The 72089-nt window shown below is 34.8% G+C and overlaps 4 protein-coding genes, 1 long non-coding RNA gene and 1 other non-coding gene across 8 annotated transcripts; all 6 read right to left on the bottom strand.

Annotated features, from left to right (window-relative positions):
- Positions 1-2144: 2144 nt before the first annotated feature.
- LOC105785740 (uncharacterized) lies at positions 2145-3920 on the bottom strand. Its single transcript, XR_008197899.1, has 4 exons — positions 3270-3920; positions 3013-3086; positions 2690-2803; positions 2145-2568 (listed from the first exon to the last, which is right to left on the bottom strand). It is a non-coding gene; the product is annotated as an uncharacterized LOC105785740 (long non-coding RNA).
- Positions 3921-34019: 30099 nt separating this feature from the next.
- LOC105785738 (squamosa promoter-binding-like protein 13A) lies at positions 34020-36910 on the bottom strand. Of its 3 annotated transcripts, XM_012611881.2 has the most exons (5): positions 36529-36910; positions 35754-35849; positions 35187-35533; positions 34847-35001; positions 34020-34733 (listed from the first exon to the last, which is right to left on the bottom strand). In XM_012611881.2, the coding sequence occupies exons 3-5, from the start codon at positions 35393-35395 to the stop codon at positions 34219-34221; spliced, it is 879 nt and encodes a 292-aa protein (XP_012467335.1). In that variant the 5' UTR covers positions 35396-35533; positions 35754-35849; positions 36529-36910; the 3' UTR covers positions 34020-34218. The 3 variants fall into 3 exon arrangements, with proteins under 3 accessions (XP_012467335.1, XP_012467337.1, XP_052489567.1); XM_012611883.2 differs by lacking the exon at positions 35754-35849; XM_052633607.1 differs by lacking the exon at positions 36529-36910 and having other exon boundaries at positions 35754-36503.
- A 4274-nt stretch (positions 36911-41184) lies between these two features.
- On the bottom strand, positions 41185-41291 carry LOC128033620 (small nucleolar RNA R71). The gene has a single exon (XR_008189600.1). It is a non-coding gene; the product is annotated as a small nucleolar RNA R71 (small nucleolar RNA).
- Positions 41292-47806: 6515 nt separating this feature from the next.
- Positions 47807-49571, bottom strand: LOC128032639 (uncharacterized). Its single transcript, XM_052621357.1, has 2 exons — positions 48717-49571; positions 47807-48493 (listed from the first exon to the last, which is right to left on the bottom strand). Exons 1-2 carry the CDS (start codon positions 49569-49571, stop codon positions 47807-47809), a joined length of 1542 nt encoding a protein of 513 aa, XP_052477317.1.
- A 10023-nt stretch (positions 49572-59594) lies between these two features.
- On the bottom strand, positions 59595-60620 carry LOC105785739 (probable WRKY transcription factor 75). Its single transcript, XM_012611884.2, has 2 exons — positions 60169-60620; positions 59595-59949 (listed from the first exon to the last, which is right to left on the bottom strand). The coding sequence occupies exons 1-2, from the start codon at positions 60438-60440 to the stop codon at positions 59769-59771; spliced, it is 453 nt and encodes a 150-aa protein (XP_012467338.1). The 5' UTR covers positions 60441-60620; the 3' UTR covers positions 59595-59768.
- Positions 60621-69476: 8856 nt separating this feature from the next.
- On the bottom strand, positions 69477-71054 carry LOC128039804 (uncharacterized). The gene is made up of 3 exons (XM_052628372.1): positions 70677-71054; positions 69836-70229; positions 69477-69655 (listed from the first exon to the last, which is right to left on the bottom strand). Exons 1-3 carry the CDS (start codon positions 71052-71054, stop codon positions 69477-69479), a joined length of 951 nt encoding a protein of 316 aa, XP_052484332.1.
- Positions 71055-72089: the final 1035 nt, after the last annotated feature.

The following is a 72089-nucleotide window of genomic DNA, read 5'->3' as shown; positions in this document are numbered from 1 at the left end:
TTGAAAATATTTTTGGAGGAATATGTTTAAATATTTATTTGATTTTAAAAGGATTGAAAAAAAAATTAAAGATAACTAGCAAAAATTAAATTGCTTGGGATGCAATGGGTCGGGATATATGCATCCAACATCCATGAAGTTGGGAGTGATTTTCAAGATTATATATCCATAGTGGTGCGCAGTAAGTAGTGGAGTAGAGCGTGCCAATTATGGAGTAGTAGTGGATTTAGCATTATCTGCCCCCGCCCCATTCAGTTGCCATCCCTAGTCATATAAACTAATGCATAATATTAATCATGGGTAAACCAATGTAGTTGGTTAAATGTAAAACCATTACAAAACTATTAAAATGGAAACTAAAAGAAAATGTACATCAAATAAATTTGAATAATATGTACCATTTTTATAATTGTAAAACGACACTTTTTGGTATGTTAAAACCGTTGAATTATTTTCTCCTTATCAATGTTGTTAAAATATCTTTCTCAACATATGTAGTCAAACAATAATTCATCCATTAATCTCTAATTCGATTCCTCAAATGTTTTTTCAAAAATGTCATTGCAAAATAGTATTTCCACACTTGCAATAGAAACTAACAAAATCAACACAAGCCGTCATTTAAAACAAATAAATTTAAGCCTTTCCTTTAGAAATTACTCTATGTTACTATTAGTTTTCTATTAAAATATTTTTATTCTTATTAAACATTTAAAATGAATAAATTTAAGCCTTTCTTTTAGAAAATACTCTACTTTACTATTAGTTTTCTATTAAAATATTTTCCATTCCTATTAAACATTTAGAATAAATGAATTTAAATTTTAAGCACAAAAGCTTTCACGAAGGTTTACAATAATCACACTAGCAACAATTATTTTGAATAAAAATATTAAATTTCTAGTCAATATTCAAGAAATTCAAGACCATAAATACAATTAATCATAATTTCTTCAATGATTTGTATTAATTAACCTCTAAAATTATTACTTAGTCAAGATGTTAGAATCTCATATAAAATCATCACAAACTCATTTAATAAAAAAATTAAAACTACCATAAAAAAATCCTAATGGATTACAAGAAAAATCAAAATCTTAAATTTCTAGAAGTTAGCAACAATCATAATTTTTAGAGATTAATCAATAAAGCTTAAAAAGAAAAGAAAGTCACTACCAAATCAGGAGACCCACTTAAAACTATTGAAAGGTTGATTACATATCTTGTAAAATTCTAGAATGTGTGAAGGCGACTAAAAGAAATTTGAGTAGAAAAGTAAGGAGGGTTGAAGGAAAATAAAAAGATTAAGAATTTTTGAATTTTAGTAGTGGAGAAGATTCATTTATTTTTATATAAAATAATTTTATTAAAAATTTTGGTGGATTATTTTCGAATTTTTATTATAGGAGAATTTCAGATTTTTATGAGATCAATTTATTAATTATATAAAAATAAAAATAAAAATATTTTTATTTATTTTTATTTTATTTTTATCTTTGTGGGTTGATTTATCAATTATTTTATACGTGACTTCATAAATTATTGGGCTTCTATAAATTAATGGTATATAGCAATTACATATGATTGTATATGGTAAGTCTCAAATTTAATTACTCAAGATTTAGAACGTTTTACAAAGTAATTAAAGCTAAATGTTTTAAATAATTATTTAAAATGTTATATAGAAGTATAGTTTTAATTTAAAATTAATAAATTTTGATAATAAAATTTTTCAATGAGAATTAACATATACTATAATAAATATTATATTTGATAGAGTAATTTTAAAATAATATTAACATTTTTATTTATTCTAATTAGGTTTATTGAATTAGGAAACTATCTAATTAATTTATTTAAAATTAAAGATGAATTACTTAAATTTTAATTTAATTTACCTGTGATATTTGAAATTAAATGTAACATTTATATATATTATTTAATGTTTAATGTTTAATAAAAATATTTTTTAATAATTATTAGTCAAACATTTAAATATAAAAATAAATTTTGCAAATTAATTAATTGAAGTAATATGTTTATTACAATAATATTTATGTTAAATTCAAAAAGTATGACTTTTTTTTCATAAATATATAAGAATTAATATTTATGAATTAAAAATAATTATAAAATAGAAGGGATGCAGAAAAGTTGATGTTGCAAATAATCCCTATGATATCTTATTCAGTCCTCCCATCCCAATCCCATCACCTTATCGCTGAAGCAACATGTCCCTAGAAATACCCTTCAACTGGAACTCAGATTGGAGACAAGTTTAGGATGAGTTTCATAATCTCTAATATTATACAAGCCATGCATCTTTTAAAATCAAAAGGCTTATTAAGAAAGCTCAATTTCTTGAATCTTTCTCATATTCATTTCCATTTTGGATAGCACCTGAGAAGGGAAGCATCCCATTTCCAGTGGCAAATAAGAACACTCATTGATGAGTTAAATGCTTCAACTAGACCAAGAATATAATCAGCATTAATACTTGAAGAAACCTGCTAAACTCTCTTGTATATGCAGCACCAATCACCCGCATCAGCTTCCACTCTGCAATGCCTATCACAAAATATTAAGCAAAATAAAGGCAAAGGTAGTTTCATGCAAACAAATATTCAGTCTCTTCATAACAAATGAATGCTGAAAAGCAGAGATGTCAGATACAACAAAGTAAACTCACCTAGTTTGCTGCCATATTATTCATCAAATTCAGCTAGTTTGATCAGCCAACAACTGTATAAACAATCCACTACTAGCTATTGCCTTCTTCCACACCAGCAATTTTTGTCATATGCTGAACTTGCCATACCCATAATCTCAGTGAGTGCCCAAAACAAATGCATTTATTACGTTTAGGTAATTCTTAGACATATTTTCAGTCTCAACAAAAGTTTTCACGATTGATGGCATTAAAAGCACGCATTGAAGATCAACGCATAAAGTTTAATAATTTAAAGCATTCTGAGTATTCCAGATATAAAACGCAGGAGAATCAAAATTCACCTTGAAAGCCAGTCGTTCATTACGAAGCTCTATTCTGCAAATTCTAGGGATTTAATTCCTGCTCTGTAAAAGACCTATTTAGTAGAATTAAAGCATCACAAAACCTAGAATCAGATAACAAAACACAACGAATGTTTGTAAAAAATGAAACATCCAAATCATGAAATCAAAACGTAAAGAAGACGTAATATTGAATGCCAAAGACAACAACCCGTGCATACAGTATCCTCTAAAATAAAATAAAATAAAAAAACTACCAGGAATTTCCTTCCGCCGCAGCAGAGGGGCCATGGCATAACAAATAGTAGAACGACATAACATGGAAACCGCAGAAACAATTCCAGCAATGTAAAGAACCATGACCAAACAAAGAAGCCAAGGCATCAACATGAATCCTATAAAGAAAGTAACTGATCCACACAGCATCAACGAAACCGATGTCCCTAACATCAGCAAAGCGAATCCGGACGGTGATATCTTCTTCATTGTCGGTACTGGTGGGGAATGAGGGCTTGTGGACAACGCCGGTGATTGGCTGGCGGAAGGAACCGGAGCTAGCGGCGATCGTAGAAGGCTCATAACCAGTCCCCACAGCTCGTGGAAAGCCCTCGAATACTGATCCTCATGCCGCTGATTTTCCAATCGGCTTCTCATCATTTTCTTTCTCAGCCAAGATCGAACTGGAAATTGGAATATGAAAAATTCCTAGACCCTGTAATCAAAAGAGTTCTATTAAAAAAATTAATTTAGGGTAAAACAAATGAGGGAGAATGATGTAGCCCGTTGTTTGACTGGATAAGAAAAACAACTGGAAGGCAAAGGTTCAGCTTGTGGGGGAGGAGACACGGTGCTGCTGTTATTTCCAAATAATGGAACTCGCAGAAACCCCCCCGTAAAGAGAAATTTCCAAGTTCGAATTGGAATTTGCAACTTTGTTTTCCTTTTAATGAGTTTGGGGGATGACGTGGAGCATATTGGCATTGCCAAGTGGATAAACATAACAAACAGTTCTTTTTTAAAATTTCGAATTTTTACTATTACAATTTCTAAATCTTTTTAGATGTCCCATTTTCCATTTTTATTGTTCTCAAATTGCTCTGATGATTTATTATTACTGTCATTTTCGTTTGCACATTCAAAGGCAAAATAAAACTTTAAAGGATTTATTTGTTAAAAATAATTTAGAATCTCTTAATTTACTATCCATTTAAAAATAACAAAATATCCTTCCATAATTAAATTAATTTATATTATTCAACAGTATTTTAATATTTTTATTTGAAAACTCATCAAAAATATGTATATGGTAGATTTGAACTCGAACAACTTGCATTAATAAAAACCTTTAATTTACCACTTAATTAAATATTTATTAAAAATATTTTTATACATTTTAATTTTATTATGTACACTTCATTACTTCCATCAGTTGCATCTATACTAATAATGTTGCTAATTGAGATAGGGTGACATTTTAATTGAGATAGTGTTGATTGGCTCTATTTCGCCATTGTCCTGGTACTAATTTAAGCCATTTATTCTGAAATAAATCGTATTGATAACAACTCCTTAACCAGTTTTTTATTCATTCATTCCGAATGTCAAATCATTTTCTATCTTAACCCATAATGATGTCTTAATCTAGAATGAGATACTCCCTGTTCTTTAAAATAATCTTTTATTTCATTTTAAGAAAAGAGATGTTCCATGATATTGAAGGATATGTTTGAATTTATAAAACTAATAATTTGGGTTTGTGATAATTTGTAAAATACATATGCTTGTGAGAGGAGGATAAGTCACAAAAGCTTTTTCATTTTATTTTTAATACTAATATTAGAAAGCAAAGAAAGTGAGGTTTTATAGTTGAAAAAATGAGTGTTATTTTTAGTTGTTTTATTGATTCTTTCTTGATTTGCTTCATTACTGTGAATGAAGTTGTCAGTCATTTTTATTTTGTTGATTCAAGAAAAGTTGGGTATTGGTTCTTGGAATATTAATGATATATAGAAGAATATCTATGTATATCTTTTCAATGAAAATTTTATAATAAAAAATAGAATTTTCGATTTAACCAAATATTTTTCTTTTTACCATTTGCCAAAAATTTTTTTGTTGATTCTAATATTTTATCATGATAACTTATTTTGTTAGAATCACTATTTATTTCTTGAATTAGAAGTTCATTTTTCTTGTCTTTTATAATTAGAATTTTTTATTGTGTTTGTTCTCTTAGTCGATCTTTTTTTTTCATTAATGAATAATTTATCCACGCCATAAATTGAATTTGAATGGATGATTTGTGAATCATCTTATTACCGATTAACTAATCTTTTTAGTTTCGCCCAATTCATATGGTTCTTTCAACCCAAAAATGGAATTGGATTTATTTTTGAAAGTTCTTTTATTATTCCTTTAGAAATAAAATGTCTTTATTTGAAAATATATTTTGATATAAAAAATGAAAATGTTTTTTAATAAAGTTAAATTTGAATAAAAATTATAAAATAATTTTTCATATTGAAGTCTAAGAGATAAAATTGTAAAAATCTATTTTGAACTCTTAGAAAATTTTTTACACAACTTTAAAATCAAGTTAAAATGATTTTGACTAAGTAAAAAGGTCTTCTACCATTTTATCAAGTCAAAATATCTTTCAAACAAGTCAGAATTGACCTTTTTGGCCAAGTATCAATAATTTAAAAATATCGATACCCCTTGAAAGAAACAAGACCGAATTGGCATTCTGTTTCTCATAAAACCAATTATGTATCGATCCAGTATCGATACCATTTTATAAAGTATCGATAAAAATTGTTTTGGTATCGATAGTTAAACTCCAACTGTCACTGAATTTAGCATTTATTATAAAAAAAACATATCGATACCTTTTTGTTTGGTATCAATACACATTGTTACAGGTGTATTAAATGCTTTGGTTTTCACATCCCCAACGACTCTATTAACTACCACAACAACCTTAACTATTGAAAATCAATTAGGGAGTATAAATAACAGCTTCTAAAGATCCTACCACAACAAGAAAGCATATTCAAGCAAAAAGCATCAATCAAATAACCTTTGTACTCAATACTTCCATAATTCTCTTGTACACACTTGTGAGCTCTTATTGTCTTTCTTTTGCTCAAGTGTATTCTTGTTTATTTGTACTTAACTAGCAAACATTCTGATCTTCTTAGGATTATCTTTTTGTTTGCTTCTTTGTAATTCTTTGAGAGAGTTTATCTTAAGATTTAGGGTAGAAATTTTAAAAGGGTTGTAAGGTTAAACCTTGTCCTCAAAGGTTAAACAAATTAGTGAATTTGGGAAAATCCTTAGTTGTGGAAAGCTAAGGTAGTGGAAAGCTAATGTAGTGGAGTAGGCAATTGGGACCGAACCACTCTAAATATTTGTGTTCATTGTTTCATTTTCTTTCCTTACTTCCTCCAAAATTTTTAAAGGTCAATTCACCCCCTATTGGCAATTTCGATTTGATTTATCAAGCTAACAATTAGTATTAGAGCTAGTCTCTAAAAGACGGTCTAACAACCAAGAGAAGATCCTTGAGGCAGCTCAACTTCCATCTATTCAAACCATAAAAGATGATGTCTTCTTCTAGCTCCATTATGGTTGGTGAGTCTCAATACCTTGCTCATATCCAATTTTAATCCCAAGCTCCCTTTATTGCCTTTTCTTTTTTTCTTAAATGCATGTAAAATTTCATAAGTAAAAAAGACATTATCAGATATGAATTTGACCGGGACAAAGGCACTTTAAACCTCATTGATGCAACATTCTAAAACTTTTTGAAAACAATTCGCCACAGGTTTAGATATGACTTTATAAAGAACTGTACAGAAGCTAATGGGTCTAAAATTGGATAGATTTGTGGGCTAAGAAATTTTTCGTATAAGAACAATATGGGTAACATTACATGGTTCCAAGGACATACCTTCATTCAAAATATTTAGGCAAAAATTGCTCATGTCGCTTCCAATGATATGCCAAAAGTACTGAAAAAATATCGCCGAAAAGCCATCACTTCCAGCAGCTTTGGTCGGACCCATTCCGTTTAAGGCCTCAAACACTTCTTCAACTGAATATTTTGCCATAAGGCTTCGGTTCATCTCATCTATCATACAATGTTCCACTCCTGAAAAAATATAGCCCATATCACCTATACCTCTAGTTGTGAACAGATTGGAGATATATTCTCAAGCAATTTCCTCGATTTCATCCTCTTCATTCTTAAAAACCCCGATGCATTCTCCAAACCCCTAATTCAATTCATGTGCCCCCTTTGGGAAGCAAATTTGTGGAAAAACGTAGTATTCCTATCCCTCAATTTTAGCAAGTTAGCTTAAGCCCTCTGTTCCCAATAAACTTCTTGTTTCTCTATCTCCCAATTTAATTACAATTTAACATTCATAATTTCTATCATTGTCCCATCATCCATTTCCCCCTCAATGAACATCTCCAATCTATTCTTCAGCTTCTTTGATACACCACCTTGACTCTTTCACAATGTTTTTTCCACTCTATAAGGGCCTTTAATAGAACCTCCAATTTTTTCAAGACATCACTCGATGTAGCCTCCCATACTTGGCTAATGATATCTCCACAAGATTCTTCCAATACCTACCAAGCTTCAAATTTGAAGTTCATTTTTTTCACAATTTGCACCCTTATCTATCTGAACTAACAACGAACAATGATTCGAAAATGAATGTGGAAGGTGTTCAATTGAAAAATTAGGAAAAATATTTAACCAATCTGAGTTAACTAACCCTCTATCCAATCGTTCACGAATATTAGCCTATGATAAGTTCCCCCTTTCCCAAGTGAACCAAGGTCCCAAAAAACATCAATCCACTAGATTGCATTCCTCCAACACCTGTCTAAAATTTTCCATTCACCTTTCATCCATTGGAGCATCTCTTTTTTATTTCATGTGAATATAAGATCTCATTAAAATCACCACAAATAATCCCTGGCATGTTACAATATCTTTTTAGACTTCAAATCAATCCCAACTACCCTCTCTATATCTCACATTCGGGGCTCCATATCGAATTATTATCACCTCCATTGATGACGACATCAATATGATTTTTTGAAAAAAATTGAATGCTAATCAAATCATTGCCATTCCACGCAAGACTAAGTCCTCTCAAAAACCTTCCGCCATCTAGTTGTCTCCATGAAGAAGATAATTTGAGGATTAATAGACTTTATCATGAAACGAAGCCTTCTATATTCCCGCGTACTCCCCAATCCGTGAACATTCCAAGATAGGATTTTCATTATGCCCGATCGACTTGCCCATTGGTAGCTGTAATACCCAATTTGCCCGGCCCAATTTTATAAATAAAAACAAAAAATTATTAAAAGTCCATCAGGCCATAGTTACAAGACCAAAAAATAATAAACCCAAATTACATCAGCAAGCCCAAAACTTAAAAAACCCAAACACTAGCCTAGCCCAAAGCCTAATCAAGCCCAACCTAGCCCAAAACATTCCCCAAACGCCAAAACCCTAGCAGCCACAACGAGCCTTCAGCACCGCAGCCACCAGGGCCTTCCCTCGCACGTGCGCCACCGCCACGTGCCACGCCTCCACGCCCACTACTCCATACGGCCATACCTGCACACAAGCAAACAAGCAAAAACGAACAGAAAACAGCAGCAAATAAAAAAGAAGCGAAATATATTTTGTTGTAATTTTTATTTCATTTTATCTTCGACTATATAAAGCCATTTTCCATAATTTGTAAGGGTTACACACAACATCCATACCGAAAAAATCAAAAAGCAAAAAGACTGAGTTTTTGAAGGTGATTTATTTTTTTTCTTTTTTTTTCAAAGTTTCTTTCTTTTTTTATCGTTCTGTTCTTGTTTCCTTTTTTATATACTTAAAATAAAAAGAGAAAAAGACAAGAATCTTACCTTCGCAAAAGCACACTGACGGAGCCCTGTTTGCTCCGTTCAAATCAGAGCCGGAGGGGGTTTCACATTTGGAGGCGGCAGAGGGGAAAGATTCAGTTTTTGGATCTATTTAAAGTGGCTCGGAGGCTAATGATTTAGGGTTTAGTTAGTTTTCATAACCAAAGAAACGGCGCCGTTTTGAGCCTGCTTAAGTGGCTTTAAAACGACGCCGTTTAGAGGCTTGCGACCCGCGCGGTGACCTGACCCGGGGAAGGATCCGCGCGTTTTGGCTTCAGTTGGGAGATTTGCGTAGAGGGTCCTCTCTCTTTTGCGACGTGTTCAAATCGATTCTTTTCTTTTTAATTTACGCCTTTTAATTTGATTTTCGTTTTATTTTAGTCAATGCCGCAATGCAGCATTTTGGAGGGCGGGGATATTATCCGCTTTACTCCCTCCTTGTTCCTCGCGCACCCGATTCGACCCCTTTTCATTTTTATTTATCACGGATTGGCCCCGAAATTTCTATTTTCATTCCAATTTAGTCCTGATTGATATTTTTTTTGCTATTAATTAATTTACTATTATTATTTTTATTACTATTTATTATTGTTATCATTATTATATTCAATTACATTTCTATTTACCTATTTACATATATTACTTTATTATTTACTACTATTTTTAAACTATTTTTATTATACGTATATGTATGTACGTAATGTATATTATTTAATTTTAAACTATATATATCTTTTATACCTATTGCTATATACATACTTTACTTCTTTTAAATATCCGCATATATTTAGTTTATTTCACTTTTGCATATTAGCATATATTATTACTTACGTGAAGCTTTTCACTCCCTATGTGTTCTTGATCTTAAATTAATATATGTATATTATTTTATGTATTTGATTTTCTTCTTATATGATATTTATTTTAAAATTTATTTGGATGCTATTATTTTAAGTAGTATTTATTTTTAACCTTATTTTTAATTTACTTCAAATTTCTATATATGTATATGATTTATTTTAAATATATAATTTCCTTCTTTCATGTTGTTTTTTTGTTATTTTAAAACTTGTTACATTTTATTTAATTCGCTTGTACTTTTTAAGATTAACTTTTTAATTCATTTTCTTGCTAATATGGATGTTAGTATTTGCATAATGTAGGATATAAAATTGTTGCTCTTATGTATATAATATTTGTAATGCCTAAATTTTGCCCGGCCCTTAATAAATAAAAGTCCAGTTTTTTTACAAGTCCAAAACCAGATAAGGTGGCCCAAAATACATGGCCCAAACAGAAATAAAATAGGCCCAAATACAATGGCCCGGAAAAAATTAGAAACCCTAGGGTTTCTAGGTCATCTATACAATAACCACCAAGCTCGCTTTTGCCAGAGCGAATCTTCACCTGCAAACACAAGAAAGGAAAGAAAATCAAATCGAATCAAGATCAAATCAAGCAAATTTCTTGTTTCTATTGTTGTTTTAGTTTCATATGGCTATAAAAGGCCATCGAATATCTTTATGTGAATAATTTCAAATCAATAAAAAGCTTTTTTTACAACACAAGGAGAGAAACAAACGAATCGAAGGTTGTTTACAGTTTTTACTTATTGTTTTATTTATTATTTTTTTACCAGTATATGCATGCAAATAAAATAAATAGGGGAAGGGAAGACACAACCTGTGTTTCGGAGCCCTAGATCGCCATGGATAGCTGAGGGTGTTGTCTCCGATGAAAGACGACCGGAAGCCGAAAGGTTTCAGTGCTTTTAAGGGGACTTCCGTTGGAGTTTTGTGAGATTTGAACCCGGATTTAGGCTCAGGGGGTTTAGAGGGTCAAATCGAGAAATTTTTCCCCTTTCCGGCCACCGCAGACGGTGGTGCCAGCGCCAGAGATCGGTGGCCGTGCACTGTGGCTTGGGATCGATGGCGATCAATCGATGGTCGGAGGACTAAGGGGTTGAGAGAGTTTTTTTTTAGAAGAATTTGGTTTTTTTTTAAAACTGTTTTTGAAATGAAATTTTTGTTTTAATTTTGGCTTAAATAGCCAATTGAAAACAACGCCGTTTTAAGGGGAGGATCCGCGTGTCGACCTGACCCGAACCCAGGATCCACGCGTTTTTCATGCGGAGGGGCAAATTGCACTTTTGACCCCTCTGCCTTTTAATGAATTTTCAATTAGGTTTTTTTGTGTTTTTAAATTTGTTCTTTAATTTATTTTCCATTTCAATTTAATCCTACTGGAACGGCGTCGTTTTAGAGGAGAAGGGAAAATTTCCCTTCCAGCCCCTCTATGTAATTCGCGCGTTCAATTTAGTCCTTTGATTTTTACTATTTGCGGATTTTACCCATTTTTTTTTAAACTGCAATTCAATTTAGTTTTTTTTATCATTATTTTTTATTATCAAATAATAATATTTTTTCCTTATTTTAAAAAAAACTATATATATATATGTATATTTATATATATATATATTTTTGCAACTAATATTTTTCTCATGTGTATATATATTTATTCATTAACTTCGATAATGTAGATATTATTTAGTTCTTTTAAACCTATATATTTCTATGTGTATATGTATACATTTTTTAATTTATTTCAATTATTTGTCCATTGATTTAGGTTTACATATTTTATTATCTTGCCCATTTATTTGATATTTTGCATGCCATTATTGTACTTATTTGTTTATATATTTGTATTATTTCTATGCTATCATAATATTTATTATTGCATGATATATTTAAAGTGGCATAACATTACATTTTTTACTCAATTTTTTTTAAAAATCAAAATTTTCAAAATAGAGATAATACTCGTATTTAGGATTTCTCAAGGAAATTGAGCCCTAACGTATTGGGTTCCAATTTTTTTGAAAATCTAATGATCGAGGATTGCTCTTTAAACCAACTAAAATAAGAACTCATTATTGGGAATTCAACACGTTGTGTCCTAACGTATTGGATGTGACGCATTGATTTCTCGAAATGAAGATTTTTAAAAATAATAATAATAAAGGAAATATTCCGAGTTTGGGATTTTAGAGGAATCGTGCCCTAACGTATTGGGTGTGATTTCTTAAATCTTGGATAAGTGGATGTTCTTTTAAAGTAAAGGAAATATTCTAAGTTTGGGATTTTAGAGGAATCGTGCCCTAACGTATTGGGTGTGATTTCTTAAATCTTGGATAAGTGGATGTTCTTTTAAAGTTTTATTGCACTAGTATTTTGGCCCAATTCATTTTGGAGGAAATTAGAATGTTGTGCCCTAACGTATTGGGTGTGGCATTTTTGCTTCTCTAAATTGAGAAGGGTCTTAATACGCAAAGCTTTAAGTTTTTTTTAAAGATTATATTTTTAAAAATTTTCGACCTTAAGACACTAATTAATCAACTTGGTACCAAATTTTGGGTGTTACGAGGGTGCTAATCCTTCCTCGTACGTAACTGACTCCCGAACCTGTTTTTCTAAAACTCGTAGATCAAAATCATTTTAGGTGATCCAATCACACCATAATAAAAGATTGGTGGCGACTCCCAAATTTCATTTTTTAAAGTCGACAACCTAAAATTTTTTGTTTTCAAAAAAATGGTTTCGACAGCTTGGCGACTCTGCTGGGGACTTTTTAAAATAAGAGAGTCGAGCCACAAAGTTGATTAATTTTTGTCTTATGGTCGAGAAAATATTTTTTTTTAAAAAAACTCATGACATCCTTTTACATTCATTATCTTCTTGTTTAAATATTGTTTGCATTCTACATTTCATGACTTGAACATTTTTACCCTTTTAAGTGGGGGTGAGAAGCTATGCCTTCGTGAGGTTTTCACCTCCGTATAGGATAGTGGATTGCTTTCGGAATACATCGGTACCTATGCCTTCGTGAGATTTTCATCTCCGTATAGTCATAGGGAAAATGTGTCCCCCTAAACCGAACTTGATCTATATGAGCCTATAATGGGTGAGGATCAAGGAATCTGCTGGTTTGGGTACCTTTACTTTAGAGCCAAACCGTATATAATGAGCCTTAGAAGCTTAGTAGAGCTATACTAAACCCCTAGTAAATGTCCTAATAGACGTTTTACTCCTCCTTGATTATATGCTTGGTATTGGATACTGACTCTTGTGTTTCATTTTTGTTTGCATGACATGGCATTTCATTTCATCATAAAAGGCGTCAGTTCAGATTCGGTTGCTAGATAGAAAGCTTGACATGGAAAAAGGGTTTCTTGATAAAGTGGAAGACAATGCGGCTGTCCGAACTTGGTCTGAAACAACGCAGCAAGAAAAGGGTGATAGCCTGGCCGATGGGTATGTATCGAAATTATGGGATTTTACTCGCATCAGTGTGGCTCAAAACAATTTGTAGGAGTTGAAAGAAATTTGGGATCAGTGGAATAATGAGGTTAGGCAGTTATTCTACGACAATTATGGGGACTTGCCTTATTTGCTTGATGTGAAGATAGACAAACATTTGTTTCGAACCCTTGCCCAGTTTTGGAATCCTGCTTACAGTTGCTTCACATTTGGGAATGTTGATTTGGTACCTACGATAGAGGAATATGTGGCTTTACTCTGATGTTCAAAGTTTCAAGTGGATAAGGTCTACTCGAGAGCGGTGAATGTGCCAACCTTTTCAAAGAAGCTGATAGCAATAATAGGGATGAGTGAGCAGTGGGTCGCTGCACGAGTTAAGCAAAAGGGGGACAACAAGTGCATTCCTTGGAGGAGCTTGAAGGATGCAATTCTCACCCACCCAGACGTAAGAAACAGATATCTTTGCCTTAAGTATATACGGCTTGGTTGTCTTCCCTAAAGCCTTGGGGCATGTGGATGAAGCAGTCACCGATTTATTTGATCGTCTTGATAAGAAGGTTACACCGATTCTAGCAATTTTAGCAGAAACCTTCAGGTCATTGAGTGTATGTCGAAAGACGGGTGAGGGTAGATTTATCAGATGTGTGCAGCTTTTACTCGTATGGTTTCACAGTCACTTTTAGAAGGTGGATAAAGTTTCGTATCGGGTTTTTTCTGAAAATTATTCACCACTAAAAGAGATAGTTGCGAGCCGAGGAGGGATGACATTTCGGAGGAAAAATGGATGGCAATTCTTCAAAATCTTCAAGAGGAAGACGTTGAGTAGAGAGCTTCTTGGTTACTTCCAGATGAGATCCTATATAGGTATGGTAATCTCGATTGGGTACCTTTATTGGGTATTTGGGGAGCTGTCGAATATGCCCCATTATTGGTGCTAAGGCAATATAGGTCAAGGCAGTTTATACCTGCGACACAAGGGATAGCTGATTGTGAATTTTCATACAAAGAGGAGGGTTATAGAAAGAAGATTCAAGAAATGTCCAATGCGTGGAAACAGACTCGCCGAATGAAGAGGTTGCCCGTGGGGCCAATGACAACTCCTGAGTATTATGGATGGTGGGCTAAGAGGATTAATGATAACACACCTAAGTTAAATCATGAGGACGGCCAGTCAATAGAAGAACATTTGCGAGTCATCCCTTCAAAATTAGAAATTGTAAGACAAGATTTTGAGAGGAAGAGCGCGGATTTGGAGAAAAAGATAGAGCAAATGGAGGCGAAAAAGACGAACTTGAGATTGGATAGAGCAAATGGAGGCGAAAAAGACGAACTTGAGATTGGACATAGATGTTCAGAAGCTTGAGAATGAGAAGTTGAAGAAAGAGAAAAACAAGGCTGATGAGGAACTGGGCAGTCTAAAGACGGATTATAAAAAGTTGCGTTTGTCAATAAGAACTGCTGGGCTGGGAAAGACGTCAGAACAGTGGCGAGCAGAAATTCAAAAAGAAAAGGACAAGGCCGATAGATGGGAACAGAGATTTCAAGAGATGCAAAGGCGAAATGAGGCTTTAGAAAAGAGTTTGTCAGAAAGCCAGAAGGAAAATGGCGAGTTAAAGGATAGGGTGATTGTGTTGGAAAGATCTCTTCGTCAGTATCGAAGCCGAAACTCTACGATAGAGTTGAAAGCAAGCTTGAGCAAGATTGACGAAATGAAGAAAAGAATCGAAGAGCTAGAAACGGTGCTACAAAATTGTGATATTCAGATCAAGCACTTGAAAGCAAATGAAAGTTGTAATAATGAAAAACTTCACCACTTTCAGAGTCAAGTTAGAAGCAGAGATCATCTTATCAAGGAAGCTGTGGTCCAGATTCGAGAAGTAGCTGATCATATACAGACTTTAGCAGTACAGGCTGACACACTGAGTGTGAAGTATGAATTTGAATAGGATCGGGGGCAAGAATTAGCTTTGTTACTTAGGAAGATTAGAGTTCTAGGTACTAAGGCAAAGTCTTATTTGTAATTCGCTTTATGTAAAGAAATTTGCTTTCTAGTAAGGTTTTCTTATATGGAATTGAATCAATGACGTCTTTTTTGCATTCATGCATTGCATCACTTCATATGCATTTAAAAACATTAATTGATTCTAATTAATTCAAATCACTCCTCAGTTAGTCTGGAAACCAATCAACCTACCAAACACTGCTACGGTACTCGATCGAAAACTAGAGACATGGACCAAAAACTAGAACAGCTCCAGAAGGAAATGCAAGAGCAAATGAATGAGCAACTTGAGAAGATTCAACAAAAGATGATGGATAAAATAATGGAATCTCAGGGGAGTATGATAGCTAAGTTGACTCAGTTATTGGCTGGAGGAGTTGACAAAGGGAAGGGCTTGGTGCTCAACAATGAAGAATGAGACAACGAGGGACCTGTTTATTCCTCAGGACTTACTTCTCAACAAGCGGGGATATATCCGCGCAAATCCTCCATCACTATCAAGCCTCAAGACGGTACTGAAACACCAATAAACTTTCAAGCTAGAGACAATCTTGCTAATCCTGTTATCCCTGACTTCGACGAGACAATCGAGAAAATGAATGGTGAATTGCCAAAACAGCTCGAGGAAAAGTATAAATGGCTGGAAGAAAAACTTAGAGTGATGGAAGGTACTGAGAGCTACCATGGAATTGATGCTAGAGAATTGAGCTTGGTTCCAGGTTTGGTACTTTCTCACAAGTTCAAAATGCCAGAGTTCGAGAAGTACAACGGGACTAGTGGCCCCGAAGCCCATATTACTATGTTCTGCAGGAGGATGACTGAATATGTTAATAATGACCAGTTGTTGATACATTGCTTCCAAGATAGCCTCACAGGGGCTGCATCCAAATGGTACAATCAACTGAGCCGTACCTAGATTAATTCATGGAGAGATCTAGCACAGGCATTCTTAAAACAGTACAGCCATGTGACCGACATGGTACCTGATAGAATTACTCTGCAGAACATGGAGAAGAAGCCTGGTGAAAGTTTCAGGCAGTATGCACAGAGATGGAGGGAGGTTGCTGTCCAAGTTCAGCCATCTCTTCTAGAAAGGGAGATGACGATGCTTTTCGTCAACACATTGAAGGCACCATTTATTACACATATGTTAGGAAGCGCTACTAAAAGTTTTTCTGATATAGTTATGAATGGCGAGATGATAGAAAATGCTATCAGAAGTGGGAAAATAGATGCTGGAGAAAGTAGCAGAAGGGCGGCCTCAAAGAAGAAAGAGAACGAGGTTAACAACACAAGTTCATATTCAAAGACAGTTATAGTGAATCAGCCGGGAAAAGTGGCTGTTAACCAGCAAGGATCATCAAAACAGAGATCTGATACAAGATAAAATACAGAAAAAATTCAATTTACGCCAATACCAATGACGTCTAGGGAGCTATATCAGAATCTATTCAATACACACGTGGTTGCCCCTTTCCACTTGAAACCCTTGCAGCCTCCATACCCCAAGTGGTACGATGCAAATGCACGGTGCGACTATCACACGGGAATTGAGGGGCATTCTATAGAACATTATACGGCGTTTAAAAAGTTTGTGGAAAGACTTATAAGCTTGGGCGTGGTTAAATTGGGTGATTCACCCAATACAGAAAATCTGTTACCTGATCATAACGGAGTGAACATGATAGGTGGGAGCATGGGTAGAAAGATCAAGGAAGACATATCAGAGGTGAAAATTCCTTTGAGGTGGTTCTGGAGAAATATGGTAAAAAGGGGATTGATCATCCCGAGTTCGGAGAGAAGCTTCGAAAGGGTAGAAAAGTACTATAAGTTCCATCACGAGGAGGGACTTAAAATCCAAGAATACGCAAAATTCAGAGCCTTGGTTCAAGACCTGATGGATAATAAGGAGATGAAATTTTATGAAGAAGTTAAGGAGGATGGGAGCATTTGCACATCAGAGTCTTCGAAGGTTCCAAGAGTAGTGCAGCCTGTGATCATTATCTCGCGACCCAAGAAGGATGAGGTGAGAACACCAGCAATGCCAAGGATCATAATAAAGAAACCTGCAACCTTTCCTTACCAAGACAGTAAGAAGGTCCCATAGAACTACGAGTGCAATACGACTGTCCCAGGAAAAGAGATTGCAAAGAGCCACTGTGTGAGTGCCAATCCATAATCTATGAAAGAGGCTACACCAGGGGAGCAAAAAGGGAAAATAGTTGAGCCAGTGAAGGAGGAAGAAGCTGTGGAATTCCTCAAATTTTTAAAGTATAGTGAGTATAATGTCGTTGAGCAGTTGCATAAACAACCGGCCCGCATATCTGTACTGTCCTTACTCTTGAATTCAGAAATACATCGAAATACGTTGATGAAGATGCTAAATGAGACCTATGTGTCCAAGGATATTTCTGTCAGTAAGCTAGATCGGTTGGTCATTAATATCAGTACTGATAATTTCATATTTTTCAATGATGATGAAATACCTTCTGGGGGCATGGGATCTACCAAAGCTTTGCATATCACTGCACGATGCAAGGGGCGTATTTTGCCAGGAGTACTGATTGACGATGGATCAGCTTTGAAAGTATTGCCATTATTCACACTTAACAGGCTACCCATAGACAGTTCGCACATGAAAACGTGTCAAAATGTAGTGAGGGCATTTGACGGTACAGAAAGGAAGGTCATGGGAAGAATTGAGGTACCTTTACTGATTGGTCCAACAGTTTATGAGGTAGATTTTATTGTGATGGACATCAAACCTTCCTATAACTGCTTATTAGGAATACCATGGATACATTAATTTGAGGCGATCGTCATCATTACATCAGATGTTGAAGTTACTGTCAGATGGTTGGCTAGTGACAATAAAAGCCGAAGAGAATATAATAGCAGCTGTATCCAATGAGATGCCATACGTGGAGACCAATGACGAGTCAGTTGAATGCTCATTTCGATTTTTGGAGTTTGTAAATGCGGCATTTGTTCCTGAATGGAGCAAAATTTTAGTTCCAAAATTATCCAAAACCACAGAGATGGGTTTACAATTGTTGGTAGGAAAAGGAGCTTTACCCGGAAGAGGGCTGGGGAGATATCTCCAAGGGAGGACTGAGGTTCCAATGCTGAAAGAAAAGCAAGATCATTTTGGCTTAGGATACAAGCCGGATAGAGGACTGAGAAAGAAGGAAATAGAAAAAAAGACAGGAAAGAAGAAGGGTGCGTCTGAATGGGGATGAAGCTAAGTGGGAGCCAATGATAATTCCCCACATATCCAAAACTTTCGTATTTGGAGGAATTATTCATCAAGAGAGAAAGAAATCGGTTGAGGAAAACATTGAGGATACGTTGGGAAATAAGCACATTAATGTCATTCATGAGCTTGGGAATGAAGAGAGAAGTTGGCTAGACATTCGTCCTTATGAACCTGGGAGTGTTCTAGACAATTGGACTGCGGAAGAAATACCTAAAGTCTTTAGAACTGTCTCAGAGTAATATTCAGAACAAACTTGTTGTTTTAGCCTATTAATAACAAGAATTCTTTTGTGAAATAGGCTTATGTTTAAAAATCATTATTTTAATAAAATACATCTTTGCAATTGTTTCGAGTAAATATTCCTTCATTCTTCCCATACGCCTAAATATATTCTTTCATTACATAAATAATTGTACATAAATTCATACATTCTTTTGTGATCATAATAGGTCTCTGTGTATCAATGACATGAATGACACTGCTACGAGCTCAGAGTGCCCTTTTGAACGAAACGTGTGTTTAGAGGGATCGCGCGACTTTGAAGGTGATGAAGAGGGTGGTTTATCTTTGGACTTATTGAGGATGGTGGAGCAAGAGGAAAAGCAAATCCTACCTCACAAAGAGTCAGTAGAAGTTGTGAGCTTGGAAGAAGGGAAGGAGGTGAAAATTGGAACTGAAATTCTCGCAAAGACAAGACGAGACCTCATTGAATTACTCCATGAATTCAAAGATATCTTCGCATGGTCATACCAGGGTATGCCTGGATTGAGTGCTGACATTGTAGTGCATCGCCTACCCATAAAAGAGGATTGCAAACCAGTTCAGCAGAAGCTCAGAAAAATGAGGCCTGATATTGAGCTCAAAATAAAAGAGGAGGTTAAGAAACAGTTTGATGCTGGTTTTTTACAGGAGGTCAAATATTCTGAGTGGGTAGCCAATATCGTCCCAGTCCCTAAAAAAGATGGAAAAATACGAATGTGCGTTGATTACAGGGATTTGAACAAAGCAAGCTCAAAGGACAACTTCCCATTGCCGCATATTGATACTCTGGTGGATAATACGGCGGGATTTTCGTTGTTTTCTTTTATGGATGGGTTCTCAGGATATAATCAGATAAAGATGCATCCAGAAGATATGGGAAAGACTACGTTCATTACTTTATGGGGAACATTTTGCTATAAGGTGATGTCATTTGGATTAAAGAACGCGGGAGCAACATATCAGAGAGCCATGGTAGCCTTGTTCCATGACATGATGCACAAAGAAATTGAGGTGTATGTTGATGATATGATTGCCAAATCCAGAACAGAGGACGAGCATGTGTAGGTCCTGAGAAGATTGTTCTTAAGATTAAGGAAGTTTCAGCTCAAGCTTAATCCGACAAAGTGCACTTTCGGAGCCAGGTCAGGGAAGTTGTTAGGCTTTGTAGTCAGTGAAAAAGGAATCGAAATTGATACAGACAAAGTCAAGGCAATACGAGATTTATCGCCACCACATACCCAGAAAGAAGTTCGAGGCTTCTTAGGAAGACTGAATTACATTGCTCGGTTCATTACACAGTTGACTGAGAAATGTGATCCTATATTTCGCTTATTGAAGAAACATAATCCTGATGTCTGGAATGAAGAATGCCAGAAAGCCTTTGAGAAGATAAAGCAATACTTATCTAACACTCCAGTGCTGTCACCACCTAGCCCAGACAGACTTTTGATTTTGTATTTAACGGTGTTCGACAACTCTATGGGATGCGTACTAGGTCAACATGATGCGACTGGAAAAAAGGAAAAGGCGATTTACTATCTCAGCAAGTAATTCACTGATTGTGAGATGAGATATTTGCCTATCGAAAAATTGTGTTGTGCCCTGATTTGGACGACCAAGAGGTTGAGGCAATACTTACTCTATCATACGACTTGGCTAATCTCAAAATTAGACCCATTGAAGTATATGATGGAGTCGACAGCATTGAATGGAAGAATGGCTAGATGGCAAATCTTGCTCTCTGAGTTTGATATCGTATACGTAAGTTAGAAGGCCATCAAAGGGAGTGCGATAGCAGATTTCTTGGCTAGCAGAGCTCTAGAAGAGTATGAGCCTCTAGGCTTTGATTTCCCAAATGAAGATTTGATGTATGTGGAAAATGCTGAAGAAGATCCCCAAGAGAATCATTCTTGGATATTAAACTTTGACGGAGCATCGAATGCACTAGGCAATGAGATTGGGGCAGTCCTGGTGTCTCCGAATGGAGATTATCATCCTTTCACCAGTAAATTAGACTTTGATTGCACTAATAACGTGGCTGAGTATGAAGCTTGTATCATGGGAATACGGGCAGCTATAGAGCGGAAAATCAAGACATTAGAGGTGTACAGAGACTCAGCATTGGTAATATACCAGCTAAGAGGGGAATGGGAGACAAGAGACCCTAAACTGATCCGTTACCGGATATTGGTTTTGGAATTGATCGAAGAGTTTGACATCATTACCTTCTGTTATCTCCCACGAGAAGAAAATCGAATGGCGGATGCTCTTGCTACTTTAGCTTCCATGATTAAAGTGAATCAATTAGATGACATGAAGCCCATTCAAATTAGTATTTATGAGATCCCAGCCCACTGTTACAACATTGAAGAAGTGGAAAAGGATGATAGTCCTTGGTATCAAGATATATTGCTATAAATGAAGAATCGCGAATATCCTGATCATGCAACGGAGAATGATAAGAGGACATTGAGGAGGCTAGCTATTGACTATGTCTTAGATGGGGAGATCTTATACAAAAGGGGAAAGGATCGAGTACTGTTGAGATGTGTGGACGCTGTAGAGGCCAAAGAAATTTTAGAAGAAGTCCATGAGGGTGTTTGTGGAACGCATGCTAATGGATTCACCATGGCTAGACAGATTATGAGATTCGGGTATTACTGGTCCACCACGGAAGGAGATTGCATCAATCATGCCAAGAAATGCCATAAATGCCAAATTTATGGGGATAAAATGCACGCGCCTCCTTCTCCTCTTCATGTTATGACTTCTCCATGGCCTTTCTCCATGTAGGGTATGGACGTCATTAGACCAATATCACCGAAGGCTTCTAATGGACATCGTTTCATTTTTGTGGTTATTGAGTACTTCACTAAGTGGGTAGAGGCAGCCTCATATGCTAACGTCATGAAATCAACAGTCAGTAAGTTTTTAAAGAAAGAGATCATATGTCGATATGGAATGCCTGAAAGGATCATATCTGACAATGTGCTGAATTTGAATAACAGTACAATAGCAGAAGTTTGTGAATAGTTCAATATTAGACACCATAATTCGTCACCGTATCGTCCAAAAATGAATGGTGCAGTAGAGGCGGCCAACAAAAATATTAAGAAGATTGTGGCGAAAATGGCTGAAACTTATAAAGATTGGCATGAGAAGTTACCATTCGCTCTGTTGGCTTACCAAACGTCGATCAGGACTTCTACTGGGGCAACACCTTTCTCGTTGGTTTATGGAATGGAGGCAGTTTTACCCATTGAGGTTGAAATTCCTTCTCTCTGAGTTTTGGCCGAGTTAAAATTGGATGATACATAATGAATCCAATCTCGGTATGATCAACTGAACCTGATTGAAGAGAAAAGATTAAAAGCCATTCGGCATGGCCAAATGTATCAAAAGCGAATGATGCGAGCTTATAATAAGAAGGTTCGTCCCAGAGAATTTCATGAAGGGGATTTGGTTCTGAAAAAATCCTCCCTTTACAAAAAGATTTCAGAAGGAAATGGATGCCAAACTGGGAAGGACCTTATGTTGTGAAAAAGGCTTTTTTCCGGAGGCGCTTTGATCTTGACTGAAATGGATGGCAAAAATCTTCCGAATCCTGTAAATTTAGACTCGGTTAAGAAATATTTCACTTGAAGAAAGGGAGGAATCAAAGTGAAAACCCGCAAAGGGCGCTCTGATTTCCAAAAAAAAAAAGAAGGGGAGAGGCCAAGGTGAAAACCCGAAAAGGGCGCCTTGAGACCAAAGAGGGTTTGAGTTGAAAACCCAAAAAGGGTGGCTCAAACATTGTCAGATTGGGGCATATGGTGATCTTGCTTTGCTAAAGTCAACAATAAAAGGGTATACGACGTCTTGGGGCATCGGTAAAGTACTGTAGATCCCCTAAACACATGTTAAATTCGGAATGGTTCTCGGCTCGTATGGAGAAGTTCAAGCGGTGATATCCAAAGCACTTACTTTTCATATTATTTGTACCAAGTTTGTTGGTTCTTGTAAAAACTTCATTCTTTGCTGTTCTTGAATACTTTTTCTTTTCAAGACACTTACTATCAATAAATTCTTGAATTAATGCATCTCTCACTCAGTATTTTTTTATTTTTGTGCAAGCATGTCGCATTAGAATAATGATTGATGGACTAATAAACTTTCACAAAAAAAGTTTTGTATATTACTTTGGGAATTTCTAAATAATTTAGTAACCTGAAACAGAGCTATTGTTTAAGAACACCCCAAGTTCAAAGGTTAAAGAGCCTAAGAAGGAGAAGTCCAAATTAAGATTGTTTTTTCAGATTTGGTTGTCTAAATATCGAATGAGACAGCAAGAAGTCTTGATGGGGTTGGAGGAAGTCCCCTATAGAAAGGAAGCTCCTCATTTGGGCATGAACATTTGGTAGGACACCCTGAGAGTGGTGTAAACAAATTTCATAATTACGATAGGAGAGGATTGAGAAGAGTCAAAATTTTCCTACTCTTAAGTCACGGTGGAAGGAATATGGTACAAATTCTGCGTCTTACAGGATTGAGCTTTGAAGTGCACAATGGGGGGCAATTTGATTAAGTATTTCTTCAGAGATATCAGCCAAGCAAAATGCGTCCGCGACAAAACCTTAATAAACTTTGAGAAATGATAATTCTTGAAAAATGACATTTTGCATTCATTCAAATGTCATTCATGCATGTCTAGTTACGAGCATTGAATTCATTTTGATCATAACATCCTAATCACTAGGCATAATTAAGTTCATGGAATAAATTTTTACAGGTCATGTTCCCTAGAGAATAGATCGGTGGCCAATAATCCTATCTCCCTAAAGTTGTAGTGGAGCGGATTAAAACCTTAGATCTTATCTCTCTGAAGTTGCAGAGAGCAGATCGCATCCAGTCTTATCTCCCTGAAGATGCAGTGGAGCAGACTAAGTAAGCAAGTCTTATCCTCCTGAAGTTGCAGTGAGGTAGACTGAAGATGGCAAATCTTATCTCCCTGAAGTTGCAGTGGAGCAGATTAAAGCTGACAATCCTATCTCCCTGAAGTTGTAGTAGAGCGGATTAAAACCTTAGATCTTATCTCTCTGAAGTTGCAGAGAGCAGATCGCATCCAGTCTTATCTCCCTGAAGTTGCAGTGGAGCAGACTAAGTAAACAAGTCTTATCTTCCTGAAGTTGCAGTGAGGCAGACTGAAGATGGCAAATCTTATCTCTCTAAAGTTGCAGTGGAGCAGATTAAAGCTGACAATCCTATCTCCCTAAAGTTGCAGTGGAGCGGATTAAAACCTTAGATCTTATCTCTCTGAAGTTGCAGAGAACAGATCGCATCTAGTCTTATCTCCCTGAAGTTGCAGTGGAGCAGACTAAATAAGCGAGTCTTATCCTCCTGAAGTTGCAGTGAGGCAGATTGAAGATTTCAGATCTTATCTCCCTAAGCAGTAGTGGAGCAGATCGAAGATGGCGGATTTTACCTCCCTATGGTTATAGTGGAGTACATTGAAGCCAGTAATTCTACTTCCCTGGGCAACATTGGAATACATTGAAGATTTCAGAAATCTTATCTCCCTAAAGTTGCAGTGGAGCAAATTAAAGCCGACAATCCTATCTTTCTGAAGTTGCAGTGGAGTGGATTGAAGTACCAAAGCTTACACTTCGAAAGACGCAGAAAGTCAGAATGGGGTTGAATAAGAAGAGCGCCAAGGTCCAGCATGACCGGGCAAAATTGGGCATTTTAAAGTCTTTGCTCTATTCCTGTTACACGATAACGAGCAAAGAGGGGCAGCTGTAATGCCTAAATTTTTCCCGGCCCTTAATAAATAAAAGTCCAGTTTTTTTACAAGTCCAAAACCAGATAAGGTGGCCCAAAATACATGGCCTAAACTGAAATAAAACAGGCCCAAATACAATGGCCCGAAAAAAATTAGAAACCCTAGGGTTTCTAGGTCATCTGCGCCGCAACCACCAAGCTCGTTTGCACTGTAGCCGAATCTTCACCTGCAAACAAAAGAAAGGAATGAAAATCAAATCGAATTAAGATCAAATCAAGCAAATTTCTTGTTTCTATTGTTATTTTAGTTTCATATGGCTATAAAAGGCCATGAATATACTGTAACGGGAGCCGGATTTCGAAATCAATAAAAAAGCTTTTTTTTTACAACACAAGGAAGAAACAAACGAATCGAAGGTTGTTTGCAGTTTTTACTTATTGTTGTATTTATTTATTACCAGTATATCCATGCAAATAAAATAAATAGGGAAAGAGAAGACACAACCTGTGTTTCGGAGCCCTAGATCGCCATGGATGGCCGAGGGTGTCATCTCCGATGAAAGACGACCGGAAGCCGAAAGGTTTCAGTGCTTTTAAGGGGACTTCCGTTGGAGTTTTGTGAGATTTGAACCCGGATTTAGGCTCAGGGGGTCTAGAAGGTCAAATCGGGAAATTTTTCCCCTTTTCGGCCACCGCAGACGGTGGTGCTGGCGTCGAAGATCGGTGGCCGACGCGGTGGTGGTGTTGATCGATAATGATCAATCGATGGTGGAGGACCGAGGGCCGAGAGAGTTTTTTAGAAGAATTTGGTTTTTTTTTAAAACAGTTTTTGAAATGAAATTTTTGTTTTAATTTTGGCTTAAATAGCCAATTGAAAACGGCGCCATTTTGAGGGGAGGATCCGCATGTCGACCCGACCTGAACCCAGGATCCGCGCGTTTTTCATGCGGAGGGGCAAATTGCGCTTTTGACCCCTCCGCCTTTTAATGAATTTTAAATTAGGTTTTTTTGTGTTTTTAAATTTGTTCTTTAATTTATTTTCCATTTCAATTTAATCCTACTGGAACGGCGTTGTTTTAGAGGAGAAGGGAAAATTTCCCTTCCAGCCCCTCTATGTAATTCTCGCTTTCAATTTAGTCCTTTGATTTTTACTATTTGCAGATTTTACCCATTTTTTTAAACTTCAATTCAATTTAGTTTTTTTTATCATTATTTTTTTATTATCAAATAATAATATTTTTTCCTTATTTTTTAAAAAAAAAACCTATATATATGTATATTTTTATATTTTTTTGCAACTAATATTTTTCTCATGTGTATATATATTTATTCATTAACTTCGATAATATAGATATTATTTAGTTCTATTAAACCTATATATTTCTATGTGTATATGTATACATTTTTTTATTTCAATTATTTGTCCATTGATTTAGGTTTATATATTTTTATTATCTTGCCCATTTATTTGATATTTAGGTTTATATATTTTTATTATCTTGCCCATTTATTTGATATTTTGCATGCCATTGTTGTACTTATTTGTTTATATATTTGTATTATTTCTATGCTATCATAATATTTATTATTGCATTATATATTTAAAGTGGCATAACATCACATTTTTACTCATTTTTTTTTAAAAATCAAAATTTTAAAAATAGAGATAATACTCGTATTTAGGATTTCTCAAGGAAATTGAGCCCTAACGTATTGGGTTCCGATTTTTTTGAAAATCTAATGATTGAGGATTGCTCTTTAAACCAACTAAAATAAGAACTCATTATTGGGAATTCAACACGTTGTGTCCTAACGTATTGGATGTGACGCATTGATTTCTCGAAATGAAGATTTTTTTAAAAAAATAATAAAGGAAATATTCCGAGTTTGGGATTTTAGTGGAATCGTGCCCTAACGTATTGGGTGTGATTTCTTAAATCTTGGATAAGTGGATGTTCTTTTAAAGTAAAGGAAATATTCCAAGTTTGGGATTTTAGAGGAATCGTGCCCTAACGTATTGGGTGTGATTTCTTAAATCTTGGATAAGTGGATGTTCTTTTAAAGTTTTATTGCACTAGTATTTTGGCCCAATTCATTTTGGAGGAAATTAGAATGTTGTGCCCTAACGTATTGGGTGTGGCATTTTTGCTTCTTTAAATTGAGAAGGGTCTTAATACGCAATGCTTTAAGTTTTTTTTAAAGATTATATTTTTAAAATTTTTTGACCTTAAGACACTAATTAATCAACTTGGTACCAAATTTTGGGCGTTACGAGGGTGCTAATCCTTCCTCGTATGTAACTGACTCCCGAACCTGTTTTTCTAAAACTCGTAGATCAAAATCATTTTAGGTGATCCAATCACACCATAATAAAAGATTGGTGGCGACTCCCAATTTTTATTTTTTAAAGTCGACAACCTAAAATTTTTTGTTTTCAAAAAAATGGTTTCGACAATATTGTTTATTCGTATATATTGAATCTTTGTTATTCATTAGTGTATGCTTTAGTTTACGAATTATCATCTCGCGTTGTACATTATTATTCAATCATTTTTTTGTTCATTCAAAAGATTACAAATGTTAAAGTTATTTCATACAAAAGTTTTCAAAAATAACGCAATACTCGACATTTAGGATCTTCGAAAAGATTGAGCCCTAACGTATTGGGTTCCAATTTTCCTCGTTGAATCTAAATAATCGAGGATATGCTTTAATCAAAATATAAACAAAAAGCTCACTCTCGGGAATTTGATACGTTGTGTCCTAATGTATTGGACATGACATGTTGATTCCTCAAGACGAGAATTTTCAAAAAATAATAAGGGCAATATTCAATGCTCGAAATTTTGAGAAATTGTGCCCTAACGTATTGGGCTTCGATTTTTCATCTGACTTAAAGCAATTGGATATCCCATTTAAAATTCACCACACGAGTTTTGAAAGTCAAAATACAAGCTTATTCTCGAGGACTAAAAATGTCGTGTCCTAATGTATTAGATGTGACATTTTATTACTCTGAGATGAGAAGGTCTTTAGCATTCGCCTCGATTTATCCAAGCATCTTTCATAAAATTAACATTAATAAAAGGGAGGATTGTATTTTTTAAATTCTTCACGGATTTTCGATATTCGGAATTAAGACCTTAATTAATCAATTTGGTACCAATTTTGGGCATTACGAGGGAGCTAACCCTTCCTCATGCGTAACTGAATCCCGAACCTATTTTCTCAAAATTGCACAGACCAGAATTGTCTTTAAGGTGAGCCGATCACACCCCAATAAAGGATCGGTGGCGACTCCAATTTTCGTTTCATTTTTAAGTCGACAATAATATTTTTGTTTTAAAAAATGGTTTCGACAGTAGCCACTGATCCTTAATGAACGTGAACATAATTTTGCTCAGCAATAATTCCTGTTGAATCAGATAACTTAGAAATGTTAGGAATCAAAACATTTGTTCTGGGCTTTCTTCCCTTTGACATTCGCTATTGGGCTTTCTTCAAGATCATGTTCCATATTAATTCAACCCATCCCACTAGTGGATCCATTCAGATTCAAATTAGGAATAAATTGGAATCCCTCTAAATTAAACTCAAGGATTGAATTAGTATATTTCCTCAAATCACTCCCCCAATCATCATTGAATTACGCCCTACTTCAAGCATGTTTGGATTAGTTTCCTTTGACGATTCATCTCCTTCCTCTCGTAACCAAACACTAGTTACCACTAAATCAGATGAGTGAGTTCAAAAAATTTTATTATTTAGTAATTATGATTTAAATGTGATTTTAGAAAGATTTGTGAAATAGTGATTTGAGTTTAGAAGGAATTATTAGGTTAATTGGTTTTGAAAACGGGGTATCGAGACCTCAATTTTATACATTGAGCCATAAATGTTTTTATAAATATTTATGAAGTGTCATTAAGTTAGTATTATAGTTTTGTCAGAAAATTTTAATGTTTTGATAGTTAATTAAATAAGAAGGACTAAATTGAAAAAGGTGCAAAACTTGCTAATTAAAGAAATAGTTATTAAATAGTTAAGTGGTGAATAAGGAAGGACCAAAAAGGAAATTAGACACTTATTAGAAGGTTGAAATGGCATGTGCAGAGAAAAAAATCTTGAAATAGGATGAATTAGGGGTAAAATGGTCATTTGGGAATTGAGGTAAAAACAATTAAAACAATGACTAAATTAGAAATCTAGACGTTTATTCATCAATCTTCAGCCAAAAACATCATAGAAGAGTCTCTAAAAAGCTGGTTTTTCATATTTTTACACCATGTGAGTTCAATTCTTGCTCTTTTCTTAAAATTTTTGTGTTTTTAAGACTTTTACAACTAGGTCAAATTATCTATTTCATTAGTTTTTGATTTTATGAGTAATTTTAAAAGTTACCATTGATGAGTGATGGATGTTTGTGATGAATTAATATGGATTTAGGACTTTAATTTTGTTATATGATGATTTTATAAAGTGAATTTGATAGATATTGATTTTAAGACTAAATTGTGAAGAATTTAAGAATTAGGGTTTGCTATTAAATTTTTATGTATCAAAGGCTGTAATATAGCCTAGAATACTTAGATAAATTGTCAATTGAGAAAAATTATTTCATTTGATAGACTAATTAGTAAGGGACTAAATTGCAAAAATTATAAAAGTTAGGGTAATTGTGTAATTTCAAAATTTGAAGGGTACTGATTGTAAAGTGAATTGAAATTGTAATATATGCTAATGCATGATATTTTAGATCAAAAGCCCGTAGATCAACGAGAAAAAGGGAAATTAACAAAATAATCATTGAACTACTACGAACTTACAATTTAACCCAGGTAAGTTCGTATGGTTAAACTTTAATGTTAAATGTTAAATTGATGATTGGTATTATGTAATTATTCATATCATTTGTTGAAAATAAAATTATTGTTAAAGTTATAAAAATTGAATTGAATGTTCGAGGCAAAAGGAACGCATGATTGAGTACATCCATTCTGTGCAAAGGAGGAATTGACGGCAAATTACCCAAGTAAACTGAGGTTCAGCATTTGTTTCTAACTTCTGTGTTTGCTTTTAGTTTAGCTCTTATGAGCTTCAGTTAACTCATATGAGTTTTAGTTTAGCCCTTCTGGGTTTCAGTTTAGCTCTTTTGAGCTTCAGTTTAACCTTTATGGGTTTCCGTTCAGCTCTTATAAGCTTCCATTTAACCCTTAAGGGTTTTCGTTTAGCACTTATGTGCTTCTGTGCAGCCTTCGGACTACTGTATACAATGTACTTATATCCGTAAGACGTTCTTCAATTTGACAAAGGCTGGTAAGTGACATATAGAGTATTATTGGAAAAATTAATGATATTATCAATTTTGAAATGAAACAAGTGAAATTATCAATTGAAATTGTAATTGGCAGGAAATGTGTAACGAACGATTTACTTAAATACATCATTATAGTATGTTAAGTAAGATTTAAGTTTAAAGCAAACGAACTTACTAAGCTACATTTAGCTTACTTGTGTTGTTTAATGTTCTTTGTAGATTTTTGAGTAGTCGGGAGGTCGAATCAACGCATTGAATCACACTATCCAACTTACTAATAGATTTTGCTAAACATACTATGTTTTATATGTCATGTATAGGATTTTAAATGGTTGTGTAAACATTAAAATTACATTTTGGCTATGTTTCATATTAACTTATATATGTATGGTTTGTCATGTTTGGTATAAGTGTTGGTATAGGTAATGAATGAATTGGTATAGCATGTTAATATAGTAGTTGTATGTGTGAACTAATTTATGTTCTATTTTAGATTGTTATATATGTGATAATATGACCATAATAATGATAGGATTGATTGTTTTAAAGATTTTGTTATGGCCTATATGTATGAAATTTGATATGTGTAGGTTGGAGTCAAGAATGGGTGAGAAAAGAGGCCATAAAATAATCTATTTTTGTCCACACGGGTAAAGACACGGACGTGTGTCTTAGCCGTGTGTGACACATGGCCTGGCACATGGGCATATGTTTGGCCGTGTGTCCCTTACACCTTGAAATTTCAAAACAGAATACCTAGGTTTTTGCACACGGGCGTGTGGCTTGGCCATGTGACCCCTGCACCCTTCACACGACCTATCACAGGGCGTGTGGATGGCCGTGTGATCCAAGTCAGAGAATTTTACGGGTATGGACACAGGCTGGAACAAGGTCGTGTGCCTCACATCTAATGCCCACACGGCCTAAGACACGGGCGTGTCACCTGGCTGTGTGAGCCATACGGCCGGCCACACGGGCGTGTGTCCCCTGCTCCTAAGAAAACTTTTTGAGATTTTGAGAAAAATTCCCTGAGTATCCAGTTTAGTCCCGATTCACTTCTAAGGTGTATATTAGGCCTCGAGGGCCTATATAAGGGTCAATATGAGTGTTTTATGATTGGTTCGTGATGTGTATATTAAATATTGTGAAACGTTAGTATTTACTCCGTAAAGTTCAGTAATACTCTGTAACCCTGTTTCGGCAACGGATAAGGGTTAGAGGTGTTACACAAGCAGCCGCCTTTCATACCGAAAATTCACACAAGTGAATTTCGATAACGAAATAAAAATATTTTGTCTTCTCTTCAAAGGTTTCCTGACATCTACCTCAACACGAATATGGAGATGGTTCTTCAGACCTCTATTTATCAGTTTCGTGTCATATTCCAGAAATATCTATACAAAGTTCCCCAATTGTTTAGCCACCGCCTCCGAGAAAAACCTGGGGGTAAATCATGCATTTGTACCCAAAAAGCTGTCGAAACCAACGATACTTGCATTGGATCTTCACTATTCTTCAACTGATGTATGATTAAAAGGTGATTGTTAAATGTCCAAGGAGAGTCCCTTTTACAACTCGATCTATATCAATCTCATGGAAAAATCTGAATAAAAATATTCTTGCCCCAATATTCGATATCTGAACAACCTTTAGGGGATGCCACAGATTTGCCATTGTGTTTTTCATCGCCAAAAAATGGACTACACTCGTCGTAAAAAAACCTCCTACCAAGTAGTATTCATGCGTTGAACTTTGTAATTCTAGATCTATTAGCAAAAGCACACCTTCCTCTTCCCTGCCTTCAAGATTGAGACTCGCCATTTCTAATTCCATAGTAAAACGTCACTTCTGCCCAGGAATACTCAAGAAAACTTAAACACTCAAAGACAAAACAAAACAAAAGAAACAGACCCGTGCTATGGAGAGCAGACAAAACTCGTGCTATGAAGAGCAGACTGATTAAATAAAAAGTTGTTTCTAAAAAGACTCAAACCAAGGTAAATTTAATGCATAAAATGAAGGGATAGTTATATTTTTTTATTGATTATGTATTAACACATAAACTGATAATGATAATTACATTTGTTTTATTAATAATATATGAAATCATATATTATAATTATAATTACTTTTAAAAATGTTCTCATTAATCAACATGGGTATTAGTGGTAAAAAATCAACACAGTATTAAACATTATATGATAATCACGATATATAAATGGTTCAAAATTGCAACTAATACAATATATCATTATCGATTAATTATTATTTGTTTTATATATCTTAATTTGTCAATCAAATATAATTACAGGATATTTTCAAAAAACAATAATATATATATAAATATATATATATATTATAAAAGAATGCACGAAAGCAAAAGTGGAAATGTTGAGTTTCAAAATACTTCCTTTTCTTAATTATATTTAAAGTGGGTCCAATTTTCAAATTAACTTTTAAATATAGTTTTCTTGTAAATAATAATAATGTTTTCAATAATAAACAACTTTAAACAAGTAATTTCCATTTTAATTTTTAATATCATGCTTTTATAAAATTACATAATTGCTTTTTTTTTTAAAGTAAAAGTTACAAATTTTAAAACTGTTTAACATGCATGTTTTAAAATATATTATTTAAATTTTCAAATTTTATAAATGTTTACATAAATGTTTAAAGAAGGGTAAAATATGTTAAAACTTAATTAACATATATACAAATTATATATATTTTATTATAATTTAATTAAACAAAAATTTCATTGAAGTGAAAATTTGAATTTTTTAAAAGAATTTGTATTCATTTAAATATTAGATGATAATGGGTTAATTATTAATCCTTCTAAGCTGACGGGCTTGGCCCATTTTGATATAAAATGAAATTGGATGTTGCCCAACTCGCTTCACTTTGTTTAGAATTATATTGATTTCTTCTTCATTCATTCAATGAGATTAATACCAATTTAAGTGGTTTTTATGTGAAATAACATTACTCCCAATAAATTTTTACATTTCTAACTTTTGAATTTACCTCAATCAATTTCAGTGGTGAGGATAATCTTACGTTGAACAATAGAGAATTATCCCTATCTAAGTCGGTAATCCAAGCCTTGTTTATAAATTGTGGCTTATGAGAGATTGATGTTGTAAAGGTCAGTTCCTGTCAAGCTTAAAACCTTCCCGCACATTAGAAATAAAGCTTGTGGCCTTGGAGTCCACATTTTCGTCGCCCAAAGCGTCAAATGGCAAGCTGTTGGGGTAACTAGCAGTAGAATCCTTGGGCATGGATGATGGAAGATCTGCAACACTCTTGTGTTCATGAAAACGACTTGGCTGGTGCTTGGAAATAGCAGCGTAGGAATACTTAGACACCCTTGGAATGGATGATGGTGGGCAAGGAACCACCTTCGTGACTCGAGACAAAGACTTGGCTAGCTTGCCTTTGAAGAACCCCCTCTTTCGAGTTGCCTCCATTTCAGTTATCTAATAACACCAACCAGAAGAAGCTGAGTTGTGATGAAAGGATGACTTAACCGCCCCATATATAGAGAGAGCGTTGTGCCTTTCCATCATCTAATTCCGAGAATGAACCAATAATTGAGTGAAGAAACCAATAGAAAATAGCATTTATGTATGATATAATTTACTGAAAATATATATAAAATTTGAATTTGTTGCTTTGATGATAAACATGAAAACCCCGTCCATCAGAATCAAATTTATTCATCCCAGACAGAGCAGGGAATTGGATAAATGGATCTATTCTTCGCCTATTATATTGGGGCTTTCAACTTTGATGCCTAGCTCTCATTCGAATTTGATTAAGCTGACGACCTTGTTCCTCCTGTTTGAGTTTAGCACAATTTGTTCAAGATCGGTGGCTATGCCATGCTGGACAATTTACTTCCCCATATGACATTCCATTTTATAAGTTGAGTTGTTTATAAGATATGGTGGATTGATTAATGCATTAGTATTTATTCTTTACTGATTTTATAGTATTTATATTTGAGGCAAATGCAACACTAATTTATATAAAAGTTATGTTTAGAGCCGTAGGTGGTGGCATCTTGATATCATATATCACTTGCTAAAGAATATGCCACGACCTGAGCTCAGCAATTGTGTTGTTGTTAGGCTACTCATTGCAACATTTGATTCTAATTCAATTATTATTACTACGAAGAGTGGAATGGATGAACTCCACCGGATAATCTTAAACCCAAACTACTCTCTGGTTTCAAAACTACATAAATATATTAGCCATTGCTTAAAAAGGCTCTGAATATCAAAAGCATTACTTGACCCCACCAATTTCAAGCTACACGGATGGAAAATGGCGCATATTACTCCTATGAGAAGGATAGTCTCTGCAAAGTACCATTTGCAGATCCAAACATTTCTTGTCCATAGATGTTGGTGTTACCATTGCCATCAGTGGCCAAAACATGCTCACCCTCCATTGCTACACCATTATACTGCATGTTTGGGATCAGTGATGAAGTTGGACCAGATAGCACCATGGGTTTCAAACCAATCTCCCGAGTCTCAGCCGGCTGTGATGACAGAAGAGAGAGAGCACGACCGGAGTCGATCGCATTTGAGAACATTTTTTGGCTGCTGCCTACACCATTGCTTAATAAAGGTAACTGATAAACAGAAACTCCATGGAGTGATGAATGATTGGTTTGTAATAATGACAACTGTTCTTCCCTTTTGTAGCTGTGTGGAAAGGATCCACGGAAGAAACCATTTCGGCTGGATTCCGAGCCTATATCAGGTTCCATTTTGGCAGTTCCCAACCAAGAAGAGGTTATGGCAGTAGTGGCAAATATTTGGGGACTACTGGACGGTAAATGTCTAGAACCTGCAGCAGAGTCTCATTAATTTATATCAGAACAAGCAAAGCTACTACATGTACATGGGAATAAGAAGGTGAAAACAAGATTCTTATTTGAACATTACAAAATCCAGACAAACCTTGGAGATTGGAAAGACATCTTCCTGGATTTACAGATAGAGAATGAGGTTGAGGTTGAGGTTGAGGTTGAGGTTTTCTCCGTCTTCGGTTATGTCCATCGAGACGCTTCCTGCAACTTCGTTTTCCTTCATCAAACTCCGCCAAACAATGAAACCTTCATTCACCATAAACTAATCACTTATCATTATGAAATGCAACAAAAAAAGAATTGAACACAAGGGGCAGGCAGGATAAGAGCACTTTAGGAAATTGATTTCCATTTCTCTTGCAATCCACCAATGGTATTACACATCAGACATCAAAACACAAGCATTAAAGCTGTTGCAATTATTTAATTACCTGCTGCATTGCTGGCAAAACCGTTGTTCTTGACCCCTTATAATAACTTTTGGGGTTTTAGAGTGGACTTCACATACTTTATGGCGTCGATGGTAGTCCCTGCATTGGCTGAGGTCTGCAGTGCAACCGTCGACTAAGCATGAAGGTACTTGGTTTCGATTACCAGGAGGTCGAGCCCTTTTAAACGGAGCAGATGATGATGGTTCCATGAATCAACAGCGACCCCCAGCACCCTTAAAATATATATCTTCAAAATAACTCAAATCGTAAATGCCAAGCCAAGCTTGATTCACCTATAGAGCTTCTGGACTTTAACCGCTCAATATTGATGCAACATCGCCCATCACCTTTCTCCACATGAACAAAATCAGAATCAGACCAACAATTCCAGAAGTAGAATACTTGCTTGCTAATACATAAAAATATCAAATGAAGGGTAGTTCACAATTAATTACATTTAGCTATGATAAGTTTAATTGTAAAAATAAATTGGATATATCTTAAAGAAATTCACCAATACTCGATACATTTTAATGTTCCTTAAACAAAATTTCACATTGAACTTACTTTAGGAAAGAGTTCGCCCTGGTTTGACTTTTAAATTTGTCGTACGATGTGGCTTTTGGAAAATATATATGAGACCTAATGACGCTTTCTCTACTCCTTTTAGCATCCAAGAAGTAACATGTGAAAGAGAAGAAGAAAGATGAAGGAAATAATACAACTTTTATGGTAATCGAATGCTCGATACATATGTCACTGTCACATCATTAGAGTCAGCCCAACCACAAAAAAAATGGAAGATATTTACGGATGAAAAGGCCAATATTACCACAAAATTAGTTTTTTTTTTTTCTCCTAAGATGAAAGTAATCCGAATTGGAGATTTAAAAAAAAACTACATTAATCATTGGAAATGTTTATGAAGGATGATGGAAGCTGCTCATTTAGTAGTAATATGTATAAAATTGTTGTTCAAATAGGGTGTTTCCTAAAGTAGAGACATTTTCTTTTTCTTTGGAGTTTGAGCACAAGTTGGCACCACCGCTTTCATTGACTGAAAAAGGGAAGACTCCATATGGGTCTTTGTTTCTTTTTTTAACCCGTGACATAATTATATCAGTACAACGTGTAGAGGCTCTAACAGAAGAACCCTGCCATTTTTATAGAGATTTGTATTTAAAGACCTTTGTATTGTTTGATGGTATACTTTATCACTGAATTATCTAAATTTCATTTCATTTGAAATTATACCATAACAATTAGTAAATAGAATGAAGTGACTTGAAATCTATACTAAAAATTAAAGGGACAGTTAAAGAAAAAGAAGCTAAAAGGGTACCTTAGAGAGAATCCCAGAAATCTAGCAGAGGAGGGGAAGAATCTTATCTTGGGAAGTTGTGGACTGGCAGTTTGAGTGAAAAGGAGAGGGAGAAAATGGGGGAACTGTGGAGTGGAGGAAGTAGTGTTAAACAAGTTGCAAAAGAAGAGAGGAGTTTGAATGGGTAGCCATTAAAAAGAAAAGGTTGGATGAAAAAGAAAAAGAGTTAGAAAGCAAAGAGAAAGAGGGTGGGTTTGAGGGATTGCATGAAAATGGAAGTAAAACAAAGAGAGATAAGCATGAAAAAGGTAAGAACGGGGGGGAGGGGGGTTGATCTTTCTTTCCAACTCTCTTTCAGTCTTCACTTCCTTTTTTAGGTTTAGAGCCTTGAAGGCTGAAGCAAGTATTTATTATAATAAAAATATTGAGCTTTAGAAAACTAGTGGAGTGGGCAGGAAAAAGGACACCAAGGTTGTAGCCAATGCTTTAAATCTTGTGGACTTTTCAAAACAAATTTCACTCTTCAGTCTTTCCTTCATGTTTCTTTGTTTCATCCTTCCTTCTCGTCTATTTCCTCTTTACCCTCCTTACAAGTGTCTCAATTCCTTTTTTCTTATTTTTGAAATTATTTGATAATGAGCATTTTAAACATTTCTTCTAATAAAACCTTTAATAAATTAAGTATTAAAAAATAAAGATATTATCCATAAAAATTTAGTGTAATTATGACTTTTGAATATAATATTTTAAAAATATAGTGAATTTTTTAAAAATATTTTTAATAGGAAAATGAAAATAAAGATACCTTAATTTGAAAAAAAGTTTAATTAGTTATTTCATATTTTATCATTATTTTCGCTTTTTAATTCGTTCATTGCAATATTTTTAAATTAAATATCTCATTTATCATTAAATTATTTGTATTAATTTTTTATTTTAACTAAAACCTTTAAATAGAATATTTAGAACTAATTTGTTTTATGAGCTTTTTTTTTTTTACTTTTTGTACAATAAACATGTTGATACAAAATAAAATAAAGGGTAAGATAAGGAGGATGTTGTGGTGGTCTAAAAGAGGTCGGTTTACTTTAAGATGTGGAGAGTTGGAGAAAGATAAGAAGATAAGGAGAAGATTGTGAGGGTTAAGGAAACTTGGTTATGGAGAGTAGTGCTCAAGGATTGATTAAGGGGAGAATGAACCTTTTCTCATCATTTGGGAGGCTATTCATAGAAGAGTTTCTCTTGTCTACTTGCATGACATGGTAAGGTAGTTGTCATCATAGAGAATGTGAAGGATGTGCATAGCGGAGTCCATTCTGTTATTCCTTTAAGCAATATGAGGTTGTTACACTTAAGTGAACCCCAATGGTCCATGAAGAGAGTATTCACACTTGGAAGAGTGTTCACACTAAAAAGCGGATAGCATGACCATAGTAAGTGGGTGATCACATGAGGGGAGGATATCTCATCTGTCCACAGGTAGTTCCACGACGGTTGGCTGATCCGGGAGGTCAGATTAACTAAGGATGTCTTGATGAATGAAAGGTGAGGAATCATCTTCAGATACCCACCTATAGCCTTTTAAACATGCCATGTGTCTACTATATTGGTATAACAATACAATTTTTAGCTTTTAATAATTATAAAAGTTTTTTTTTTTGTATATAACATTCTTTGATTTTTTTATAAAGATTTTATTTCTAAATTTTGTTTAACATTGTCTTCACACGATTTTTCAAAATATATATTTTTCAATTTTAAGTATTTTAAAAAGTTAATATTGCGTCAATTGTCATCATTATATACTTTTTTAGGTTGTTATATATATATATATATATATATATATATATATATATATATATATATATATATATACACACGATGTAGTTGGAGAATTACATAATTAAAAGAATGTGTTAACACAAAGAAATTGTTATAAACTGATCCCAATTTTGCAAAATCCCCAAAAAATAATAATAAACACTATCAAAACAACTAAATATTTATAATTAGGGAGGATCCAATTACACGTAGTAAATATAAAATAAAAATAGTTTTACACCTTTTCGTATTTTTGTGCAAATAATATTTTAATGGTCCAATTCCATTGAATTTAATATTTTATTCTTATAGATCATGCATGTCAAATTAGATGTAAACTAAAATTTCTAACTATTTATTTTATGTAAAAATTATTCAACCATTAGATATATATTTTAGATTAATATGACAAATATATCGGATCGGTGACAAAATTTAAATACATGACAAGTAAAATTATATTCATAAATTCAATAGTTAGATCATTAAAATATTAATCATACAAAAAGCTATGAAAGGATGTAAAACTACTGTAGTTTTATATGGGTGTAAGTGGTTCCTCTCCTTTATAATTAAAGTATTGTGACAACTTATTAGAACAATACTAAATGCACATTAAAATATGAGAAAGTATTTTGTACATGATTTGTCGTAATCTGGTATAGCAGATTAAACTAATTTTTGCACTTTATGAGCTTGAAAGCAAACATTTTCGTTAGGTTTTAATTATGGTTTTATAAGGTTCCTTAAAGTTAATAAAATGTGCAAATTGAGACTTTTATTGACTTTAGGGGTCAAATGAGGCCTAAGGGTGAGCTAATGAACTCTGTAAGTGTGCAGGAGACCATTAGAAGACGTACTAAACCAATACTGATCATTATGTCTCAACACGGAATGATTAATGTTGTAACATAGGGAGCAAAATAGAGAAATCAAAATACTGCCTTTCATGTCGTGACACAACCAAAGGGTGTCGCGACATACCCATGAATATATCCCAATAGGAGTATACTGACTCCTATGTCACGAGACAGGTCCTGGTGTGTCGCGACATCGACTATGGATGGAAATTAACACGAGTCAGGGGGCATTTTGGCCCGCACAATCAAACTTAAAGCTCGGGAACGTCAGCTAACCTAGGGTTAAGGACGACGGCCACCTGAAATCTATAAATAGGCTTCTTTGTCACATGTTATGGACCACAAATTACTTAGTTTAGAATTTTTCTTTTAAATTTGGCTTAACTTTTCTTTCTTCTTAGTTTAGAATTTTTCTTTTAAATTCAGCTTAACTTTTCTTTCTTCTTAGGTTTTAGGTTTATTTTCAAGTTATTCTTTGTTTGATCTCGAGAAATCTGATTTGTGGAAGACAATCAAACTTGTGGATTCACAATCATTCTTAATACAAATCAGGCTTCTTATTAAACTCTATATTGTCATTTCATGCTTGTTCTTTATATCGATTTTATATTGCTTATGAAAACCATGAGGAACTAATCCTTTTATGGGGGATTAGCGAGCGGAGGTATGATCTTTTAATTGTTTTATAGGGTTACTCAACAGATCAGCTGTTTGGCAAAGGAAGAACCTAAACCATAGGCCTGACAACCTTAAGAAGTCAACAAGGTGGGAATTAACCCAAAATTAGTATGGCCTATCGGTCTGGACTATGAGGTCGGAAGATAAGTAGTCTTTGCCGACTCGTTATTTGAATGGAAGATCAAAAGATCCTGCTAGGATAGCAACTAATTGATTAATGAGGAACCTTAAGTGAAAGTTGATGGGGATTACCGAAGAGAGCTAATCACCCATAATCAAATTTGATTTATTCTATTATTCAATCTCTTGATATTTATTTCTTTATGTTATTATATTTTCATTATTATAAAAATATTAAAAACTCCTTTTATTTTTTACTTTCGTACTATAATTTACTTCGAGTACTAATTAGATCTTTTGGTGTTTAGGTTAAAATTAATCTAGCACTAGCCTCATTTGGGTACGATACTCAGAGTACTCACCTACTCCGTCGTAACTATATTACAACTAAACCTAAATACTTGCGGATACCACCTCATCGATATATTCTTTACTGCAGTATTCACACTCTAGACGTTAGTATGTCTGGAGGCGGTCAAGTTGTTGGCGACATTGCCGGGGAGGCAACATCACTAGTTTGATTTTAATTTTTACACTTCGTAAGAATAATTAAAAATTTTTTTAGGTGATAGATATTATTCTAATTTTTATTAGTACTAATCCTCTCTTTCTGGGTTTAATGTATGACTCGTTGTAGGGGAACACCTATAGAGCCAGTTACAGATTCGGAGAAAATAATTTAGAGAAATCGTCAAGAACAACAACAGCAGCAGTAGATGTAAGACCCACCATTATCTGTTGTAGACAATGTACCACGCGAGAATCCACTATTCGAAATCACTGACGATATCGCTTTAGGAGATCCACCAACACCACCACAGTTACCCGCAAACTTACAAATGGCTTGTAATGAAAGAACCTTGAGAGATTATGCATTACCAAGTCTGGACATGGTTCAGGAAAGCATAACGATGTTGGTTATTACAACGAATAATTTTGAGATCAAATTGGCAATGATTCATATGATTCAAAATAATTTGCAATTTAGGGGCACAATGACAAAGGATCTAAATAAACACTTAAAACGGTTTTTCCAACTTTGTGATACTTTTAAGTACAACGGAGCCACTGATGATACTATTCGACTTTGGTTGTTCCCTTTTCTTAGTTAGATTTGCAGACACCAAGGTCTATCACGACATAGGATGAGCTCGCTGGAAAGTTCTTACAGAAGTTCTTCCCTATTAGTAAAGCGGTTCAACTAAAAAGAGAAATTGTTGTCTTTAGACAAATGGAAGGAGAAAGTTTTCATGAGGCGTGGGAACATTTCAAAATGTTGATTCAGAAATGCCCTCACCATGGATTCCCTGAGTGGATGTGATTGTAGGTATTTTATAACAAGTTGGATTCAAATGCAAGATCAGGACTAGACGGAGCAACAACAAGAGCCCTTATGAACAGAACGTACGAGGATACGTAGGAAATCATTGAGAACATAACATTGAACTCCTATCAACGGCCCATTAAACGATTTACATATGGTTAGAAAACCGCTACGGTAAAAGATATTCAAGAGGATAACAAATATTAACAGTTAGTGGATAGACTTAATCAAATCGAATCTGCTAATAATACATTGTCTATGTATAGAGAAGACAAACTGCTCTTCCACTACATCAAGAATCATGTTGAGGATGTGAATTATATCGAAAATAGGGGTGGAAAGATCACTCGAATCTGAGATGGGGAGGAAACCAAATAGGAGGTAATAGTTCGAATCAAGCTAAAAACAATAACTATCAACCTCTTTATTTTTAGAAACCTCAGGATAGGGTCAACCCAAGTGACCATACTGCATGTGGTCAACATCTGGGTAGAATCGAGGGGAAGATGCAGTCAATGAGAACGGACGTAAAGTAAGTGTAATCTGAGTACACTAACTCAAAAGAACATTGACTAAACTTAAAGATCAAATGAGCCAATTGATGAATAGGATGGGTGACATCAAAAGACAAATTGACACAGGTATTCCCAGCAATACAGAAAATAATCCACGAAGGGAAGGTAAGGAGCACGTGAAAGAAATAGTGCTCTGATCGGGCAAAGTACTGAGTAGCCCAAAAAACCCTAATCCGAAAGTAAATATGGAGAATGCTGATGATCCTCAAGAGAAATACCTAGAGGCTGAAGATGAATCAGAGTCAAAGGAGGTAACCGCACCGGTAGCTGAGCTGGAAAAAAAATAACTAAAGATGTCGTTGCAAAGATCCAATTTCCTTCAAGACTAGAAGAAAAATAGAAGCGGGATGAAAATGGGTTTGTAAGTTTCCTAAACTTGTTCAAAACATTAAATGTTAACCTTCCTTTAGTCGAGTTAATTAAGAAAGTTCCTAAGTACGCCAAGTTTTTAAAGGAAATTATGTCTAGGCGTAGAAAAATTAAGGTAGGTGAACAAGTTAGTATAAACGCTTCCTGTAGTGCTATTATCTAAATACAGGTTCCTAAAAAATTAAAAGACCAAGAAAGTTTTACTATTTTTATAGAGATAGGGAGAATTCATTTAATAGAGCTCTATGTAACTTAAGAACTAGTATTAATTTAATGCTTTTATCTATTTTTGAAAAACTCTACCTCCTAAGGAATTAACAATAATAACATTAACGAAATAAAGATGAAACAAAAGTTGAGACCCTCCAAGTGTCCTGTCTGTGTCCTAGCCTAAAGGATTATTTGTAAAGAAAGAAATTAGGGAGAGTGATCTATGGAAGCTCAATGTGAGTCCTTTTACAATAAACCAAATCATACAATTATAGTTTTAAACACTAAATAAAATCGTACATTATTACCAAAAATAACATTCGGTTATAAATATCTTTCAATTTCAAATATGGTAATTTGGTGTTGCTATTTTAGTCAAGCAAAAATAATATTATCAAACATAGACAATCAATTGAATCAATTTCAGAGTTTTTCATACTATTCATGAAAGATATATGCACATAAATCAATTTAATCGTTTCATCAAATAAATTCAGTCATGTATGCATAAATTGTCAAATATGTCATACAAAACTCGGTTCAAAAATCGGTTGTCTTACCACTAGCGCTCTAAAATTGAAAGTTCCCCAGAACTCCCTCCACAATCATTCCAATTTTGTGGACTTAATACAACATTCGAATTCGGGTAATTGTGAATAAAAGCTGCCGATAACTACGAAAACACGATCATCTCGTAGATAAGAGCTATCAGAGGGACTGTGAGAGCATAGTGAAAATGTCATAATTAGGATATGGTGTAACTGTGGGTACACTTCAGAGCGTCATAGTTGAAATCTGCTGTAATTGTGAGTACACAAAGAACGATTAACTGCAGGGATACTATCGGTTCTTCCTATAATCATATCAACCCAACCCATGCAAATGCATTACAATTAATTCAAAAGCAATCAAACATTGTAATATTCAATATTTTATCTCTTTGCAAATCAATAGCATTCACAGATCAATTAAACATCCAATATGTCAACCATTTAGAGTAAACGAATCATTCAATCGGGTATTTATACAAATATTATGTAAAGTCATTCACGGTTTAATCAATCAATCAAGAGTAACCACATTTATAAATTCATTCATCCATGCAAACTATCATTCTATTCCTAATCCAGGACCTAATTGCACAATCTAGTTCTCTAAATGCTATTTAAAACCTATTTGGGGATTAATTTGAACAAAATAATAAAAGCTAAAACAAATCTATAATTTTTGAGTTTCAGGGGCCACATGGCCATGTGACTGGACCATGTGCGAAGTCCCAGGCTGTGTGTAATTCGAATAGGTGAGGTGCAGGGGCCACACGACCGTGTAGGGAGACTCAGACTGTGTGAGAAGTGGAGTTTTAGGGTTTCAAGGAGGACATGGCCATGTGTGAGGTCGTGTGATCCACATGGGTTGGCCACACGTCCGTGTGGTAGTCCGTGTGTGTATAGGCGATCTCGAATCTTGACTCGATTTTTGGTAAAAGAACACACACCTAACTTCTAGGGTCTTGTACGATGGTCCTCATGTCTAAGTATTATCCAGATTACCTAAACCGGTCTTTCTATTAACAAAATGCAATAATTAATGATGGATTTCAAGATTTAGGGGGTTTTCAACAAGATCGTAAAGATCCGTAACGGATGAAAAATCTAACGAAAACAGTGATTTTCTAGAATTGATGAGATCTAGCTATTGGGAAGCAAGAGAAACATACCAATGTTGATAGAATTTTAGAAATTGATGGCGCAAAATTCAATGATTGATGATAAATGATTTGCTTTGGACTTGATTGCAAAGTTAAGATTCAAGAACGAAATTTCCAGTAAGAACTTTAAGAGAATTTTGTAAAAGAGGGTTTGCAGTGAAAATTGAAAAGAAATAGGGAGAATGAGGGTTTCAATTTGGGTAAGAATCAAATAGGAAATCATAATTGTGCTAGGAAGTAGTTTGTTAGTTGGACTTTGAAAAAATTAAGGGTTGTTTGACAATTGATCCTTTTTGGCCAAAATCAAAGAAAAGAAGAAGAAGAAGTAAAACCAATGTGACCTGAAACTCTACTCAAAGGGATGGAGAGGATGAATCTTAGCCATTAAGATAATGCCTATTCTAAAGTTGTATTTTACTACAAATAATACATAAGTTACTTTAACCTTGATTCCTAGAAAAATAAAAGGGAAAAGTTAAAAAGGTAAGATTAAAACTTTGGTCTTTTAAAAATTTTACTAAACTAATGTTAAAATCTAATTTATATAAATTTTAAAATTCTAGCCTCCTAATTTTTAGAGTGTTACAAAAATTGTTACTATAATATAAATGCCATCAACTGAACAAACTAAACCGATGGGCAAGGCAAGCCATTGTTTGCATAAATTGAAGACCTCAATTTGCTTTTTATGAAAAAAATTAAAATTTGTTTAGCGATTGAGTCAAATAGTTAACCAACTTTTTTCTATAAATTTGTTAATTGAGGAAGAGCAAAATTATTTTTATAATTTTTCTTATTGCGATAATTATCAAATTAGATTATAAAATTACATAATAAATGTTAATTTTTTTATTTATATAAAAAGTAAATCCTTTTATCAATTTATTTTTGAGATAATTATTTCTAATGTATTAATGCATTGTTTGGTAGGAGAATTATAATTTTAATATACCTTTTGATAGAAGTATTATAGTTTTTTTTTTTGAATAAATTTGGATTGGGCTATATTAATAAAATAAGAAAAACATCACAGATTATCCTAGACTAAATAAACCCTAAACACAGGCCCAAGAAACTCTGGCCCGGTGAACAAAAACTAAACCCATAAATCAACCCCTCTTTTTTAAAAAAACTAAAGTAAACAGAAACTAAATTAGAAGCCTCTAGAGCCAATAAAAAACACCACAATCTTACCCAATCTGAACAAATCCTCTCCCGTCTTTTCAAATTCATTATTCATTTCTTCATTAAGATTTTTCCCGGATATCAATAAGGCTGTTTCATCCAATTTTTGGGTTTCCCCCTTTTTCAGCCTCTTTAATCTGTATCTGCCATTTCATCTTCTTCTTTGTTCTCCCTTCTGTTCTTCTTCTTTCAGGTGCTCAACATATTTCGGAACTCTGCTTAGCAGGTAAATTTCTTCCTTCTTTCTTAAAGCCTCTCTCGCTAGCATGTGTGCCAGATAGTTTGCCTCCCTTGGTGTATACTCAAAATAGTATCTTTTTGTTTTTATCAGTAACTGATGAATATCACGGATATATGCTCCGACCCTTGATTTGTCATTAGTTTGTGTTTTTCACTTCTTAATGATTAAAAGTGCATCTCCTTCAATAATAATGTTTGGCCATTGCATGTCCATACTGATTTGAGTTGCTGTCCGGCAAGCTATTGCTTCTGCGGCATAAGCTAATGCTACTTGGTGGTGAACCTTTGTAAGTGATAAAAGGGCATTTCCTTCGCTGTCCCTGGCCATAATTCCCACTGCCGACTGTTTTGCATTCTCATCAAAAGCTGCATCAAAGTTAACCTTCACGAACTGGCCAGGTGGTTGTTTCCACTTTCTAACTCCTTTAGTAACTTTTGAGACTTTTTCTTCAATCCCATTAAGTTCTGCAATATATCTCCTAATAAAACCTGCGATTTCTTTCCCAGATCTACTGATTTTCTCATGCACTCTCTTGTTCCTTTCTCCCCAGATTGCCCAAAGAGCACAACAAAAGACCCTACATCTGGTGGGAGTAATCTGTTCAAAAACCTAGGTGAGCCACTGAAAAAATTCCATATAAGGGACCTGTAATAACTCTGATAAAGATAATTCCTCCCATACTTTCATTGCCATAGGACACTCACGAAAAATATGGTTTATGGTTTCTACTGTACTGCCACACCCAGAACATGTTGTCTGACTTAGAAGTCTTCTGTAATGCAGATTCACCCACGTTGGTAGATAATTCCAGGCAAATTGCCAGATAGAAATTTTTATCTTAGCAGGAAGATTTAGGATCCATAGATTTTTGTAAAAATTCCTAGTTTCGTTTTGTAAGGAATAAGCCCTAGGATCAATTTCAATGTCCTGTAATAGTTTATAGGCGCTTCGCACTGTAAACTCTCCTGAGGATTCACCCCTCCAGGCCAGAAAATCTTCATGAGGCTCTTTAGCAAGCGGGATGCAGAGGATTCTTTCAGATATCTCCACTGGAAAGGTAGACTCGATCAAGTCCTTTTTCCATGCTCTTTTACTTTCATCAATTAACTCTGCAACTCTATAATCTCGTAAATTGACAAAATGAGACGATAAATTGGCATAATTTAAATCTGGTATCCAACTATCATTCTTAATCGAAATTTCAGTTCCCTTCCCAACTTTCCAGCATAATCCTTCTGATAGAATACCTTTAGTGACCCATATACTCTTCCACGTGTATGAACAATCATTCCCAAGGCTTGAGTTTAAGAATTTTGTTTCTGGAAAATATTTAGCTTTCAAAACTTTTGAAACCAGAGAGTTTGGATTATTCAGAATTCTCCAACCTTGTTTAGCTAATAAAGAGACATTGAATTTAGCCAAGTTCCTAAAGCCTAACCCTCCATCTTCTTTAGCTCGACACATGTGCTCCCATTTACACCAGTGGATACCCCTTTTCCCTTGCTTTTTCTACCACCAAAAAGTTGCAAAGCTTTTTTCCAGTTCTTCACATAGGGAATTAGGAAAAAGGAAGCAAGACATAGCATAGGTCGGAACTTCTTTACCTCCTTGTGAAAGCAATCTGATACTCCAACCTCTGATTCTAGAATTGACCTTATTCTTTAGATATTGAAAAGACTCATTTTTTCATCTGCCAATCAAATTTGGGAGACCCAAGTACTTTTCCATGTCTGAAGACCCTCTTATCCCTAAACTTCCTAAAACTCCTCCCCTTATATCTTCTGATGTATTCGAACTGAAAAAAACCATGGATTTCTCAAAATTAACGCACTGACCAGAGCAATCTTCATATTCCTTTAGAACTCCTTTTAGCACTCTCACTCCCTTATCAGTGGCTTCACTGAACAGTATACAATCATCTACAAAGAGCAAATGTGAGATCCCTGGTCCTTTCCTACTCACATTTGCTCCTTTCGTCTTTCCCTCTTTTAGTGCCAATCTCATCAATGCTGAAAGCCCCTCGCTACATATTAGAAATAGAAAGGGACTCAGGGGGTCCCCCTGGCGCAACCCTCTTGAAGACTGAAAAGTTTCCCCCATTTTCCCATTAATGTTAACTGCAAAAGTTGCTGAAGAAATACATTTCATGATTAAATCAGCCCATTCTTCAACAAAACCCATTCGCAGCATTACTTCCTTAAGAAACCTTCACTCAACCCTATCATAGGCTTTGCTCATATCAAGCTTAACTGCCATTAAACCTTTCTTACCTGTACGTTTTCGCGTGAAAGTATGAAGGAGCTCGTAAGCTATTAATATATTATCAGAAATTAGCCTACCTGGGACAAAAGTACTCTGCGCCACATCAATACACTGCCCGATAACCCCCTGAAGTCTATTGGCAATAGTCTTTGCAACGAGTTTATAAATAACTGTGCATAAGCTGATTGGTCTGAAATTGGCTAAATTCTTGGGATTCTGAATTTTTGGAATCAATACAATATCAGTTGCATTGAAACGGCCAAGAGTTTTACCGCTATTTAAGCATCCAAGGCAGAAACTAGTAACTTCTTTCCCCACTATATGCCAGTATTGCTGAAAGAAAAGTGCTGGAAATCCATCAGGTCTTAGTGCTTTCGTAAGTCCCATACCTTTCAAGGCTAAAAGCACCTCTTCTTTCGTAAATTTTCTCATTAAATCTGCGTTCATTTCTGGCGTAATGTTACCATCAATACCAGTTAAGAGATGAGATAGTTCTCCTACTCCTTTTGATGAAAAAAGCTTCTGAAAAAATGTCTTGGCTGCTTTACTGATCTTATCTTCCTCAGTCACTTCTCCTCCTCCATCCAATTCAAGCCTTGAAATATTGTTTCTCTTTCGTCGGGGCGTGGCATACTTGTGAAAAAAAACCTATATTCTTGTCCCCTACTTTAAGCCAGTTTGCTCTTGCCCTCTGTTCCCAATACCTCTCCTCTTTGTCTATTTCTAAGTTTAAATGCACCTTTGTGTCAATAATCTCTGCCAGTATATCATCATTGCTTTCTTCCTCCAATAGCCTCTCAAGGTTTTTGTTAAGTCTTTTCTTTAACCCTTATCGACTTTTTCTAATTTGTTCTACCCATTCTTTTAAATTCGATTGCAGCTTTTCCAATTTCTCCATTAAAGTACTGGCGGATGTTTCCCAAGATGTTTTAATTATTCCTTCTAAAGAATCTTCCATGATCCACCATGCCTCAAATTTAAACCTTGGCCTCCCCACATAAGTATTTCCAGTTTTTGAATTGAGTAAAAGTGGACAATAATCGGACATCGTATGAATTAAATGTTGGATATTACCACTTGGGAAAAGATTCCGCCATTTATCATTAGCAACTCCCCTATCCAATCTTTCTCTAATATTTGTTTTAGGCAGATTCCCTCTTTCCCATGTAAACCAAGCCCCTGTATACCCTAGGTCTTCTAACTGACATTCCTCAAGGGTCTTCTTGAAAGCCTCCATCCTTCTTTCTTCTCTTGCAAGCCCTCCCTTCTTCTCAAAGGAGTACATAATTTCGTTGAAATCCCCACTTACAAGCCATGGGTGTCTCTGATCACGTCCTAGTTTCCGTAATAAGTTCCAAGACTCCTCCTTATCTTTGACATAAAGGGAGCCATAGAATCCTGTGAATCTCCACTCTTCTTTGTCATTTTCTTCCTTCACCATAACATCAGTATGACTCCTGGAGAAGCTCCTTAAAGTGACTAAAATTTCTCCCTTCCATGCTAAACATAAACCTCCTCGGAAGCCTTTTGCAGCAACATCAATTCCATTCAGAAACCCGCAGCTTCTTCTGACTTTTTCCATGCACTGCTTGTTAACTTTTGTCTCCATTAAGAAGACCATCTGGGGATTATGCTGCTTTAAAAAGTGTCGCAGCCTTCTAACTGTTCGTGGACTCCCCAATCCACAAACATTCCAACTGATGCTTTTCATTGCGTTCGGTCGGCTTGCCTCTTGGCAGCCGCCGATCCCATAATTAGTTGAACTTCGTTCTGACCCATAATATTACTCATCGTTTCTACTAACATGTCCCCCAGATCCTTTTCTTGCTCTTTTTTCTGTCTTTTAGTACCATCTCCATAATCATCTTCTACATTAAAAATCTTTAATCTTTCTTTTGTAGCTTTCCGCTTCTTAATACCACTCCCATCCACTTGCTGAGTCCCCCTTTGACCTAGGGCAATTCTTTTCCAGCTCATCTTTTTTGCTGAATTTGAGTTAATAACTGGACTACTCCTATTTTCAATCATCTTTTCATCAATAATGACTGTGGCTGCGTCCACCTGATTCTTCAACATCTTCTCTTCATCGTCCACATGTGATCTCCCATGTAACACCTCCTTAAAATTATTCGCTTCTCTATTTATTATATCTTCAAACCTCTCATTCTCAGAATCACCTGTATAAGAAACCTGAGCCCTGTCCTTCTTTGATAAATCATTAAGGGTGCGTTTGGTTCGCTGTAATGGAATAGATGCGTAATGGAATAGAAGCGTAATGGAATAGAGGCGTAATGGAATAGAGACGTAATAGGTAATCCTTTTGTTTGGTTCGCTGTAATGGAATAGAGGCGTAATAGTATTCTTGTGTTTGGTTGAATGAAATAGAGGTGTAATAGCATAAGGAAAAAAACTAAAATGACTAAAATACCCTTAGCAGATTTTTTTTAAGTAGATGATTATTGTTATTGTTATTAAATTTTAATAAGATTATTAATATGAATAATAAATAATTTAATCATATTTTAACATAATTATTATTAAATATAATTTAATAAAATTATATAATTTAATAAAATTATTAATATTAAATATTCTTATATGAATTTATTAAAATCATAATATATAATACTATAAAATATAATTTAACATAATTACTATTAAATATATTTTAATAAAATATATAATTTAATAAAATTCTTAATATTAAATATTCTAATTTACTAAAATCATAATATATAATACCACAATACTTACAAATTCTATTAATCGGTCCTAACTTTAAAAATTCAATAAACTTAACCGTCAATTTTACATATTATATCAATTTAACCTTTATTCTTAAAATTCAAAAATAAAAATTAAAAAACTAAAAATTTAAACATTTATTTTTGATAAAATACATACAAAATTATAAAAATATTTATAAATAAATGAATATCTATTTTTCTCATTTTTAACATGACATTTATTTATTAGAATAATAAATTTATAAATAAAACAATATAAGGAGAAAAGCAATGAAAAGAATTAGAAAAATTTTAAAAATATTAAACATTAACGCCACCATGCTTAATTTTGATAAAACTACAATAAAAAGATAAAGTTGACATCCTTAGGTTGTTGGCCCAAAACGCCAAATTTACATCCATGAGAAATTTTTTCAAGTGCTTTTTAACTGAAACCAAACTTGGGAATAAAGCACATGTCATTCCGCTTTGCCCCATGTTGCAACTAAGGCCAATCTGAGTCACATAGGTCATTGGAGAGTTGCCATCGCTATCCTTCGTATCTTTATCGCATTTTGTTTTACAAGAAATTTGGCAATGTCTTCCCTCTCACACATAACAACATAGTGCAATAGGGTTTGACCTTCATTGTCCTTCCAATAGAAAGAAAAATAATGATTTTAACAACAATGCTTACAACACCGTAAAGAGAAGAGAAATATAGAGCATTGTGCACCATTTAACATAAAAATTTCTTATTTACTTGGTATGCTTTTGAAAACGGTTCAAAAACACTCTAAAGACAGTTATTTCACATTTGTTTTGTGCATTACATGTACATCGACGGGGATAGTTTCAACACACACAAATAGGTTAGGAGGTGAATACCAAGAAAACCGTAACAACGATCCAATAATTACCTTAGCATTCACATCCAAGACAACCAACGCTCTGTTAAAAACCGGGATTAATCGCATGTATGATTGGAATCAACTACAACAACTCGATCTTGGATCTTGTACAAGGAAAACAAAGCCATTAACTTGGCAACCATACATCTAAAATAAGCATATGGCGAGGTTCAAAATAATCAAAGAAAATGAAGCTTCAAAATGTGTGACATTGAACACATAATCAATTACAGAAAAGTTGCTATGTTTTGGCACTAAAAGCAACCGCAAGCCACAACTACCAGCATGTCAAGAATTAAATTTGTTTTGGCACTAAAAGTAAACCACAAGTCACAATAACCAGAATGTCAAGGATTGAATTTGTTTGGGCACTAAAAGAAACAAATGAACAACAAGGTTTCTTCCCAAATCATCTCTCAGTCAGAGGCAATTAATAAGACCTATTATCTATATCTCGAAACAAAAATGCTTGTGTCATGCAGTCAGCAACCCAGAACTTCAAGCAAGGAATGATCCAAAATCAAAAACTCCCACATACATCTCATCTTACAACTTCATACAAGCCTTCAGCAAATTTAAACCGATTTGATATTAACTTAGAAGTTCCTTGAAATCTTCAAGCTTCGTTTAACTTCCACTATCCTGTTTATAAAGGGAGCTTTCCACTTGGTTGCTTAGAAATTCAATAATAATTTAAATAATCTAATTTTTTTTAATGAGCAGTTCTAAAGAATTGCTAGAATTAGATACTTTTCTTTCCATATTTCTCTATTTTCTCAGAACACAAACAAGTATCAAGCCTAAGAACCACAAAATCTTGCAAATCTGAAACGATCCAAGCAAGAAAAAAATAGCAAACCAGAAAGAGGAAAAAAGAAAAAGAAGCAGATACACCAAAACTTTCTATACTTGCCTGAATAATTAGCACAGAGAAACAGAGAAATACCATTTAATATCATTCAATTTCCATGAAAATCAATCAAGAAACCAATGCAGTTGGTAATTTCCATGAAAAGCAAACATTGTTTTTTACAAGTTTCAAACAAAAAAGAATTCAAAACATACCCAGAAAGGATGGAGATCAACGCAACCTTGTCGGAATGTGGAGATCAATAACCTTGATGAGCCCTAGTTCTTACTCGAAACGATGAGTAGGAAGAAATCGGGAGGGAGAGGTGGAGGTGGCTTTCGGGTTGGGAGGGTAAAACAGGGAAGAAGGATTCGGGAGAACCTAAAACGCATGGAAACTGAGCTTTCCATCCGGAATGGAAACCATCAAATATGACGAATAGGGGCGTAATGTAATCAGCCCGTAATAGGGCATTACGTCCAACCAAACGTCGGAATAGGTAGGGCCCACCGAATCGGGCTGTAATGGTATTCCCATTACATCCAACCAAACGGGCTGTAAATTGTATAACTTCCTTTCCAACAAGATTTGATTCTGCTTTTAATGCCATCGTAAATGGATGATCATCTTTAATTTTACTTTTTTCTGCAGCACTCAGCACACTACATTCTGGAATTTCGTGGCCCAACCTTCCACACCCGTAGCAAAACAGTGATAATTTCTCGTACTTTAAAGAAATCCACTTTTGATTTCTATTATCCGATGAGACGAAAATTCCTCGTCGAAGGGGTTTCTGCACATTAAGGTTTATTTTGAGATGGCACCATTCTTCGCTAATTTCAGATCTAATAACTCCTCCAAACGTAACGCCTATAGCATGTAATAAATCCTTTTTATCAAATTCTGGTAAGCATGGCCCTATCTTTAACCAAACCGGAGAGGAATTAAGACAGATCTGAGATCTTTCTGCCGATTGAGTTAACCTATCAAATAAGATTAAACTCATTCGAAAAAGCCATGGCCTACCTTCCATGATCAACTCCAAATCTTCTTCCAACTCAAACACAATCAAATATAGATTCTGCCCTGCCAATTTAATCTCAAACTTTTTCTTTATTTTCCACAAACTCCTCATCTGTGCTTTAAAATTTTTAGGGTTGTAAAGTTTCCCTGTCCAAATTGTACAGATTAGAGTTGGCTTGTCGTCAGGAACTACCCTTGATCCTTTGACAGATAATTGAATAAGTTCTTCAGATAGAAGGGAGATCTCATCCTTTTGCTCTCTATTGTTGCCACCGCTTTCCCTCATCCCAAGCCACAGAAAACAACTACCTGTACTAGGATTCTCGGTAAAGCACTCTTGGAGACTTAGGAGTATTATAGTTTTAACATACCTCTTAATACATCAGTTGAAAATAATCAGTTGTTTGGTTTAAAACAATTAATACATGAGTTAATAAACTTTAAGTCATGTAAATTTTTTGCATTAACTTAGGTAAAAAAAAATTAGCTCATTTGAGTGGGCTTATTTTTTACATGTGTTTTTTTAATTACAATTTTCCTAGTGTATCCTTTATAAAATAATCAAATTATACATATTTTTAGACTTTTTGCTTTTCACTCTCATTACCATTTGAGTTCTTAAATCCAGGTACGTGGTTTCTCAATTTTTTGTAGACATAATCATCTTGGTTTCTTGAAAAATTACAACACTTTCTTCTCTTTTGTGGGTTCTTTCTTCTTGTCCTCTTTCCATTGTTATTCACCAATTTGTTTCTAATAAATAATTATTAAATTTAATTATTAGATTACTCATATTTTGGTTTTAAAAGTTATATTTGATCTAAACATTTTTAGAGCAATCGAGAGATAAATTGATAGTCAAATTGAAAATAGATAGAAAAACAAAACCAAATTTATGGTGTACCCATTTATTTTTATGCTTTGGAGCAAATATTTTTACACTGCAATTAAATTCTTGGGTTGAGATTTATAATGTATCGATTCATTTGTTGCATAGTAATTATTTAAACAGTGATGAGTTTATAGGCAAAATTGGTATTTTATAGAATAACACTTATGTTAATATATGTTTATTACATGATTAGCAATCTACCTACCAAACGATGGGCTATTTATATATTATGTTAGTTTACTAATTTTTCCTTATATTAAAATATATGTATTAAATAAAATTTTTCTTTACATTATTATACTAGTAACCAAATTAGAGGTAAAATTATTAAACTCACAATTCCAAGTTGTTAACAAAGATAGTAAATGCTTCCTATTCTTTAGGGCCCTTCTTTTTTTTTTTTATCTCTCTTAAATTTTTAAATTTATTGATTGAATGAAATTGAGATATATTATTTCTCCAAAAATATCTCCAATCTCATGCTTTTCCCAAATCCTCAATCCATTCTTCCATCATTTCCTTTTACAACATACCATCTTCTAGATCTGATTTAAATATCTCAATCGCAGTTGCTCACCTTTTTCTTCAAGGGTATATGACAGTTGAATAAAATATAAAAAAAACACGTTACATGTTGAGCGAAACACTTGTACATTATTTGCTACAATAAAAGAGTGTATTCTCTTTTAAATATGTTTGTTTGTTTGTTTGTTTTGTAGATAGATAGACATTATAGAAGACTCTTTAGGTTTAGATGTTGTAATGAACCTAGATAGATTGATTTTGAACAAGGAATACAGAGGTATGACAATACCAACAAAATAATATTTAATAATTGTATTTAGATACAAATTGATAGAACACTTAGCTAAAGTTCATAAGAATGGGGATAAAAGGGATCATAAATTGGAATTTCAAAATAAAAATAACATAACCAACAAGGAATTTTCTCTGTCATCTTATAGCCTCTCAAACTGTTATTTTGGTGCTAACATGTACTAAATGAAAAAAATCAACATATTTCTATTGAATCTTCCTTTGGCGTGCATTTCTTCTTGGTTTTGGCTAGTCTATGCTTGGTTCCTATGTTTCGGTTGGTCCGCTCTTGAATTTACCAAGATAGTAGGTAACTCCTCGTGAGGTTTGATCATAACAATACCTCTCAGTTCTAGAAGAACCTTGTCCTTATGGTTCCAATCAGGGAAGCACTTCACGATATGGTCCCTAGCTTCCCAAGTAGTTGTTGTAGATGGAAGGTCGTCCCACTGAATAAGGAATTGATCAATCAAACGACTTGAGTGATTGATTACTCTTTTGTCCAAAACTGCTATAGGTTTTAAGATTATTGTGTTAATGGCTTCCACAAGATGCAATGAGGTGACCTATTGTTCCAGAGTACCGACGCATTTTTGAAGAAGGGATACGTGGAAAACAAGATAAATGGTGGTTATGGTGGGAAAATCAAACTTGTAAGCCACTTGCCTCATATGGTGGAGAACTTTGAAGGGTCCAAAGAATCTTCAACCAAGCTTGTGATGTCGCTGGAGGGGCACGAAGTTTTGGCGAAAAGGTTGAAGTTTGACATAAACTTAGTCTCCTTTCTGGAAAACCACCTATTGATGGTGTATGTTAGCCACATGTTTCATTCGGGATTGTGCTTTGGACAGACTCTACCAGAGAAGATTGAGTACGACATCTCTGTCGAGCATAAATTCCTCAACCTTTTAATATATTTGGCAATCGTTGGTAGTTATCGACCATAGAGGGCTTTGAATGGTGTATTTTCACCAATGTTTGATAGGTTGTATTATACCAATATCTAGCCCAAGGAAACATCAGAACCCACTTTGTTGGTGTGTTGGCGGTGAAAGAGTAAAGATACATATTAAGGCATTTGTTGAGAGCCTTTGTTTGCCCATCCGTTTGTGGATGATATGGCGTACTGATGAAAAGGTCAGTGCCTTGCAGTCGGTGTAGTTCTTGACAAATTGCTCACATAAAATGAGGGTCCTGGTTGGTAACAATCAAGCTAGAGATGCCATGGAGTCGGATTGCCCCTCGTTGGAATAGATGGTGAAAAATCACTTTCAAAACATTTTTACTACTTCAATAAATAGTTCAAATAGAGCTTGCAATATAAATGAGTTGGCTTGGCCCACTCTAAATGAGCTAGAGATTCGAGGTTTGGCTAGAGGAATCTCAGATGTTGAAGTTCCAAGGCTCCTGGTTCAGATGGCCTTCACCCCATGTTCTTTAAAAAATGCTGGGAATATGTGAGACGAAAGACCATTGAAATGGTTAATAATGTTTTTTCTTTGGGTAAGTTGTCATTTGGCAACAGGCACATGATAATGTTATCATTGTGTAAGAAGTTTTCCACTCACTCAATAAAATAAAAGGGAAAAGAGGGGCTACGGTCATTAAACTTGACATTGAGAAAGCCTATGACAAACCTGAGTGGATTTTTGTTAGGAAAGTCCTATGTTTTTTCAATTTTCCTAAAAAATTTATTTGCTTCATCTTGCAATGCATTTGCACTTCATCTATTTCAATCCTTTTAAATATCTCCAAGCTTGAATAGTTTGTTCTCATAAGAGGAATCCAACAATGGGACCCTTTGTCTCCCTATATTTTCATCATCTGTATGGAATACCTCAATCATCTTATCTTGAGAGAAATTGAAAATAATTCTTGGCAACCAATTTGAGCTTCGAGAATAGGTCCTTTACTCTTCCACATCTTCTTTGTGGATGATGTAATTCTCTTCTTTAAAGTCAATAAAACTTATGTTCGGTTCATCATGGCTACTCTTAAAACCTTCATGGAACAATTTGGTCAAAGCGTTTATTTGTAAAAATTCAAATTTTTGTTTTCCCCTAAAATGGATGATAATACTAAGTTAATAATGGTTAATACCCTTAAAATGCAATAGACAAAAAACTTGGGGAAATACTTGGGATTCCTGATTCACCCATCCAAAGTTTCTAGAAAAGAGTTTGACTTCATCATTGAAAAATTTCAAGAAATTTGAGCTCCTGAAAACCAAATTTATTATCTCGAGCAGGAAGATTAGTGCTAATCCATGCAATTATGGCGACCATTCCAAATTATTACATGCAATGTAGAATGTTACTAGCTAATATGTTAGCTAGACTTCATCGAATCAATAGGAACTTCTTTTGGGGTTCCTGAAAACTCAATGAGATTCCATATGACAAATCGGGATGTATTAGCTAAGTCAAAAGAGACTGGTGGCATTCGAATGAGAGTTTAAAAATTTAAAAATCAAGCCCAGTTGATGAAATTGGCTTGGAGAATGATACATGAACAAGAGTCGATTTGGGTCAAGGTTCTAGCAAGTAAATATCTTCCAAGAAGTGACGATACTCCAGCTAAAAGGAGTGTTTCAACCATGTTGGCCTTGCTTAAGAAAATCAGCCCACTATTCCAAAATGGCCTAAGATAGACTGTTGGAAATGGAAATAACATTAGGTTCTGGGATGATGATTGGAATGGATTGGGCCACCTTAGAACCCTCTGCATTGGGTCATTGTTGAGAGGAGAGTAAAACCATTCCTTCAAAAGAGCTGATGATTGATTGGAGTTCAACTCGACCCGAAAGCTGGCTCGAAAAGTGGAGGGTTTGGATAAAAAATAATGGCCATTTAGAAAATGGGTCGGACCTTAGGTAAGGCTTTTTTGGCTTAAGCCCGACTCGGCCCAAATATGTAAAAAAAATTGTTTTTTTATTGTTTTCTTGTTTTTTACTGTTTTTTGCTATTTTCTTATTGTTTTTTTTTACTATTTTGCTACCATTTGCACTATTATTTTGCTTTTGTTTTGTTGTTATTGTTTGAATATTGTATAACTCTTGTTTTATTGTTAATTTTGTTTCTACTTTAGAGGCATTTGTTTGTTAAATTGCACTTATATTAGTTTTATTCAAATATACATATGTATTTTTAATTTATTTTTAATTTGTTGGAAAATATTTATTTTAATATTTTTATAATTTTGATGTATTATATATATATTTTAAAAAATTAATAAAAATTAATATAAACGGGCCAAACCCAAATTTTAACATTTTTATCTGGATTAAATTTGAGTAAAAATTTAGGTCTTTTTTTATACTGGACTTAAAATTTTTGTTGGCCGACCCGGCGTATGTAACCTCTAGTTGGAGAGTGATGGCTGTGATAACTGGTCATTCCAAATTCCAAAAGAATATTTAGTGGCCACAGTCAACACTGCTATCTCTTTTGACTCTGGTAAAGTCGATTCTCTCTGTTGGAAGCACACAAATGATGGTTTGTTCTCGTTAGCCAATGCTTATGATTTGGCTGCTCAAAGGGAAAGGATTACAACCATGGGGATTGAGGCATGGTGGAAGTATTTTGGAAAATCAAAATTCTTCCAAAGATTAAGGTGTTTCTCTAGAAATGCATTAACAATATTTTACCTACTGCAAATTTTTTGAATCAAAGGGGTTTTTCAGTACAGGATATTTGCCCTTTTTGCCTTTCTAGTAACGAGGAAACCCCACGATCTATTGATAGATCGTGGGGTTGTTAAAAATTGGTGGTCTTCTTCCACTGCTATTAACAATAATTTACCCGGTTTGGATGGCGATTGGAAAGATTGGATCTTTTCAAACATTGAAGCCAAGAGATGGACCAAAGTTACCGTGGTTTTTAGTTTTCTCCTTCGCTGTTTGGGAGCTTTGGCTGCTCAGAAATGCTGTTGTTTTTAACAGCAACCCCAAACCAGGCAATGTTCGAGCTCAATGTTTAGTAGAGGAAAGCGAATTCTTTACGATCTCCCTAATCATCAAAGTCGTTTACCCTCCCCCAGCTGTGATGGTCAAATGGCATCCCCCTCGCTTAGGATGGATCGTGTTTTGGTAACCCTGGGAGAGCCGGAGCAGGGGGGATTATTAGAGATCATTATGGAACCTGACATTCCTAAAGCTAACAACATTGAAGCTGAGTTATGGGCCTTGAGAGATGGCTTAAAATTGCTGTTGACCTCAATATTTCCCATCCAGAAATTGAAGTAGACTCTACTGCTATCATCTCTCTTGTTACTAATGACGCTATTACAAATAACCTGTTTGGTATAGTAATGGCAAAGTTAGGAAGCAGCCATAGCAGTATGTTGAATACTGATATTGTTGCTGTTTTTGTCGAGCCACCTGAAGCTGTTCTGTCTTTTTTGTAATGGAAGAGGTTTTCGGTCCTCCCATTTTAAGAACAATTATGTAATACACTGTCATGTTCCTTTTATTTACCAAAAGAAAAACTAAATAAATTCTATGTGAAACCAAAAAAACTACATGAATAAATATACATAATAATGATTCTAATTACTTACTATATTCAGCTCCAAAATCTCAATACAAATTGAGATAATAAACAAAACGAAGGGGTTTTTTTTTTCATTATGCATATCAGAATTGAACTAAAATACATAATTTTCTACATAATTAATTATAAATCGTCTTAATTTAAAAGGAAGTAGTGTAGATCTGCATCTGGCTTAAGATATGCTCAAAGTTGTCATTAGAATTTTGAATGGGATGGGAATGCATGCCTTCATAAGTTGTCACCACCATTCCTTCATCTTTTGTTAACCTTTGAATTTGTTTTTTCACATTGCATCCTTGATGCGTACATCGATAATAACTTCTGCAAAACCATAGTTCAGTCAGTTTCTCATCTTTTATAATATTATTTTATTATAAAAGGTACAACTATTTTTATAATTTATTTTGAATCTATAGCAACAACATCAGTAAAATATACAATAATCTAAAGATAAATTAAGAAGTAAACATTAATATTTTATCTTGGCAGGAATAAAATTAAAAATATCATCTAATGATAAGCTAGAATGTTGAAAAATACCTAGGGAATTTGTTGTTCTTGACTGCTTTCTGGCCATATTTTCTCCATCTATAGCCATCATCAAGTATATCAACTTTGCTTCTAGTTTGGAAAGCATATCTTGGCTTTCTTATCTTTTTATGGTCTCCTTTCTTCTTCGCAGTCCCAAGCAACCCAGCAAAGGTTTTGTTCTCAGCCCCACCCTCCATCTCTTCCATCGATCCCTTCCCACTTTGAAATTCACCATAACCAAGCAAGGATGAAGTTGTCAAAAATCCCTGAAAATTTTCCATCAAAGATCCACCTAGACAAAACAAAAAGAGAGGATGATATGATTCACTAATTACTAACTACAAGTATATTTAAAGAAGAAGAGTGAAAAAAAGGGTCCTAAGAGAGAGTTTAAAATAGGAAGGCGGCTTGATGACTAGCTAGCTATCTATAGCAGTCATTTCCCTTTTCCAATGGTTTCGTAAAGGGCACGTACATATAATTGAAAGATCACTAAAGAAGCTGGCGATAGGCAATTTAATTTTTAATATATTCTAATGAAATACATATTTAAAGTATTGGAGGGCTTCTTTGTTTAAAACCCAATAGTCTACTTACTAAATTTATTCCAATAAATATATAAAAAAAGAAAAGAAGTAGTCATTCGTAGAGGTGCTCATGGGCCGGGCGGCCCGGCCGTGCCCGACGGTCCACCCGAAATATGGGAGGGTTTGGGTAAAAATATAGGCCCGAAATATGGGCTTGGGCAAAAAAATGACGCCCGTTTAGAAAAGCGGGCAGACCTCGGCACCACTTTTTAGCCGGGCCGGCCCCTACCATGAGCACCTCCAGTCATTCATGTTGTCGGATAATAATAAATAGCTTAAAATATAATAAATATCTTAATTGGCTTCGATTTCGTACGTGGCTTGTTAATACGTAATTTACATTCAAAGAAACAATATTTACAGTCAAAGATTTTACTGGTCAGCAGATGCATTCCTCGTGTGGAATTAATATATCATAATCTCACGCTAGATTATGGCTTCTTGGATTCCTGAAACATTAAATAATGTCTCCAATCCTTCCCTATTTTTATAATTTATATTATAAAAGTTAATTATTTACAAATATAAGTAGTTTTAGAAATAATTGTAAGCACATATTTCAAGTCAAGTCAGGCTGTACTTAGACAAGTATAAAGTGTGTAATATCAAGTTAAAGCTTGACCTAAACCCGATCATGAACACATCCAATTATGGCGTACTCACGGATATGTTTATAAAAAAGATTATATAAAAATTGGATATAACTTTGATTGAAATGGTAAAATTGACCTGTGTATTTTTCTTTTTCCAGATTTTATATTAAAAAGACAAAAATATTCTCAAGATAATATTTATTGGTCTATAAATAACTCGATTATTTGAAAAGGTAGAGTGGGAAAGAAAAAGAAAATATGATTAACAAATTTGAAAACTTCCAATCCAGATGATGCCCAAAGTATGAAATGAAACTCCCTACCCAAATAACTTGAAACACAAGTTTATCAACAAAAGTGTGGTTGTCTAATTATCTGTTCTTAAATCTCAAACTTCAACGTGGGGGTGAAAATCACTTTTTAACCATACCTTTTTATGTGATTGGTGGGGTCAATAAATGATTCAAACCTTTTGGTTTGAACTATCCAAGTTTTCCAAAGAGAGAACGAAAGGATTTAGACTTTAGTGGAACAGAGTGAAATGTATTTCTCTAGATTAGCATGAAAGTCATGAAAGTACTAGAACATGTGCGTTGATTTCTTTTGTTTTTTGGTGGACCGCCCTCCATTTTACCTCCAAAATTAAGCTTTCATCCAGTTTCGTGGAGTGCTGTTTATAGCAGTTGTATCGTAAAGAAATTAAGTTGTAGCTAATTTCAATTGAGAAATAGGTTCAAAATGTACTTAGTTAGAGATTAAGAAAAGTGTTTAATTTTTTAATTAAAAGTATTATTCTAAAGAAACACTATAGATTATATTAAGATCATTAAAAATTTAAAATTTGTATATCCATTACATGAATGAAATTTTATATATTTTAATTAACATCATTCACATAAATCTTCTCAATAATATTTTAAATTAGTTAAGTTTGGTGTTAAATAATTAAATAAAAATAATCAACAATATTAGTAAAGTAAGATTTAGAACTTATGGTTTGCATTAATTTAAGGTTTAAGGTTTATTATTTAGGATAATGGTCAACATCTAGGGCTTTATGATTTATGGTTTAACATTAAAGGATTTAAATCGGAGTTTGAATTTTAAGATTCAACGTTAGGGTTTAGTATTTAAGGTTTACGATTAAAAATTAGGTTTACAATTTTGTAGTTTAGTGTTTATGAAATTGGTCTCACACCATCTACCCATTACTATAATGATAAACTGTAATATCCGTTTATCAACTACCTCAAGCTTATACCTTTGGTTATATAATAAAACCCTTTGACTTTCCATAAGATGAAGAGGAAATCATAATCAGAATTAGGTCATACCTTATTGACCCAATGTGAGGTAATCTCTTCTAACTTAGATTCTTGGATTTACACCATTTCAACTTGATGCTTCAGAATGATTTTCTTCAGGATTCCCAAATTTAATGCATTGCCTACCCATTCAATATTCCATGTTAGAATCACATGACCATGATATTCAATTTAGGCTTCAATTCTCAATACCTGATCCCGAGTCTTTCCTGACATCCAAGATGCAAGCTAAATCTTTAGTTACTATGTTCACGTCTCTTTCAATTTGTAGTCCCAATAATTTCGTAAATCGTAATGTCTCTTTTTCCTCCCTTAGTATAGCTTTCTTCCGGTTTTTGAAGCTTGAGTCCAAGAGAGAAGCATTAGCAACCAAGTACTCTCTATTTTTCTTCTAGTTAGCATACCTATGCTCTCTTTAGATTTATAACCTTTACGAGTCTTCTTGCCTTTTTGCTTTGATCAAGGCTTCGCTTCATCTAACTCTTCCAATAACTTTACCTTTTTTAATCTACCACCCATATCCAATATCTCATAATCAATATGAGGGTAAGGGATCTCTTGAAGTACCAATGATGATACAAAAACCTTTGGCTTCTCCTCTTCACTTTTACTTTGCAACTCATGATTTTTAGTAGCATGGCTCCTCCGCTCCCCCTTCTATTATTTTTCCTAGATGGTATCTTACAATAGGCCCAAGCCCACTTCAATCTCCAACTTTCCATTACTCAATTCAAGCTTACCATATCTTCTACTCCCCCTAGCCTCTTGAGAAATTCCCAAACAGTTTGAAACTTGGGCTCCACGATGGATAATCGGCCCACTCTAATCTAATTCTATTTATTTTTCCCTAGTATTATATTATTGGCTAAATCTTTAGGCCAACTGTCAAATTTGTAACACCCCATACCTGGTTCAATTGCTGAACCCGAGCTATGGAATGCCACATTAGCTACCCAAATGACTTTCCATTAACACCCAACCTAACCTCCAACACACCACAAGTCAAAATAAATCATATGTAAATATAAGGAATGATAAGTTTGCAAACTCGCTTTGCTTGCTTCATGACATGCAGCGGAAATATTTTGCAAACCTACTTTACATGCAAGAACTAAGCTTACTCTTTACCTAAAGTAATAAATATTTGAAGAAAGGAATTAAGAACTTGCGAACCCTAAATTTTACAAATCAAAGTACCTCGGGGAGCACAACAGTTCTAACATAGGGGTTCAAACCCCTGCTAGCTTGCACAATCTAAGACCTTTATGGGGTAAGTTTGTATAACTGAGTAGGTCTTGCGAACTACTCCCTAGTGTTTAGATACTACGAACACAGTTCGCAGAGTTCCTCGTATATCCAAAAGTTATTAAGGGTTCACAGATACTAGTTCGCCAAATGTTAGGGTTCGCATTTCGTACAGTTCAATACCCTATTACCTTGCAATAATTTTGGCGAACTCTATATAATTTGTCAGTTTTGAATATTCCATGTTATTACTGTCGAAACCATTTTTTTTAAAAAAATTTTTAAATTTTAGGTTGTCGACTTTTAAAAAATGAAAATTGGGAGTCGCCACCAATCTTTTATTAAGGTGTGATTGGGTCACCTAAAACGACTTTGGTCTGCGAATTTTAGAAAAATGGGTCCGGGAGTCAGTTACATACGAGGAAGGATTAGCACCCTCGTAACGCCCAAAATTGGTACCTAATTAATTAATTAGTGTCTTAAGGTCAAAATTTTTTTAAAAATATAATCTTTAAAAATTTAAAACGTTACGTATTAAGACCCTCTGATTTCAAAGAAGAAAAATGCCACACCCAATGCGTTAGGGCACAACATTCTAATTTCCTCCAAAATGAATTAGGTCAGAATACTCGTATAATAAAAAAATTAAAAGAATATCCATTTATCCAAGATTTAAGAAATCGCGGCCCAATACGTTAGGGCACAATTCTTTTAAAATCCCAAACTCGGAATATTTCCTTTATTATTTTCTTTAGAAAAATCTTCATTTCGAGAAATCAATGCGTCACATCCAATACGTTAGGACACAACGTGTTGAATTCCCAATAATGAGCTCTTATTTTTTGATTAAAGAGAAATGCTCGATTGTTAGATTTAACGAAGAAAACCGGAATCCAAAGCGTTAGGGCTCAATTTCCTTGAAAATCCTAAATACGAACATTATCTCAATTTTAAAACAAATTTCTATTTTTAAATTTGAGTAAAAAAATGATGTAACGCTATTTTATATGCAAATGTTGTAATAACAATGATAACAAATACAATAATAGCATAGAAATAATATAAAAAATGAATATAAAATAATGACATGAAAAAGCTATCAAAAAGAAAAATAAGCAAGATAATAATAAAAATATGCAAACATGAATTAATAAGCAAATAAAAATATACTGTACACATTAAAAAAATACATGAGTTTTAAAGAATTAATATAATATTAAAATTAATTAAATAAATTAAACATGTGTATATAAAATATAAGTATCTGAAAATTTTAGTATATAAAAAACATAAGTACATGCTTAAAATATATATACATAAAAAATAATAATTGCATATGAGAATTACAAAATAAAAATTAAAAGAATATAATTGTATTATAAAAAATATTGATTTTTAAAGAAAATATAAAAATGGACTAAATTGGATCGCCAGTAAAGATTCGGGGTAAATTCGCAAATAAATAAAATCTAGAGGACTTAATTGAACGCTCGAATTACATATAGGGGCTGGAAGGGCAATTTTCCCTTCTCCTCTAAAACGGCGCCGTTCGAAAGGATTAAATTTGAATTTAAAATAAATTAAAGACTGAATTAAAAGAACAAAAATACTTAATTAGAAATATGTTAAAAGGCGGAGGGGCTAAAAGCGCAATTTACCCCTCCGCTCAAAAACACGCGGATCCTAGGCCGGGTTGGGTCGGAGTCGGGTCAGCTTACCCAAAACGACGCCGTTTTGGGCGTCTGAGAGCTCTCCAAAACGGCGTCATTTTGGTACCCTATAAATACCCCCAATCTTCCAAAAAAATCATTTGAAACCTTTTTTTTAAAAAAAAAAACAAAAAAAAACCTTAAAGAAACACTCTCCCCTCAGTCCATCCTCCGGCGCCGGCACCCCCGTCCGCGGTGGCCGGGAAAGGGGAAAATTCCCCTTTTAACCTTCTCAACCTCTTAAGCCTAGATCCGGGCTCAAATCTCGCGAAATATTGACGAAAGGGCCCCCAAAAGCAGAAAAACTTTTCGGCTTCCGGTCGTCAATCCTCGGTGACGACTTCCTCGGCCATCCGCGGTGGTTAGGGCTCGAATATAGGTTTTTTCCTTCCTTTTATATTTATATTATTTACATAAATAATAAAAATAAATAGATATAACGGAAAAATAAAATAGAAATGCAAATATCAACCTTTAATCGACTATGCTCTCTGTATTGCGAAAGTAAAAGCCTCGATTTTTATTCGATTTTTTGATCCCTATTACAATGTATTTGATGTCCTTTTATAGTCGAATGAAAATAAATCAAAGAAAGAATAAATCTGGATATATCTTTGATTCTCAAATCTATGATTTTCTTTCCATATGTTGTTTGTTTCCTTACAGGTGAAGATCACGGGGATTTGGGGACGAGGTTTGCGGCGCTGCTGAAACCCTAGGGTTTTTGTCTGTAGTTTGGGCAACCGTAACTTTGGGCCCTATTTGTTTTATTATTTGGGCCATATAGGCCTATTTATAATGCGGGTTTTTTTAACCCGGGCAAAATATGGCATGTACAACTGCCCCTCTTTACTCGTTATCGTGTAACGAGAACGAAGCAAAGACTTTAAAAATGTCAAATTTTGCCCGGTCGTGCTGGGTTTTGGTATTCCTTCCTACTGCATCTTCAGAGGTACAAGAACTAGTGCTTCAATCTACTCCACTGCATCTTCAGGGAGATAAGATTTGCCATCTTCAGTCTACCTCATTAGTCTGCTCCACTGCAACTTCAGAGAGATAGGATTGTCGGTTTTAATTTGCTCCACTGCAACTTCAGGGAGATAAGATTTGCCATCTTCAGTCTGCCTCACTGCAACTTCAGGAGGATAAGACTTGCTTACTTAGTCTGCTTCACTGCAACTTCAGGGAGATAAGACTAGATACGATTTGCTCTCAGCAACTTCAGAGAGATAAGATCTGAGATTTTAATCCTCTCCACTGCAACTTCAGGGAGATAGGATTGTCGGTTTTAATCTGCTCCACTGCAACTTTAGGGAGATAAGATTTGCCATCTTCAATCTGCCTCACTGCAACTTCAGGAGGATAAGACTTGCTTACTCAGTCTGCTCCACTGCAACTTCAGGGAGATAAGACTAGATGCGATATGCTCTCTGCAACTTCAGAAAGATAAGACTTGAGATTTTAATCCGCTCCACTGTAATTTCAGGGAGATAGGATTGTCGGTTTTAATCTGCTCCACTGCAACTTCAGGGAGATAAGACTTGCCATCTTCGATCTGCTCCGCTGTCGATGTAGGAAGGCAATATCTGCTATTTTCACTGATCTGCTCTCCTAATTATGCATAATGATTAGGATGGCATGATCAAAATGCATCAAATGCTCCTAACTAGACATGTGTGAATGGTGTTTACATGAATGCAAAATTTATTTTTCCGAGAATGATCTTGCTTAGGTTGTCATTAATCGAAGTTTATTAAGGCTTTGTGACTGACGTGCTACTACGCCTTCTCTCTTAACTGGCTTTTCTGAAGAAACATTTAGCCAGGCTGCCCCCCACTGTGAACTTTAAAGTTCAATCCACTGGGACGCCAAAATTCGTAACATTTTCTCCCACTGTAACCCAAGGGTATATGGCTTTTCTTCCATCCTCTCCTATCACAATTCAAGGATACATGATCTAAATTTTTCTGGTTTCTTACACCATTCCCAGGGTGTCGTACCAAAGGCTCATGTGGAAATGAAGTCTTTCTTCTCCGAGGAAACCTCTTCCTATTGCCTGGTGATCATTGCTCGCTTGTTTATTTTAGTTTTGTCACCAACCTGACATCTTATCACTTTGCTCAATCAATGTTTTTGATAACAGAATCCAAATAGAAAGTCCTAATTTAGACTTTTCCTTCTTAAATTTTCAACCCTTAAACTTAGTGCGTTCTAAACAATAGTCCTGTTTCGGGTTCCTGTATTATTTAGAAGCTTCTAAAGTAATATACAAAACTTCCCTTATAAAAGTTTTATTAGTCCATTAATCATTATTCCAATGCAACATGCTTGCAAAAAGGTCATAAAAATGGATAAGAATAAAATTAGTTCTGAGCATAGCTCGAAATAAATTATCAAAAATAGTAAAAAAGGACAACAAAGAAATTTATTGGGAATGCGTATCTTGGAAAAGAATGAAGTATTCTAAGAACAACAAATTCGAAATAAATAGTATGGAGACGAGGTGTCCCAGATATCGTAGCTTGAACTTCTCTGTACAAACTTCCTGAAGACCATTCTGAGTTTGACATGTGTTTAGGAGATCTACATTACTCTGTCGATGCCCCAAGATCTTTCCTGCTAACTAAGGCATAGCAAGATCACAGCATGCCCCATTCTAATCAACATTTGAGCTGCTCTAATTACCTCATGCCCATTCTGATCAATATTTAAGCCGCCCTTTTCGGGTTTTCAACTCAAATCCCCTGTGGTCTAAGGCGCCCTTTACGGGTTTTCACCTTAGCCTCTCCATTTTACTTTTTCATTTTTCACTTTTTCCATTTTTTCATTTCGTCATCTTTTTTTTTTAAGATTGAATCTTTACTCATAGGATTAGACAAGCCATGGTCATCCCTTTCGATCAGAATCAATGTCATTCCAGATAAGGTATTTCACATAAAAATCTTCCACTTTCATTTTGTATGCGAAAGATCTTCTCTGGTATCAGGTTTCTCTCGTAGAGCCTTTTGGGGCGAAATTTAACTATGACAAAAAAACTTTAAATCTTCCTCTTCAATACGAAGAAATGGCAACTTGACTTTAACGAGCAAAACTATGATGAGCCAAAGAAGAAGGCATTGCCCCAACTGCATTGTTCATGTTATTCATTTTGAACATACTGCAAATTTTTGATGTCGTACTGCTGTTCAGATTACAATGACAATGCTTAACCTGGGCATATCCTGGTATGGCTATGTGAGGACATCTTTGAACTGTTGAGGTAACTCAACAAGATCTTGTTTTGTTTCTCCGGTTATGCACATTCCCTTAAGGTCACAATCTCCACTATCTCCTCAGGAAGTAAAATTTCCTTCCAGCTCTACCATCCTCAACAAGTCCGGAGATAGGCTACAATCTATGTCATTTTCAAAGTCATGAGATCCCCCTAAACACATCCATCGCTCAAAAAGAAAATCCTGAGCCTGTCGCAGCGTCACTCACGTCATTGATATCTGGGGACCCATAGTAAGTGCAAAAGAATATACAAAAGAATGTGTGAATTTATGAATGATTATCTGTACAATAATTATGAATGAAAGAATGATGTGGAAGAAAATCCAAAAGAATGAAAGAATAATTACTTGGAAATAATGAAAGAATATTGACTCAAAAATAAATGCCAAGATGTATTTTATTAGAATAATGATGTTCAGACATGAGCCTATTTCACAAAGGAATTTCTATCATTTTTAGGCTAAAAACAACAAAAATATTCTGAACATTACTCAAAATAAGCTTTAAAAACTATAGAGATTTTTCCGCAGTCTAATTATTTAGAACACCTCCAAGTTGATAAGGTCGAATATCTAATAAGGACTCTTAGTTGTCTTCATGCACGGCATTGATGTGAACGTTTCTTAACCCTTCTTCATACATTGCATTCACCTCATCATCGATATGATTGGGTAGCAGATTTTCTGCATTGGATGAACCATCAAATTTGACAACGCCTATATTGATGAGTCTTTCAACTAGCTTTTTGAAGGCAATGCAATTCTCTACTGAGTGCCCCATAATTCCAGCATGATAATCATATTGCGTGTTTGTATCATACCATTTAGGGTACGGAGGTTGTAGGGGTTTTGAGTAGAAAGGTGCAACAATGTGCACATCGAATAAGCTTTGATACAGCTCCTTATACGCCATCGGAATTGGTGTGAACTGGAGCTTCTCAGTACCTGGTTTCCCACCAGATCCGTGCTTTAAAGGGCCTTGATGTCTGGTAGTTTCTGTCTTTAGCCGGCCTACAGCGATTGGTCTTGAGTGGCCCTTGTTATATCTGCCTTCATTTATCCCCTTATTCCCTTTCTTCCTTGAGGCTTTTATAGTATTTGGGTGCTCTACCTTCGCCTGTTTTATTTCTGATGAATTGTCAAGAGCAACAGGATTGGATTTTGAGTCTGCCAGGCGATATACTGGTGTCGATGTACCAGTCAAATATTGTCGGGATCTGATAGTAAAGAGTGCCTCTTGTGGACATGCGTCTGGTTGGGCCTGGACACTTATCAAGGTAAAATCTGGGGAATATATAGGGTCTTCATTATCATCCCCAAAGTGAGCATTGGGCTTTCCCTTTACCCAATAACTGGGTTAGCTGGCTCATATTTATTTGGAATTCTAGCATCTGATTCCTCATTTCTTGTTAAAATTCAGTCAATTGCTCTTGCATCTGTATTTGCATTTGCTCTATTCTCTCCAATCTTTGGTCCATGCCTCCTGACTTTGCTCGGGTACTATAACGGTGTTCGGTTGATGGGTTGGTTTCCAGATTAACTGAGGAGTGACTTAAATTAATTAGAATCTTTTAATGTTTTTAAATGCATATGAAGTAATGCAATGCATGAATGTAAAAAGACGTCAATTTTGATTCAATTCCATATAAGAAAACCTTACTAGAAAGCAAATTTCTTTACATAAAGTGAATTACAAATAAGACTTTGCCCTAGTACCCAGAACTCTAATCTTCCTAAGTAACAAAGCTAATTCTCACCCCCGATCCGATTCTAATTCATATTTCACACTCAGCATGTCAGCCTGTACTGCTAAAGTCTGTGTATGATCAGCTACTTCTTGAATCTGGACCACAGCTTCCTCGATAAGATGATATCTACTTCTAACTTGACTCTGAAAGTGGTGAAGCTGTTCATTATTACGACTTTCATTTGCTTTCAAGTGCTTGATCTGAACTTCACAATTTTGCAGCACCGTTTGTAGCTCTTCGATTCTTTTCTTCATTTCGTCAATCTTGCTCAAGCTTGCTTTCAACTCTATCGTAGAGTTTCGGCTTCGATACTGACGAAGAGATCTTTCCAACACAATCACCCTATCCTTTAACTCGCCCTTTTCCTTCTGGCTTTCTGACAAACCTTTTTCTAAAGCCTCATTTCGCCTTTGCATCTCTTGAAATCTCTGTTCCCATCTATCGGTCTTGTCCTTTTCTTCTTGGATTTCGCCGCGCACTGTTTCGACGTCTTTCCCATTTCAGATTCTTATTGACAAACGCAACTTTTTATAATCTGTCTTTAAACTGCCCAGTTCCTCATCAGCCTTGTTTTTTCTCTTTCTTCAACCTCTCATTCTCAAGCTTCTGAACGTCTATGTCCAATCTCAAGTTCGTCTTTTCAGCCTCTATTTGCTCTATCCTTTTCTCCAAATCCGCGTTCTTCCTCTCAAAATCTTGTCTTACAATTTCCAATTCCGAAGGGATGACTCGCAAATGCTCTTCTATTGACTGGCCGTCCTCATTATTTAACTTAGGTGTGTTATCATTAATCCTCCTAGCCCACCATCTATAATACTCAGGAGTTGTCATCGGCCCTACGGCTAACCTCTTCATTCGGTGAGTCTATTTCCACGCATTGGACATTTCTTGAATCTTCTTTCTATAACCATCATCTTTGTATGAAAATTCACAATTAGCTATCCCTTAGGTCGCAGGTATAAACTGCCTTGACCTATATTGTCTTAGCACCAATAATGGGGCATATCCGACAGCTCCCCAAATACCCAATAAAGGTACCCAATCGAAATTACCACACCTATATAGGATCTCATCTGGAAGCAACCAAGGAGCTCTCCACTCAACATCTTCCTCTTGAAGATTTTGAAGAATTGCCATCCATTTTTCCTCCGAGATGTCATCTCTCCTCGGCGTAGCAACTATCTCTTTTAGTGGTGAATAATTTTCAGAAAAGACCCGATACGAAACTTTATCCACCTTCCAAAAGTGACTGTGAAACCATACGAGTAGAAGCTGCGCACATCCAATAAATCTACCATCACCCGTCCTTCGGCATGCATTCAATGAGCTGAAGGTTTCTGCCAAAATTGTCGAAATCGGTGTAACCTTCTTATCAAGCTGATCAAATAAATCGGTGACTGCTTCGTCCACATGCCCCAAGGCTTTAGGGAAGATAACCAAGCCGTATATAC

This window comes from Gossypium raimondii, chromosome 1 (assembly GCF_025698545.1).
Source record: "Gossypium raimondii isolate GPD5lz chromosome 1, ASM2569854v1, whole genome shotgun sequence".
Lineage (NCBI taxonomy): Eukaryota > Viridiplantae > Streptophyta > Magnoliopsida > Malvales > Malvaceae > Gossypium > Gossypium raimondii.
This window is presented reverse-complemented; position numbering and strand designations above follow the sequence as displayed.

Coding starts and splice junctions, on each gene's coding strand:
- LOC105785738 (XM_012611881.2), bottom strand. CDS start 35,395: ATGGAACCATCATCATCTGCTCCGTTTAAAAGGGCTCGACCTCCTGGT. Junction 35,002..35,186: donor TTTTGCCAGCAATGCAGCAG/GTAATTAAATAA, acceptor TGGTGAATGAAG/GTTTCATTGTTTGGCGGAGT. Junction 34,734..34,846: donor ATGTCTTTCCAATCTCCAAG/GTTTGTCTGGAT, acceptor ACTCTGCTGCAG/GTTCTAGACATTTACCGTCC.
- LOC128032639 (XM_052621357.1), bottom strand. CDS start 49,571: ATGAAAAGCATCAGTTGGAATGTTTGTGGATTGGGGAGTCCACGAACA. Junction 48,494..48,716: donor AATCGAATTTAAAAGAATGG/GTAGAACAAATT, acceptor TTTTTTCACAAG/TATGCCACGCCCCGACGAAA.
- LOC105785739 (XM_012611884.2), bottom strand. CDS start 60,440: ATGGAAAATTTTCAGGGATTTTTGACAACTTCATCCTTGCTTGGTTAT. Junction 59,950..60,168: donor AAGAACAACAAATTCCCTAG/GTATTTTTCAAC, acceptor ATGGTTTTGCAG/AAGTTATTATCGATGTACGC.
- LOC128039804 (XM_052628372.1), bottom strand. CDS start 71,054: ATGCAAAGGCGAAATGAGGCTTTAGAAAAAGGTTTGTCAGAAAGCCAG. Junction 70,230..70,676: donor TACAGGCTGACATGCTGAGT/GTGAAATATGAA, acceptor TATTGGGTAAAG/GGAAAGCCCAATGCTCACTT. Junction 69,656..69,835: donor CGGATCTGGTGGGAAACCAG/GTACTGAGAAGC, acceptor GGCACTCAGTAG/AGAATTGCATTGCCTTCAAA.